Here is a 69,527-nt window from a genome sequence, read left to right as displayed (position 1 = left end):
AAGCAGAATCCGAGGATCCCTTGCTTTCCTAGACCATAAATTTCCTGGACCCTGATTTCATCTCTATCTATACTGCTCCATATATCCACCAAGTGCCAATAAGCCACATGCTTGAACAACCTATCGTTTGCACCCCGATTGCCATAAAAGCTTTTAATTGCCTGCAACAGTCCCAAACCCCAAACGATACCTACTACCTGTAGGGGGATGAAAACAATTGGTGCTCAGAACAGCACTAGATTGTAACAGCTACTCGTACCTCTTCACCGGAACCCTAGTTCGTCGTCGGTACCCTAATCTGCAAAACAGACAAGGGGTGAGCGCACCTTTGCCTCTCGTGGCAAAGGCCCTCCGATGCCTAAGTTAGTATCACGTACTAGCAGAAAAATCCTAATTATCAGTAGGAAATTAATATGAGTGCAACGTATTGCGTACCTTTTACCTTTAGGTTAACTTTGTATTTATAGATTCATAAATGCTTGCTCCCCAAGCATCCCTGTTGTCCTAGGCTTCCTATCTCGTATAGGAAACCCAAGATATCTTGGATTATCATTCCCTTATCAGTTTATTACCTCAGTCCTTTTAGGACTCTTTTCCATAATAGGCCGAACTTCCCATTCCCGTTGGGTATCTTTCCTGGATTCCTATATTCTCAGAATCCCATTCCTTTACGAAACACCACTGTCCTGGAATCTCTTAAAGTATTCCCTCTGCTCTAACACTTGATTAGAGTTCTTTCCTTTGTTTGGCTATCTCATTGCCGAACAGATTGCCTGGACCAATCACTTCATATGTAACTGGTCCTTTATCAACTACTTGGACCAATATCTTCTCAGGAGCTCTCCTTCTGTTCGGCCCTCTCGTTGCCGAACAGACTACTTTGGACCAGTGACTTCTCATGTCACTGCACCTATATCAATCTCTTGGCCCAACAACTTCTCATGTCGCCGGTCATCATTGCCGATCACCGTATTGCCCAGCGACTTATCCTGTCTTAATTAAACCATGGTGCCACGTACCACATGTTCGGGTATTATTTTTGCATGTTCGGGAATACCTCCCTACAATTGCTCCCCAGCTTTTCCTTTTGCCACTGTTCAGGGGTAATTGGTAAAGCTATTGATATTTTTTGGCAGCTTGGTCATTACTTTTCTCGAGGTAATGACCTCATGTGGTGTGTTTCGTACACTTTGCATTAAATTTCGTCTGACGTTCTGTTTAAACGGTGTCAGAACGGCATCCGTTCAATCCCTGTTTCACGTTACCTTTTAAGTAATGATGTGAGAGGAGACGTTTCGTCTCCGTCTCTCACCTTTAAACTCCAAAAAAGGAACTTTTTTGGGTTTTTCACCCAAAACTCGAATCTCATCTTTTTCTCTCTGAAACCAGGCGAGCGTTCTCTTCTCTTTCAACCATTCCCGCCGTCTGAAGCTTTCATTTGCACCTCCAACCACCACTGCAACAAGCATCGTAAGATCCTTATTCCCTTCTCGCATTTCATTCTTAGGGTTTCATTTATACCCATTTCCAAATTTTCTTCATTTTGTTGATTGCTTCTTTTATTCATGGCGGATGAGGATAATAATGGCCTCAAGCCTGGTAAATTTAGGAAGCTTTGCGATACCCCCGCAGCCATGGCGGCCTTTAGAACAGAGTATAGTATTCCTAAAAATGTAGGGTTAGAACTTGCCCCATTAGGAGCAGATAAGGACGCTGGTTCATGGGATAGGATGTGCATCCCTATCGTAGCTATTGTTGAGGGTGGGGTTCGCTTTCCCCTCGATCCATTACTTCGTCATGTGTTAAACTGGTACCGCCTTTCGCCCATGCAAGTTTCCACTAACTTCTTCAGATTAGTGATGGGGGTTGTGTCCGTAAATAGGATCTTAGGGACCCAACTAGGAATCTGGGACATCCAATGGTCGTATAGTATCGTGCTAAACCCCGAATACAATACCTACTACTTCAAAGTAAGGAAAGCAGAAAAGCGTATCGTGCTTAACTTGCCTGATTCTGCTCGTGATCATGAAATGGACTTCCTCTATGTCATTGGAGCCTTCGAGCCAATGGGGGAAGACGGCCAAGTGGTGGGTTACCATTGCCCCCACGTATAGGGCTACCCACGTATGCTCCTAATTCGCTTCTTAATTCTCGTTTACTACTTTCTCATAGCTTCTTTATGTTTCTAATTCATGTTTGCATTTTAATTCTGCAGCGGATAATGCTAACAAACGTCCAAGACGTAAACCTAGCTACGTCCGAACAACAGAAATCAATAGGGTTCTCAAGTACACAGGAGAACCTGGAACATTGACAGCTGGTCGTGGTCGTGACGCGAATGTTCTTTTGGGCTACGATCCCGCCTACAAAGGCTTCATTAACAGAAGGCTTGCCAATCCAAGTACCAGCGCTACCTCAACTTCGACTACTCCCCAGCCAAAGAACTCAAGATCCAATGCTGGAGTGACAATTGCCGGACAGCTTGGTGAAATTCCAATGTCTGAAGGTGTCACCCTGCCGCGCATGGTGCTTAAAAGATCCTCTCGTAGACAGGTCATTCCTCGACTACACCCCGAACAGTCAGCTCCCAATCATGATACCAGCCAATCGTCGTCATCTGGGTACTCACCTTCTCCACCCCCCTCACGTAATATGTTTTACCAACCGGTGAACCTTAGTTCACTTCTTACAGTTTCTGTTCGAGGTCACGGCTCTGGCCGGGTATCATCAATCGGGCATGCTCCCCCTGCACCTCGTCATAACAGAGGGGGCTCTGTCCATTCATCTTCGTCTCCACGGGGAGCAGACACTGTTCTCGATGTCAGTGATGCCCACCGAGACAAGCATCCTAGAGCCAAAGACCAAACAGGTACTGCCGCACAGGCTGATACAGATACTTGTCACCCCTAATCTCCAACCATGCAAGTACTTCCCCAAACGTGGGCTCCCCCTCTCATTAGGGGAGACCGTCCCGTTTACGTTGGGAACAGTGCTAGTTCCTCAAAAATAGCTTTCGCACTTGCACAGGGGCTGCTGCTTCCAGTGGACATGCAAAAAGAATCTGGATCCTCGCCTGATCGGTTTGTAGCCACTGGTCTTATTAGTGGTATTAAGGTAAAGAAAATCGTGTCTTTGATAAAGTTACAACATTTTTCGTACTATATTTCATTATTAACTCCGTTGTTTCATACTTGGTACCCTCTCAGTTCATTCAAAAGATGGTGATGCTGGGCCAGAAATTTCAAGAGATTGAGCCAGAACGCAACTGGCTTTTGAGAGATAACACCAGGTTGTTGTAAACAATCACGAGACTTGAAAGAGAAAGAGACAAAGCAAAAATAGAGCTTGATGGTACAAAGAGCAAACTTAAGACGGCCGAGGACAGCCTTAGCCAAGCATTAGCAGAGATTGATAGTACAAAGAAGACAGCTTTCGAAGAAGGGTATCAAAAGGGTTTTGATACTGCGACAGCTAGCTACGTGGACCAGATGCCTGCCATCCAAGATCAGATTTGGGATGTGTGCTGGGAGGCATGCTTGACAAAGGTGGGGGTTGCTGAAGATTCTCCCCTCTGAGAGGACAATGATCTGCCGAGCACCCGTACTCACAGCATTCATGAACCAGTGGAGCATCCAGAGGATGATATTGAACAACAGATTGAAGTGTTTGCTGATGCTGAAGAAGATACACCAACCGGCACTCATGCTGCTCATGCCAGTCAATCACCTGTCCGAGAAATAATTAATGAACCTATCAATCCGGAGGAGAATGCAGCTGGAGGTGGTTCCATTACTGAAGTTAGTACAGAGATTTCGAATGAAACTCCTCCAGAGGTCCAGAATCTGGATTGATAAGTAAGTATTCTTCTAAACATGTTTTTAGAACGATTTGCAGATCCGGCATGATCGTTGTCCGTAGCCCTACGTGGCAGCAGTAGAAACTTTTGGTAATATTTTGATAACACAGGTATTCGACACCTTGTGACATGACAGTATGTGTTGCTCGGCCCCTCATGGCCACAAACTCTTGTTTTTGAAATGTTGCCTGATACTTCATACCATCTCTATCGATATTTCGTATACTTCAAATGCAATTGTCTGTATGCATGAGTGTTATCTAAGTTCTCATACTTAGTCTAATTTACCAGACATATCTCATTATGTTTGTGCCCAATTGTTTTCATACTTAGTTAGTTACTCCTGAACATATGCTCATTATGTTTTGTAGCCAAGTATTTCATACCTAGAGAAGAAGCATTTATTTCATACTTGCTTGTAAGTGTCTCATACTTAAACAGAAAGTTAAGTGTTTGTAGTACTTAGCAATCCTGTGCATATGTGTGTATGCAAATCTAAGTTTCTCGTACTTAGTCTAATTTAAAGTTTCTCATACTTTAGACAGAAGCCTAAGCAGAATTTAAGCTTGTGTGAAATCTAAGTTTCTCATACTTAGCCACATGATACGTGTATTCGTACATACATAAGCAATCATGCCTATTTTCCGCGCCCCAATACGAAAAAAGGAAAATAAGTCCGAAGTTCGTATTTACAGAAAAAAGAACTCGAAATAGGTAGAATGGGAAACAAAATTTTTGGAAAACTGATATATTGCAAAGAGATGATTTTATTCATAATCCTTCGAACTCAAGGGGGCGTTATTCGTACCCCTTTGTAAAAAAACACAAAGGAGTTTTATTCATAACTCCCACACAATCACGTAGTGCGTCCTAAAAAAGAAATAAGACAATTCTTTTAAACAAAGAATTTTTTTAGATTGTGAACATTCCAAGGCCTTGGCACTGGGTTTCTGTCCAGATCTGCCAATCTATAAGCCCATATGCCTACAATCTCAGTTACCCGATATGGGCCTTCCCAATTGGCCCCCAACTTGCCCTCGTTGGCCACCTTGGTATTGCCGAGCACCTTATGAAGCACAAGGTCCCCAATACCAAATTCTCGTGGGTGGACATTTTTGTTGTAGCTTTTCATCAGCTGCTCTTGGTACGAGGCCAAATGAACCAGAGCTCTCTCCCTCTGTTCCTCGGCTAGATCCAACTCAATCTCCAGGGCTCTGTCATTGTCTCCACTTTCAACAAAAATGGTCCTATTGGTCGGCAGAGCGACTTCCAATGGTATAACTGCCTCTGTACCATATGCCAATGAATAGAGGGTCTCTCCCGTAGACCTCTTAGGAGTTGTTCAGTGAGCCCACAAGACCAGGGGCAACTCATCGGGCCACTTTCCCTTTGCTTTATCCAACCTTTTCTTGATCCCATCAAGAATGGTTTTATTGGATGCTTCTGCTTGCCCATTACTCTGAGGGTAAGCTGGAGTCGAATAATAGTTTCTTATGCCATATTGGGCACAGAAAGCCTTAAACTTCTTTTGAAATTGGGACCCGTTATTTATAATCAATGAATAAGGGACCCCAAACCGAGCAGTAATGCTCTTCCACACCAACCTTTCTATCATAGGTTCGATGATTTTGGCTAATGGTTCTGCCTCAATCCATTTGGTGAAATAGTCCGTTGCTACCAACAGAAATTTCTTGTTGCTAGTTGCCTGGTGGAGTGGACCTACGATGTCCATTCCCCATTGAGCAAACGGCCAAGGACTCGTCAATGGCCCTAAATCTTCTGCCGGTGTTCGAATCATTGTTTTCTGACACTTTGTGGGCAGCGTGCCCTTCGGATTTTCCGGATTCCGAAACGCGAGGGGCCCGGGTCGAGGGATCGCGAGCGGGGAAGCTAGCGCTCGCGAAAGACAGAGTCGTCACTCGGGTTTAAAGGTCCGACACCCAAGGAACCGTATTTCGAAGCACTTGCCGCGCTGATTGATTTGAAAAAGTTAAGGAACCAGTCCGTCATAACCATATCTGGGTTCGGGAGCCAGGTTACGAGAGGGGAAGGGTTTTATGGCACCCCTCTCGCCCAATCCGGAGGTCGGTCTCTACTTAGGCATTTGCAAAAGATGTTTGTTTGCAATTCTGTTTGATTAATCAATTTTCAGCCAATTAGGGTAGGGGAACAGTTAATCGGGGATTTAAAACTGTAACATGTTTGCAGGATGTGATGGATAGCATGCATGAGCAGTTAGTATAGGATGAGAACAGATTGGTGTGGGAGTTTAAACAAACTGGGAGGCCCCTGTTTTGGAGTGACGTGCGCAGGAAGAAACCGGCATGTACTGAACAAGTCACTGCATGCTGTTCACTCCTGCGCGCACAACTCCAAGACACGCGCGCGCCGGTGAGCTCAAACCCACAGCTCTTATTCTCAAACTATCTAGGCTCTGGAAGGACCAGTGCCCACCCAGGACAAACCACGCAGTTCATATAGCAGCATAATATACAATTTAAAGGTTGTAAGGCCCTATAAATTAATAAAACACCCCATAAACAGTGTGGGGACAAAATAATGACCTAAAACTAAGCTACCCGTGCAAGGCCAGTCACTGGTCAGAGGCATACTATCGCGCGACAGAGCCAGTCTGGCGCGCGAGGATGCGCCCTGGCGCTCTGTCGCGCGACAGAGTGAGTCTGGCGCGCGATGGTGCGCCCTGGCGCAATGTCGCGCGATGGAGCCAGTCTGGCGCGCGATGGTGCGCTCTGGCGCGGACCAGTGTTTGGTTTACACATTTTTGGGCTCTGGGACAGGTCCAGAATGATCCCAGGGGTACTCCAAAACAGAAGACATGCAAATTGAACTATGGCTAGCAATTTCTAACAAAGGAAAGCAGTAAACTGGTTATTAACATGCTCAACAGAGTGATCTATACACAAAATAAAGCACAAAATAGTAGGACACCAATTCCCACGTGGTCCATCGCGTGCAGCACCGGAGTGTCGCGCGAGGGAGTGGGACCATCGCGCGCTGGTTCCTACCATGACGGTTTTTGAAACCTTGCCAGCTTTAGGACCAGAACTGGTATTGATTACAAGGCTTGGCCCTGCCGGCCCCCCTCAGGGATCAGAACAGAAAACAGAACAAAGATAAGCTATACCTTCGGTTTTGAGTTTGAAAGGTGTTTGAACTTTGATGTTTGAAGGCTTGATTGAGGAGTTTGAGTGGTAGAAGCAAAGAACAAGCTTTGTTCTTGGATGGTTGAAGTGTGAAAATAGAGGATTGTGAGTTTGGAAGAAAAGCACTAGAGCTTGTGCTTAGCCTTTCAATTTTTGGAACCCAAGGTGTATGGATCTTCTAGCCCTTCATGTATCAATTTTTTTGAACCCTTTCAATGGAAGAAGAATGGGGGTATTTATAGGGATGGATGGTGATAAATCTGGTCGGTGCAATGAGAGGAGCTCAGCCAGACCACGAGGCTGGCTGAGGTTTGCTTGGTGGCTAAGCATCCCAGCTGATAAAGGTGATGGGGACAGCTTTGACCATCGCGCGATGGAGTCAATCTGGCACGCGATGGTCAACGATCAAGCTTTGACTGTTGACCACCACCTGGTAGTTTGACCATCGCCGCTGGTTTCAGTCCGTCGCGCGATGGTGCGCCCCGGCGCGCGATGGTTGCGCCTTGGCGCGGGATGGTGCGCCCTGGCGCGCATCAGCGGAGTTTTTTGGTTTTTTGAAGTGGCTTAGGCTAGGTTAGGTTCAAGGTTTTGTAAACACTTAAAGCTCAAACACGCTATCATTCCCAGGGTGTTCTTGATCCATTTCATCATCGGGGAATCAAAAACCGTAAGTAAACTAATCTGGAAGCCCAGATTGGGGTGTCTACACACTTCTCACAATTTTCACATACACCTTTGCATCTTCCTGCATATGAGGCCACCAATAACCTTGGGTAATTGCTGGTGGGCAATAAACTTGCCCCTAACGTGGCTTCCACATGTCCCTTTATGGATTTCGTGAAGGAATTTCTGCACCATCTCGGTGTGCACACAAAGTAACTATGGCCCGGTGAAGGATTTTTTGTAAAGCTTTCCTTCTGGTGACAGCCAAAACCGTGCAGACTTGGTTTTTATTTTGTGAGTCTCCTTTTTATCAAAGGGGAGTGTTTCATCTCGAAAAAACTCCACAATCGGATCCATCCAACTTGGTCCTTGGCTCACGTCCAAGACCAACTCCACACTTCTTCCAATGCTAGGCTCACTAAGATAGTCTACGGCCACCTTTCTCTTAAGCTCTGTTGGTACAGCTGCAGCCAACCAGGCTAGTGAATCTGCATGGGCATTCTATCCAGAGCTTATCTGCTCGATGTATACCTTTTCGAAAGTATCAAGCAGATCCTTGGCTGCTTCCACATATGCAGCCATCTTCTCACTCCGGGCTTCGTACTCCCCGGATTGTTGATTCACCACAAGTTGCGAATCACAATATACCCTAATTCTTGCCACCTTCAAGGTTTTTGCACTCCTTAACCCAGCTAAGAGTGCCTCGTACTCTGCTACGTTATTTGATGCACTGAGACCAAGCCGAACAAATAGCTCCAACATTACTCCTTCAGGAGGAAAAAGCACAACCCCGATTCCTGAACCAGTATTACATGCTGATCCGTCAACAAATAATTTCCATTCCAAGGGATCCTGTTCGGCTGGGGCCTTCTCTTTTTGGATGGTGGTCCAGTCATCTGCTCCTTTCTCGTAGGAGGTAAGGGTACTATCACTGGTGAGAACTTCGCCACAAAATCAGCCAAAACTTGGCCTTTGATTGTCGTGTGCGGCTGATAGTCAATGTCATATTGGCTTAACTCAACAAACCAAATTGAGATTCTTCCTGAAAGGTCTGCCTTTCGTAGCAGTGATTTCAATGGAAACTCTGTGTAAACCACAACCCTATGGCTCTGGAAATAATGGGGCAATTTTCTTGTTGCTAACCTTAACGCCAGGACCAATTTCTCAAGGGGCAGATATCTCGTTTCTGCGTCCAGCAACGTTTTACTCGCATAATATACTGGGATTTGTTTGGATCCCTTGTCCCTTAACAAAACCGCACTAACAGCATGTTCAGAAACTGCCAAGTATAAAACTAGAGACTCACCTGGTTCTGGGGTTGACAGGAGGGGGGCGAAAGCCAAATATTTCTTTAAGTCCTGAAAAGCTTGTTCACAATCTGCTCCCCATTCAAATCCTTCCCTTTTCTTTAATAATTGGAAAAAGGACCTACATTTGTTGCTAGACCGGCTAATGAATCTGTTGAGGGCTGCAGCCATTCCAATTAGCCTTTGGACTTCCTTCGTTGTCCTAGGACTCTGTAGCCTCTGTAAGGCTAGTATTTGATCAGGGTTTGCCTCAATCCCTCTTATGGTTACGAGATGGCCCAAGAACTTCCTAGAACCAACTCCAAATGCACACTTCGAGGCGTTAAGCTTTAGTTTGTACTTTCGTAGGATTTCATAGGCCTCTTTTAAATCTGCTATGTGTCCTTGTCTGGTCTTACTTTTTACCACCATATCGTATATGTAAACCTCCATAGTCTTGTCAAGGAAATTTTTGAACATGATGGTTACCAGCCTTTGATATGTTGCCCCTGCGTTCCTCAGTCCAAAGGGCATGACACTATAACAATACAACCCTCGTGGTGTAATGAAAGAAGTCTTCTCCTGATCAGGCCCAAACATAGCAATCTAATGATATCCTCGATACGCGTCGAGAAAACTCATCTGCTCATATCCAGCAGTTGTATCAACCAACTGGTCAATTCTGGGAAGAGGGAAGCTATCTTTTGGACATGCCTTTTTTAAGTCTGTGAAATCTACACAGACACGTCATTTTTCGTTCTTCTTTTTTACTACTACAGTGTTAGATAGCCACTCTGGATAGTAGACCTCTCATATTGCTTTAGCTTCTAACAAACGATCGACCTCTTCGATAACACCATCTACATGCTGTACGGCTGCCCTTCGCTTTTTCTGAATCACAGGCTTATGCTGAGGATCTACGTTTAAATGGTGGCAGATTACATCTGCATCTACTCCGGGCATCTCCTCTGGTACCCATGCAAACACATCAACATGTTCTTTCAAGTAACCCACCAATTCGGCTTCTGTCTCGGCCGATAGTGATTCCCCAATCAGAAAATACCTTTCAGGATCAGTATCGTTGATCTGTATTTTCCTTAGGGCTTCAACCACTTTTTTTACTGGACTTCTCCCAACATCCTCAATAGTGGGTTGATCTAGTACTTCTACTGTATGAACCTGGTAGGCCTTTTAAATTTTATTGACAATGGAAATCAAGCACTGTTGAGCCACCTTCTGGTTACCCTTGATCTTTTCAATCCCATTGGATCCAGAAAATTTTACCATCCGGTGATAAGTCGAGGAAACTGCTCTCATCTTATGTAACCAAGTCCTCCCTATAATTGCATTATAGGAGGAAGGAACATCTACAACTAGAAAGTCAGTCCTTAGTACTACGGACCCTGCCCGAATAGGTAGTGTCACTTTTCCAAGGGGCCAAACTGCTCCTGCACCAAACCCAACCAAGGGTGTCATTGATTGCTCTAAATATGTCTGCGCTAGTCCCAACTTCTTAAAGGCATCATAATAGAGAACCTCTGTACAACTCCCTGAATCCACCAGGATCCTCTCAATGTCATACTCTCCAATTCGTAGGGTTATGACCAGAGCATCGTTATGGGGTACTTGAACTTCTCCCAGATCCTCGTCCGTAAAAACTATGCCTTCGTTGCATGTGTCGTTTTCTCGCCCTCTCTTTTTTCCCAACCACATAACATGCTGGTCATGTTTGACTTGTCTTTGGAGCAGTCTAACCTCATTCCTCGTATAAGGCGTGGACAATCCATGTATCATATGGATTCCTTTAGGATTCTGCTCGTAATCCATCTCCATGGCTTGCCCCTTATCTTTGGGGTCTTCCTGAATGAATTCCTCGAGATAGCCCGAGAGACCAGATCATCAAGGTGCCTTTTAAACATCTCACAGTCTTCAGTCATATGGCCCCAATCCTTGTGGTAGCTGCAGTGCTGATTCGTAGCGCGTTTTGTATTTTTATCTCCACCTAGACTTGGGGGCCATTTGAAGTAAGGCTGATTCTTTATTCGATAAAGAATCCTATAAATGGGCTCTTTCCAAACTATAGTAATAGAAAAGAAAGATTTGGGATCAAGAGCTTGCTTATCCTTGTATGGCTCTTTCTTAGCCTGCCCATAGTCTTTCCTCTCTCAGTAAGTTTTGGGCTCTGGCTTATCTGCTTTCTTCGCAGGCCCCTTAACTTGCTCGGCAACCACCTTGCCGTCTTTCCGGAGTATGTCATCCTCGTTCTTGGCGTGCTGCTCTATCCATTCCATTAACTTTGCCAGTGTTCCTATTGGACTCATGTTCAAAGATTTACCCAGCTCCCCCCGAACAGGCAATCCGGTCTTGAACATGGCTATTGCGTACTCCTCACTGCAACCTTCAATCTCGTTGAAAGTCTCCCAATACTTCTTCGCATAGTTCCTGATCGGCTCATCCTCTCCTTGCTTCATAAAGGAGAGGCTCTCAAAAGTTTTTGGAGCTCTTCTGCTCATCAAGAACCGAGTAGTGAATTCTTCGGCCAACTGCACCCATGTTCGAATGGAGCGCAGACCCAATTTATGGAACCAGGACAAAGCTACCTTCCCCAAACTCGATGGGACCATCTTGCACATAATTGCATCATCCCCTTCATGCATAAACATCGCCTACTGATAGTGCTGTATATGTGCCACAGGATCAGCATCTATCTCGTAGAGGATGAATGTTCCGTGTTTCACTCTGCTCGGCAAATTAGCCTCCTGTAACTTTCTTCCAAAGGGGGAGGATGCACTATTCCTGAGTGCCTTCCGTGCTGCTTCTCGTGCAGTCATGGTTTCATCTTCTTGTCCCTTTATCTTGTCGGGTCTAGTCTTTTCCCAATCTGAATCAGGTCTCTCGTACTTGTCCCTATGATGTTTTCTGGTCCATTGCTCCTCAGGGGTAGAACTTTGGCCCCTGCTCCTCCTTCTTCTTGAAGAAGCCCTTCACCGTTTCAGTGTTCGGTTCTTACTCCTGCTCCTCCCTTCTCGTGGAGAAGCTCTATGTCGCCTCGGGGTGGGACTTCTGCTCCTGCTCCTTCTTCCTCGTGAAGAAGCCTTTCTGTATTTCACCATATCATACCTGTCTCCCCTGGAATTTCTCCGTGAAAGTCTAGAGTCCTCCAGGTGTTCTCGAATCCTCTCTAACTCCCAGATCTCGTGCTCTCATTTTTTGATCAAACGGGCATACTCGTTGATTTCCTGCCTCTTTTTATCGATTTCCTACCTCTTTTTATCGAGGACATCTTCGTTGTAGTGCACACTTTTTGAGTGTGCAACCGACTCTTCCCTTCGGTGGGATTTACTCCTTCTTGTGGACCTTGAGGCTGTCCTTCCCTCCCTGCTCCTGGAGTTGTTATGATCTGTAAGATGGTGGCCCCTACTCGTGGTCCTCCTATGTCTGCATTCGGGCTTTCTCGGAGCCCCTGGTGGAAATTTATTTCCTCCTCCATCTAGCAGATTCTTTGGATCGAGCGGTGTTGTTGGATTTTCTTCCACAATGATCGTATTTTAAAAAAAACTCTATTGTTCCCCACAGATGGCGCCAATTGTAGGGGGATGAAAATATTTGGTGCTCAAAACAGCACTAGATTGTAACAGCTACTTGTACCTCTTCACTGGAACCCTAGTTCGTCGTCGGTACCCTAATCTGCAAAACAGATAAAGGGTGAGCGCACCTTTGCCTCTCGTGGCAAAGGCCCTTCGATGCCTAAGTTAGTATCACGAACTAGCAAAAAAAACCCTAATTATCAGTAGGAAATTAATATGAGTGCAAGGTATTGCGTACCTTTTACCTTTAGGTTAACTTCGTATTTATAGATTCATAGATGCTTGCTGCCCAAGCATCCCTGTTGCCCTAGGATTCCTATCTCGTATAAGAAACCCAAGATATCTTGGATTCTCGTTCCCTTATCAGTTTATTACCTCAGTCCTTTTAGGACTCTTTTCCATAATAGGCCGAACTTCCCATTCCCATTGGGTATCTTTCCTGGATTCCTATATTCTCGGGATCCCATTCCTATACGGAACACCATTGTCCTAGAATCTCCTAGAGTATTCCCTCTGCTCTAACACTTGATTAGAGTTCTTTCCTTTGTTCGGCTATCTCATCGCTGAACAGACTATCTAGACCAGTCACTTCATATGTAATTGGTCCTTTATCAACTACTTGGACCAATATCTTCTCAGGAGCTCTCCTTCTGTTCGGCCCTCTCGTTGCCGAGCAGACTACTTTGGACAAGTGACTTCTCATGTCACTACACCTATATCAATCTCTTGGTCTAACAACTTCTCATGTCGCCGGTCATCATTGTCGATCACCGTATTGCACAGCGACTTATCCTGTCTTAATCAAACCATGGTCCCACATACCACATTTGCGGGTATTATTTTTGCCTGTTCGGGAATACCTCCCTACACTATCCTGACCCGAAGATTGGGTAGACTTGATGGATACAACTGCTATGAGATTTCTATTCACCAATTTTGAGCGCTCAATAGATGATGATATGATGCTGACAAGCCAGGATGTCGAGGTAGAGTTTTTCAAGTATATTCAAGAATGCGGAATGCAGTTGGGATGCTTAGTAGCTGGAATTTTGAGGAAGCTCTAGTGGAAGTCAAGTCATTTGAGTCATCTAATTCTGACTCTAAGTCTAGTAGTAGTAGTAGGAGGAGGAGGAAGAGCAACAACAAGTTGAGTCAGTCCAGTAGTGAGTCAGGGTCAGCAGTGTCTGTTTGGATCGGGTCATTAGTTAAGCCAGCATATCTTTTTATTTTTAAATTTAAGTCTAATGTAGTCCCTATTGCTTTCAATATTAATAAAATAGATGCTGAGTTTGCTTATATCATTGTGCCTAAGATTAGTTGTGTGGATTCTGATAATCTTGTAGAATACAAAGAGGAAATTCCTAAAGCCCTTGGGGAAATGATTGAATCAGAGGAAGAGAGGAAAGCTAAGCCCATAGTGGATGAAATGATCATTTTGAATCTAGATGATGAGAAGAACCCTAAGCTAGTTCGGAATGGCTCTCCCCTATCGCTTGAAGAACGCAAAGAATTGGTAGATCTGCTTAAAGAATACAAGGACGTATTTGTTTGGTATTACAAAGACATTCCTTGAATAGATCCTGAGATAGCCTAACACCATATACCTCTTTACCCTGACGCTATGCCCGTAAAGCAGAAGCTCCGTAGGATTAAGCCTGACTGATTGTTGAAGATCAAAGAAGAGATTACAAAGTAGATCAATGCCAGATTTTTTATGGTAACAAAGTACCCTCAGTGGGTGGCCAATATAGTCCTAGTGCCTGAGAAAGATGGGCGCCTTAGGGTATGCATGAACTTTCGAGATTTGTACAAGGCTAGTCCCAAGGGCAAAAATGTACATAGATGATATGATTGTCAAAATGAAAGATCGGGCAAGTCATTCTCCCGCATTCAAGAGATGATTCGAAAGGCTAAAAAAAATATAAGATGAGGCTTAACCCCCTAAAAATGTACGCCTGGTGTGACGATAGGAAAGTTGTTGGGATTCATGATTACCCAAAGAGGAATAGAGGTGGACCCCACCAAGATTAAAACAATCCTGGAAATGCCCTCACCTAGGACTGAGAAGGAGGTGAGGAGCTTCCTAGGAAAGGTACAATACATAAGTCGGTTCATCTCTAAGTTGACAATCACTTGTAAGACTCTGTTCAAGTTGTTGAAGAAGGGAGTTAAGTTCAATTGGAGTGAAAAGTGCAATGTAGCCATTTTTGGATTAAGGAGTATCTCTAGGACTCGCCTATGTTATCTCCACCTCGAGAAGGGAAGCCTGTGATCTTATATTTGTCAGTCACCCACACCAAATGGAGGTTGTACTTCCCATCCATGTGAAGATCCCCTCACTATGAGTCATAATGGAGCAAAGAGTGACCATGGCATATTGGTTGCAAGAGAGATACGAAGAGCTAGCATTAATGGACGAGAATGGCTCCAAGCCTTATATACCATACTCAAGTTTATCAAAAGAGAGTCACTAAGGCACTCAACAAGAAGGGACGGCCTCAAAACCTGAAAGAAAGAGACATGGTTTTGGAAAGAAATTAAGGGGTTAGTATCTGATCCCAGAGAGAAATTTCAGCCCCATTTGGAAGATCTTAAGTGCGTGAGCTACACATTTGGCAGATTTGGATGGAAATGAGTTTGCTGAGTTAACTTACTTGGACAGTTTGACAAATATTACCCTCGAGAGAAGCTCGCTAGATTGAAAACCCAAAAGGACAGCCTAGGCAAAAGTTAGGGTTGAAAGAAAGAAAAGTGCTCGCTTGATTGAAAACCTGCAAGGGTGGTCTAGCTGAAAATTAGAGGACAAAAAAAGCAAAAAAAAAAAAGAGAGAAAGAAAAAAAAGTGAGTAAAATACCCGAGAGAACCTAATTCGAACTATGTTACGGCATGATTCTCTTCTTAAGATACATAGGCAATCCCACCATGGGATCCGACAATTCCAAGTTCAGTAACGCATTCAGTTTGTTCATACTAGGGGCATTTTAAGAGCTACTCATGCAAAAGGGGTATTGAATCGATTGGAGACACTAGGGGCATATCTCCTACGAAGCGTTTGCCCGAAGGCAAGGGGCATTTGGTTGAGTTTGAATTCCAAGGATAATCGATGAAGGATTTATGTTGGCTTGAGTGAGAGTTAGCAAGTGTTTCCTTATGTTTTTAGAGCATGATACCAATTTGAGCAAATTAAATAGCATGGTTGAGAGATAATATAGATTTGCAAAAGGAAGTTCTTATCACTCGGAGTTCAATGCTAGGTGCATAGCTGCCAATTTATTCTGAGACAATGATGTTCTAGGGGCATGAAGGAAATAAGGAACATTAAATAATCCATGGCATAATGAAATGAGCAAACGAGAGAAATAGGCGTCCCTTCTTCATTATTCTTTCGTGTCTTTTGAGTCCCTCGTCCCCTCAGTTGAGTCATAGTCTAGGTTAACACCGCCAAACCAAAGAGCATTGGCATCCTTGTCTAAAGCAAACTCAAGGTCAATGTAGGAGCCTTCATTCGGTGGAGTGTTAACCTTTTTGAGTCCATTCATTTTTGAGTCCCCATTGTATTTTTCTTTATCTTTGAGTCAAGCTGCCCACGAGTCTATTCATTTTTGAGTCCCCATTGTATTTTTCTTTATCTTTGAGTCAAGCTGCCCACTAGGGTGAAATCAACAAAAGCTTCAAGGCTTTTTCAAACATTTTTCATAACACCACGGCATTCCTAAACTAATAAAGAAAGCAGGCAACAGAGTTTTGCGAGTGCGATTGGCTATCAGTATCATAGACCATGAGCTTGAATTTTTAGAAAAGACACAGCAAAAAGTACAAGTCATTGCTTCTTGTGGGCACACACCCCGAAAATTGAACGAGATAAACGGGTGCACCCCTTTTTAGAGCATGGTTAAACGCTCAATTTAGAGTCACCATTTGGGTTTGAAGGTTCGCCACCCAAGGAACCGAACTTGAAACGCTGCTCTACGTTGTTTGATTTGAAAAAGGCTTGTAGACTAGTCTGTCGTCACCTTGATATCTTAGGTTCGGGAGCAAAGTTACAAGAGGGGAAGGGTTTTTAAGGCACTCCTCTCACCCAATCCAGAGATCGGTCTCTACTCTAGCATTTGTAAAATGTTTGCGATTCTATTTCATTAATTGATTTTTAGCCAGTTAGGGTGGGAGAACAGTTTAAATGGATTAAAATTGTAACAGATTTGCAGGATGTGGTAGATGGCATGCTCACTTATTGAAACAGTTAGAAATACGACGAAAGCAGACTCCTGTGAGATTTAAATAGACTGGAAGGGCACTGTTTGGAGGCATGCACAGGAAGAAACCAGCATGCATTGATCAAGTCACTGCATGTAGATTAGACCTACGTGCACCAATAGGTTTAAACCCACGGCTTTTACTTTCAACCCTCTAGGCTTTAAAAGGACCGGTGCACACCCAGGACAAACCACGCAGTTCAAATAGCAGTTAGATATACAGTTACAGATCATTAAATGGGCTATAAAGCCACTAAAAGAACAAACACACCATAAACAGTGTATGGATATAAACAATGGCCAAAGCCCAGTTACCCATGTAAAGGCTAGCCACTGGTCAAGGATGAATCTGAGCGCCCGGGTAGGCCACTGTCGCACATAGGTTTGAGCCATCAAACTAGTGCTTGATTTTGCATGATCTGAGTTCTGGGACATATCCAGAAAGATCCCAGGGCTATTCCATTGCGGTAGATATGAATATTGAAATACAGCTAGCAGTTTCTAACATAGAAAGTAGTAAGCTGATTTTTAACATACTTGCAGTGGCCTATATAGAAATGGAAGCATGAAATAGCAGGATTCTAGTCCCCGCACAAGACCTGCACGCGCAGCCTCAGAGTGGCGAGCGCGTTTTATGGACCGGCGCGCACGGTCCCCTACAGATATAGTTTTGAAACGTCGCCAGCTTTAGGGCCAAGACTTGGTATTGATTACTAGCCATGGCCCTGCTAGCCCCCCTTAGGGATCAAAACAGGAAAACAGTAGGTATTATACCTTTGGTTTTTGGGTTTGAAAGAGTGATTGAGCTTGAGTTGAGGCTTGGATGGTGGTGTTTGATGGATGATGGTGTTGCTAGACGAGAATGAGTGGTGTGTTGCTTGCTTGAATGCCTTAGGGTTACCTGAACAATGTGATCAACAAAGTTTGGGAACAACGTGATCAACCCCCACTTGTGTGAGAGAGGGGTGTATATATAGGGCAATGGGGGTGAGACAGGACTACACCAGCCATGCAATGGTTGATCACTCTTGGCAAGGAAGTCTCCCTCTCATTAAATGGGAGGGAAAAGGTGATAGAAGAGTATGTGAGAGAAGGAACATCCCTCTGACCCAAAGCACTGTTCAGAAGACCAGAAGACCCTATGGGATGGCAAAAATAGGCTGGGAAAAGGTGATGGGACGGGGTTTTGACTAGCACGTGTAAGTAATGGACTTGTGCGCACTGGTCCTAGCACTCTGTGCTGGTCAACAGTCAAACCTTGACTGTTGACCAACACCTAGCACATGGACCAGTACGCGCTAGGTGTGAACCAACACATGCAAGCCAGGTTCTGGCTTAGGTTTTGATTAGACTTAAAAGGGGATCAAACACTCAAAGCTCAATCACATTAACATTCCCGGGGTGTTCCTGATCCATTTCATCATTGGGGAATCAAATACCGTAAGTAAACTAATTTGAAAACCCAGATTGAGATGTCTACAGTAGTCCCTGTTTGACGACTCTTGGAGCACCATTGACTTGATACAAATAACGTCAAAAATTTCTAGACACCCCTCAAGGCCATCCAGAACAAAACAGACTGAAAAGTAAACATGTAAACTTAAAAAACCTGATTGATGAATTGATGTGGACGGGTGGACAGTCACTGGGGATAAGAGTAGAATAGGACGGGCGAGTCGTTGCTTGCTGATTGAGTGGAATGGGCCATCGCTTGTTGATTGAGTTGGATAGAACAAGCCGCCACTTGTTGATTGAGTTGGACGGAACGGGCCACCACTTGTTGATTGAATTGGACGAAATGGACCGCCGCTTGTTGATTGGACGGAACGGGTCGCCCCTTGTTGATTGAGTTGGACGAAATGTGTTAACCCAAAGGAGTGATTACCTTTGAAAATAGCATGGATAGTGGCAAAATGGATTACAACTGGGGAGAAATTGGGGGCAAACTACTGACTGGGCTTTGGGCCCAAAGGACACGCGCCCGTGGGTTAGGGAGAAGCGCGCGCTGGCCTAGGTCTTAGACTTCAACTCAAAATTGGCCCGGACCCAGCCCAACACCATTTTCTTCTCATTTTCTTCTCCTCGACGACAGAAACCATCATCTGACAATTTCAAATTCTCTCACCTATCCCCCTTGAACTCTCTGTCTCACTCCCCTCTTTTTCTTCTTCTTTAATTCCTTGTCCAAAAACAACAAAAATCCACACCGATACACTATGGCAGAGGGCAGCGGCGACAATGGAGGTGGCAGTAATGGAAGTGATTGATCAAGAGATGTGGGCATGACCATGGAGTCGCGAATAGACGATCAGACGGCGATGGAGGCCGTCACGAGCATAGGTTCAGAGACAACAAGTAGCAAGGATGACACCGGTGGCCAATCACAAGAGGTTGGTGTTGACGGCGATCAGCGCGCGCAAGTCAGGGATGCGCGTGCGCCAGTGGGTTCTGAAACTAAGGGCCCACTAATCGAGGAATTAAACCCAAGTGACGTTGTAGTGGCGACCGTGATCACAAGCAATGGCTCTGGCGGTGCCTCCAGCAATGGCAGTGGTAATGGTGCTCGAGAGACATCTCTGCCAAGGGATTCGGTGAAGGGTAAGGCTCTGGTGGTTACGGAGGAGATGACCAAGGAGGTGTCAGTCGAGCGAGCGAGTTGAGTTTAGGCCGGCGGTGGGGTCCTCAGGGCACAAGCCCATTACATGGGGCGACTTTGCAGAGTTTGTCGACAAGGAGGTGCTTGACAAGTTGCTTTGGGAGAGCCTGGCTGTAGTTGCAGCGGTTCTGACAGCTCGGGAGGACCGGCAGAGGGCGATAAAGTTGGCCCAGGGGGAAGAGCAGCTACGGGCTGAGGCCGAGATGACGAGGGCCGAGGAAAAGGAGCTTGTTAGAGCGGCCGAGACTGAAGAGAGGGCTCATCTTGACGAGGGGTGGGTGCGGCAGACGGCCGTTGCGTTGGCTCGAGCTCGGGCGCAGGTGTGCATAGAGTTTGTACATGAGACTTACACACCACCGGAGCCGCACGTGTTGGTTATGTCAGGGTTCAACAACTATGTGCCACAACGGGATGACTACGACTCCGAGCTTGTGTTGAGAGACCCCGCGACGCACCTCTCAACGACTTGGATAGATGTATACTTTTAATACTTACATTTACTTCCATTTGAATTGTTGCATTTGAGCAGACTTGAATTGAATCGACCAAACTTGCACCATTCGTGACTTGAACCATCAATGTACTTGAATTTGAGCTCGACTTGATACTTAGAACCTGAATCGGCATAAGATGCCATGAATCGACTTAGGATGCCTCGACTTTGAAATTTGAACTTAAATCGAATGTAGAATGCCTCGACTTTGAAACTTGAACTTGAATTGACTGATAGGATGCCTTGACTTGAAATTTGAACTTGAATCGACTATAGAATGCCTCGACTTTGAAACTTGTAATTGAACCGACTATAGGATGCCTCTACTTTGAACTTGAATCGACTTTGGGATGCCTCGATTTTGAATTAGATTGAATCAACTAACGATGCCTCGACTTTGAATTTGAACTTGAATCGACTGTAGAATGCCTCGACTTCAAAACTTGTACTTGAATTGACTGTAGAATGCCTCGACTTTGAAACTTGTAATTGAATCGACTGTAGGATGCCTAGACTTTGAAACTTGCAATTGAATCGACTATAGGATGCCTCAACTTTGAAACTTGTACTTGAATTTCCATTGATTGCATCGACTATTGAATTTTAATTGCCCACGTACTCATGCATTTCCCTTTGTTTGTTTTTTTCTTGGATAGAAGAGGAAACCAGACGTGCACGGGCATGGGGGTGCAACTAAGTCGCAGATTACGATCATCCAGGTGAGGATGTGGGCACTCTGTGATGCAAGAGCATACGTCATGCTTACCAAGGCCAAGTGGGCCCGCTAGGTCACTTTATTTGAGTCTTGATTAGATTTTATTTTTAGTTTATCTTTTAGGATTTTGAGTTGTTCTATGTCTTACGTTAGTCCTATAGACATAAGTAAAGTTTCTAGTCTATTTAAAAAGTTGTGACTAACATGTGACTTTTTAATTATTTTGGAAGGCTAGGATTAAAGGGTTTGTTTTGCAATCAAGGGCTAGGATGCTAGGGCTACTATAACCCTAGTATAAATACTCTTTTGTAAGCTTTTGCAGCCAGTTTTTTACCTCTCAATCACTGAATCTCAGATTCTAGAGACATTCTTGGGTTGAAACCCTCGAGTCTTCTTTCTTTTATGTTCTATCTTTAGTTTTACATCAGTTTCTTACTGTTTTCTGGTATTTGCTGCATCAAACTTGGTATCAGAGCTTAAAACCCTAGGTCTACAACATGGTTGGACAAGGTAGGGGCCGTGGTGGAAGAGGAAATCAAGCGCATCAAATAGAGATGGCTGAGATGAGATGTAGGATTGAAGATTTGTCGCAAGTTGTGCAAACACTCCAGCGACGAGAACGTGCGAAAGCCTGTATGGAGATTTCAGAGGGCAGCTGCAACCTTTTTGACATACCAGAAGGTAGTCTTGAGGATGAAGACATGGAAGGAGAAAAGGAAAATCCCTTTCATGATGCTGAACACAGAAGTCACTTGAACTGAGCTAGATTGGTGCATGCACTTGAGTTAAATGGTAGGGGAATCAAAATTGACGTTCCTGATTTCTTCAAGAAGTTGCATGCAGAAGATTATTTAGATTGGGAAGTTGGTTTGGAAAACTACTTTGAGTGGAACCCCATGACCGAGGAGTGAAAGGTGTTGTTTGTGAAACTTAAGTTGAAGGGGGTTGCGCTTCACTGGTGGAAGAGAGTTGAAGAACAGCGTGCTAGATAGGGCAAGCACAAAATCAGCACTTGGAAAAATATAAAAGCAAAGTTGCGCAAGCAGATTTTACCGACTGATTATGCGATGGAGCTATACGAGAAGTTTCATTCATTGAAACAAAGAGGCATGACAGTGGAGGAGTACACCTCAGAGTTTAATAATCTTTCTATTCTGGTTGGCTTAAATGAGAATAATGAACAGTTGACGTCCCGTTATCTGTCAGGCTTGAACCAATCCATTAGAGATGAGATGGGAGTAGTTCGTTTGTTTAGCTTGGAAGATGCTCGATAATATGCCTTAATGGCTAAAAAGAAGGTGGGCCGTTATGGGGCAAGAAGACCATTGTTCGGGCGCGATGAAGGTGTCGTACAACGAAGTCCAGCTTCTGTCCAAGGCATTTGGGGTCAGCCAACAACATCAAAAACTGATAAGGGAGCCACCATAACGAGCCAAACAAGTGGCAGAATAGATGGGGATGAGAAAGGAAAATGAGCAGCTAAGTATGGTGGACAAAATACTGGTACAAGCAATTCAAGGACAAGCAATAACTCACAGATTTGTTGTTTCACGTGTGGAGAAAGAGGGCACACTACATATGCATGCCACAAAGGCAGGTAAACTTAGCAAAATATGAAAATGAAGAAGAGTTAACGGAGCCAGTATACGACGAGTATGATTGTGAGGCAGAAGATATTGACATTCTACCGGTGCAAGGGGAATCCTTGGTTGTGCGAAGAGTGATGACAACACCCAAATTCGAAGAAGAAGAGGACCGGAAGAGGCATAATATTTTTCATACGCGTGTGTTTTCTGGCGGTAAACTCTGCAACATTATCCTTGATGGGGGGAGTAGTTAGAACGTCGTTTCGAAGGAGGCCGTAGAGAAGTTGAAGCTACCAACTGAAAAACACCCTTACCTTATAAAGTTGCTTGGTTCAAGAGAGAAAATGAGGTACCAGTTACTTCTCGCTGCTTGGTTAAATTTACTATGGAAATAATGTTGAAGATGAGGCTTGGTGTGATGTTGTGCCCATCGATGCATGCAATATTTTGTTGGGGAGACCTTTGTTGTACGACAAATGTATGATTCATCATATTAGGGCCAACACTTATGCCTTCAAGAAAGGAACCAAAAATTTAACTTCGCAACCCCTAAAGGAAGAGGCCACAAGTTCATCCAAGGCGAGCAAGCTCACCGGCTTTTTAACTAGTCAAAGATTTGAAACGGAGGGCAAAGAGCTGGGAGTTATTTATGCATAAATTGGAAGGAGGATGATTGCAAAACAAGTGGATTTTTATAGAGTATCCCCTTAAAGGTCAACAAATATTAAGGGAGTTTCAGGAGCTGGTTGATGAAAAATACCACATGGTTTGCCACCAATGCGGAGCATCCAGCATGCTATTGATTTATTGCCTGTTGCAGCTTTACCAAATCTACCAGCATACCGAATGCCACCAGCACAACGCACTAAAATGCAGAGGCAAGTCAAGGAGTTCATTACCAAAGGCATGGTGCATGAAAGTAAGAGTCATTGCGCTATTAATGTGTCTTACGTGTATACGTTTGAAGGAGCAATTTCAATAGTGGCTCAAGTTGAACAACTTCCAAAAGCACAACCAGATGTCATTGAAGATGTGTTGGACACTAGAGAAGTAAAATCAAGAAGGGATATCCAATACCGACGGTTTTTAGTGAAGTGATTGGAAAAACCAACTAGTGAAAGCATTTGGATTGCCGAAGATGAGGTGAAGAGGATTGATCCAGGGATATACACGCTAAAATGGTGGAAGCTTTCTCCATAGAGCCAAGTTTTTCCTGACTCGGAGGGGTTGATGCAGGAGCATACGTCACACTTACTAAGGCCAAGTGAGCCCGCTAGGTCACTATATTTGAGTCTTGATTAGATTTATTTTCAGAATATCTTTTAGGGTTTTGAGTTGTTCTATGTCTTATGTTAGTCCTATAAACGTAAGTTAAGTTCCTAATCTATTTAAAAAGTCATGTGACTTTTTAATTATTTTGGAAGGTTAGGATTGAAAGGTTTGTTTTGCAATCAAGGGCTAAGATGCTAGGGCCATTATAACCCTAGTTAAATACTCTTTTGTAAACTTTTGTAGCCAGTTTTTTACTTCTCAATCACAGAATCTCATATTCTACAGACATTCTTGGCTTGAAACCCTAGAGTCTTCTATCTTTTATGTTCTATCTTTAGTTTTACATCAGTTTCTTGTTATTTTCTGGTATTTGCTGCATCACTTCAGTTAGGGGTGCGGGCACTCTAGTCAAAGGGTGCAGAATCATAGCCAGACAACACTACAGGTTTAGCCTCAGAAGATCTAATCTTGCAAGAAGACATTTAGTCAAACAGGGGTACTCCGGTGAGGGGGTGCTGGACTCTAGACTTGGAGTGACACAAACACTTTGATAGAGAGACTGGACGGATGCAACAATTACCCACTCTGGGTAGATGGGGTGATTGTTGGGATCCACCCATAGTGGTGAGGTTATTTTGTGTATAGTGACGAGTGTTGAGCGTATTTATCCTTGGAGTCCCTATATATATGTTTCTTATAAACCCTAGGGAGGGTGCGACATTATAATACCCTTGTTCCTTAAATTATGCTTAGAGTTAGTTAAGCATTGTGTTTTGAGTTAACCGTGTGGTTATTGGACTTAATTTGCTAGTTTAATTAACTTGGAACATAAGCTAGCACATGGCACACACACCCCCAATAAATTTCTTTTAAGCTTGATGAAAACTGTTGACTGTATTTAATGTATTGAATGTAATTAGGAAGATACTCAATTTGGTAGAATCAATTAGGGATTTGATTAGGTAGAATCAATTAGGGATCAGTACCTAATCAATTAGGGATCAGTTAGGGATTTGATTTGATTTGATTTTCTTTCCTTATTTTACCTTGTATTCGGTCTATATATTGTACCTCATTGTGAGAAGAATAAATATCAATCAAAGTATTTCGACATGGTATCAGAGCAGGTTCCAAGAACCTGATTTCTTCTTTCTCTTCTTTTCTTGGTCTCTCGACCAAGTATCGTCTTTATCTTCTTCTTCTTTTCAGAGCCAGGGAGCCTGTCTTTATTCTCTCTCGAACGATCTCTGTTTCTCAGAACTATCTGAGAAATCCATCTTGTCCGACGAAGTACTCTCAGTTCTCAGCAATACTGAGACTGCCTTCTTCGGCCTTCTACAGACTCCGCCGCCCACTCAGTCGGACTTCGGCAACCTTGCTTGAACCCCAGTCAACAACGTCAGACCCTCATCTAAACCATATCAATTCCGGGTATCTCTGTTGCATCCCTACCAAATCTGGTAATATTTGGTTTATTCCTATTTTTTGGTTTGCTCTCGTATTATGGGTGATAAGGATAAGAAAATCGAAACATCTGGCTCTAAGGACACTGTTAGGGATCCATTTCATCGTCGTTCTCTCACCTCAATTAAATTAAATGGGGCCAATTTTTTGCCATGGTCACGTGCTGTGACTATTTCTTTGCGAGCAAGTGGTGAGACTTCCTATATCACTGATGCCCCATCTGAAGATTCTGTTTGGATTCAAAATGATTCATATATTATGACTTTGCTTTGGAATAGTCTTGAACCTGATATTTTTAACAATGTTGCATGCCTTGACACATCCAAAGAAGTATGGGATACTTTACATGAGTTATATTCATCAGAACAGAATCTCTCTCGTATTTATCAGATTTATCAGAATATTTTCTCTTTCCAACAAGGAGATCGATCGGTTGATGAGTACTTTTCCACCTTAAAAGGGATGTGGGATGAGTTAAATGTTTATCAACCTTTAACCACAGATTTAAAGGTTCAGCAGAAATACAGAGATAAATTTCGAGTTACCAAATTCTTGTCCGGGCTGAATACAGAACTTGCTCCTCTCAGTCCCCAAATTCTTTCCGGCAAGGAAGTTCCTACTGTTGGTGAGGCTTTTGCTCGTGTTCGAAGGGCTGCTCCTCAGTCTTCTGTTTTAGAGCATCCAACTCCATCTGCTCTAGCTGATCCTGCTACTGGTCTTGTTCCATCTTCTGGGAATTTTAGCCACTCTAATCCTCCCCACAGTCGTAGTGGTTCTTATGAACGTGGTGGTCGACGTGGCGGCCGTGGGGGGCGTGGTGGTCCTAGCACCAAGAAGTGTACACATTGCAATGCAACCAATCACACTGTTGAGTTCTGTTGGAAGCTTCATGGCAAGCCGGCTTGGGCTAATCAGGCTACATTTGAGGGGGAGCCATCTGGGTTGGCTCCTCCAGATCAGATTACTATCTCTAGGTCTGAGTATGATTCCATGTTTCACAAGGCTAATGCATCTTCGACTTCCATTGCGACTCATGTCTCATCAGGTAATACTTGCCTTCACTCATCTTCTCGTACTGGCAGTGCTCCATGGATTCTCGATTCTGGCGCATCTGATCATATGACAGTTGATTTGTCTCTTCTTATTGATGTCATTACACCTTCCATTCCTTCTTATGTTACTATTGCGGATGGTACTAAAATTCGTGTACATGGCTTTGGTACTTATCGTGCCTCTGGCCTTATTTTTACTTCTTTTTTTCGGTCAAGCAGAAAATTTTATTTTTACTTCTGTCTTATACTTACCACAATTTCCTTTTAATCTACTTTCATTCATAATCTTTCTCAAACTCACAATTGTTCTGTACTCTTCTATCCCTCTCATTGTGAATTTCAGGATCTCAAGACGCAGAGGATGATTGGTGGGGGGTATGAGAAGAATGGTCCGTACTACCTTCAGCCGTCCAATCCTTCCAAGTTATCTGCCTTCCACTCCATTACCACACCTTACCAGTGGCATTGTCGTCTTGGACACCCATCTTCTGCCAATCTTCGCAAGATAGTCCCTGATTTACCTAGTTTTTTTCTTTTTAATTGTGACACTTGTGAACTCAGTAAACATCGTAGGGTTTCTTTTCCTTTACGAGTTGAGTCACCTAGTTTAGAACCGTTTGCTTTAGTTCATTCGGATATTTGGGGACCATCTCGTACCACAAGTTTATGTGGTGCTCGCTATTTTGTTACGTTTATTGATGATTTTTCTCGTTTAACTTGGGTATATCTTCTCAAAGATCGGTCTCAATTATTTTCTGTGTTCTCTAATTTTTATGCTGAAATTGTCACTCAATTTAATGCCAAATTACGTATTTTGCGGACTGATAATGCCCAAGAATATATTTCTCATCAATTTACGCATTTTACTGAAACTCATGGCATTATTCATCAAACTACTTGTGTAACCACCCCTCAACAAAATGGGGTTGCTGAGCGGAAAAATGGACCGATTTTAGCAGTTGCCCGAGCTCTTAGGATTCACATGCATGTTCCAAAATATTTTTGGGGGTATGCAGTTCTTACAGCTAATTATCTTATAAATAGAATGCCATCTCGAGCTTTGAACGGCAAAACTCCTTACCAGATTCTCTTTCCTGACAAGGATCTTTTTTCTCTCCCCCCAAAACTTTTTGGTTGTGTTTCATTCGTACATAATTTCTCTCCAGGTCGTGATAAGCTTGATCCTCGTTCTTATAAATGTATATTTCTTGGTTACTCTCGAACACAGAAAGGATACAGGTGTTATAGTCCCTTGCTACGTAAGCACTTTGTAAGTGCTGACGTGACATTCTTTGAGACCGTCCCATATTATTCCCCAGCAGGTGCACGGTTACAGCCACCCATGTTGGCTGATCTTGGTCTGTCACCTTGTCTTCCCGAGATTGCTCCTCGACCACCCATTACACCGGTCCGTCCTCCCGAGACTGCTTCTCGACCCCCAAAAAATAGGTCTATGTTCGTCGCTCTTCCGCCGCCGCACCACCCATTGCTCCTGCAGACCCAACTTCTTTACCCACATCATCTCCTTCACCGTCTGAGGATCTGGATCTTGACTTGCCTATTACCTTTCGTAAGGGTACGCGTTCTTGCACTTTCCATCCTATTTCTCAGTTTGTGTCCTATGATCGTTTATCTCCATCTTTTCGCGCTTTTTCTGTGTCTCTATCTTCTGTTATTGTTCCTAAGTCTTTTTTAGGGGCTCTTTCTCATCCTGGATGGCGATCCGCTATGGAAGAAGAGATGCATGCCTTGTCCATAAATCATACTTGGACCCTTGTTTCCAAGCCTATTGGAGCACATATTGTTGGTTGTCGTTGGATGTTTACTATCAAACAAAATCCTGATGGTACTCTTGATCGACTGAAAGCTCGTCTTGTGGCCAAAGGTTTCACCCAAACCTATGGACTTGATTATACTGAGACTTTTTCTCCAGTGGCCAAACTTAATTCTGTACGGATTGTTATCTCTCTTGCGGCAAATCTTGATTGGCCTCTCCACCAGCTTGATGTTAAGAATGCCTTTCTACATGGGGATCTATCTGAGACTGTCTATATGGCACAACCACCCGGTTTTGAGTCCAAGGGGGAGTGTGTGTGTCATCTCCACAAATCTATATATGGCCTCAAACAGTCTCCGCGGGCTTGGTTCGATAAGTTCAGTAATACTATTATTTCTCATGGTATGACTCGGAGTCAGGCTGGTCATTCCGTGTTCTTTAAAAAGACCATTCGTGGTATTGTGATTCTTGTGGTCTATGTGGATGATATCGTCATCACTGGTAGTGATAGCATTGGGATTCAAACACTAATTCGCCATCTTGGTTCTAGCTTTCTTACCAAAGATCTAGGCAAGCTTCGATATTTCCTTGGCATTGAGGTGGCTCGTTCCAAAGCGGGTATCAGTTTATCACAAAGGAATTACACTCTTGATCTCTTGAAAGATACAGGTTATATTGGGTCTAAACCTGTAGCTACTCCCATGGAGACTAATCTTAAGTTAATGCCTGAAGATGGTGAGTTGATTGACGACCCTGAGATGTATCGGAGACTTGTGGGAAAACTTATTTATCTAACTATTACTCGACCTGATATCTCCTATGCAGTTAGCGTTGTCAGTCAATTTATGACTCGTCCTCGAGTTCCTCATATGGAGGCAGTTGTTCGTATCTTGAAGTATCTAAAAAATGCTCCCGGACGTGGACTTCTCTACAAATCATCTGGACATCTTCGTATTGAAGGATATACAGATGCTGACTGGGCAAGATCTCCTGCGGATCGTCGTTCTACTACTGGCTATTGCACCTTTATAGGAGGCAATCTTGTGACATGGAGAAGTAAGAAACAGTCAGTTGTAGCACGATTTAGTGCTGAGGCAGAGTATAGAGCAATGGCTCATACCGCTGGTGAGTTGACTTGGTTGCGTACACTTCTACAAGAGTTTGGGATCCTGGTACATGGTCCTACTCCTCTATATTGTGATAATCAAGCTGTTATCCACATTGCTAATAATCCAGTATTCCATGAGAGGACCAAACACATTGAAGTTGATTGTCATTTCATTTGGTCAAAGGTGGAATCTAAAGATATTAGCACTCCTTTTGTTCCTTCAGGTTCTCAACTGGCTGATATTTTCACCATGGCACTTCCCAAGACTTCCATTGATACTATTTGTCACAAGCTGGGAACGATGTTTATGCTCCAGCTTGAGGGGGAGTGTTGACTGTATTTAATGTATTGAATGTAATTAGAAAGATACTCAATTTGGTAGAATCAATTAGGGATTTGATTAGGTAGAATCAATTAGGGATCAGTTAGGGATTTGATTTGATTTTATTTTCTTTCCTTATTTTACCTTGTATTCGGTCTATATATTGTACCTCATTGTGAGAAGAATAAATATCAATCAAAGTATTTCGACAAAAACAAAAGAGAGTAAACATGCATTCTTTTCGTTGTTCCTATCACTTCTACGCTACGTTAGAGAGAGAGAGAGAGATGAGAAAATTAGGGGAAAATCTTGTTGGTTTGAATAGAAGCATAAACTTGGTAATTCATACTCCTTATTCTTGAATTCATGTTCTTTATGTTGAATTTCATGTTTTAGTAGTTGAATTCATGCTTTAGATAGTTGATTGCAAGTTGAATTTGAGTTTTTGGTTGAATACTTAAAGAAGCCCAAGAACCCTACAAGGTTTTCGGTTGAACTCTTAAAGAAGCCCAAGAACCCTACTTGAATTTCATGTTTAGAGGCATGAAGCAATGGCAAGACTCCCCCATCATCAATACACCTTTGGGCGGCCAAATGCCCCATTGACAAGCCCCTCAGCATAGACATGATAAGTGGCATAGATGGAAGTTTTAAACCAAATGCCCATTCAGCACTTGATTTAAAGTCGCCCTATCCTGTAAATGCAAAACTCTCTTTCAGATGTCTAACTGCAACTCCAGTAATCCCCTTCTCCAAAATGATGTCCTTCAACCTCTCACTACATGAACTCGTCTTCAGTGACTCCGAGACTCTTAACAAAGTTCTCCATTGCAAAACTCTGTTTGATTGCTTGCTCCGCATTGCTCTCATCTTTTGGATTCTCTAAGTGCTATTTTTTGCAGCCGATCAAATTCACTCCAGTCTTGTAAGGCTCAAAATGCTGGACGAGTGCATCCATTACTGCAGGTTCACCGTAGGTTAAGGCAAGATTATTGCAACCATCTCAGTGTTCCTCTGCCGTTTATTTGATTTTTTAAGGCTTGAAGGATGGCACAACCTTTCTAGGAACATTAGAACTATTTTCTTGGCCTACTCACTAGCACCAATTTCTCCACTTGTGGCTGTAAGAACTCTCTCTGTGATGCTAATGTTATCACTCTCATTCGCTTCCAGTGTCAGGCTCTCCACGATCAAAAGAATACCTTCAGCTGGCTCCATGGCATCCACGGAGAAAGCATGCCGAGCTATCTCAAAGAGTACATTTAAAGCCCCAAGCCTTAATAAGGCCCTTCTGTTTTCTCTTATCTTGCAGCACAGCATTAGGAGGTTAAGCACCACAGCCAACAGCTCTTGGTTTGACTTCAATTCATCCCATGAATGCTGTATGTTTAGATCCAATGTTAATACAATCGTGGAAACACAAAGTACGTTTTAATGCATAGCAAGAAAGTTACGAAGAAAACTATAAGGTCAAAAAGGACAGCGATTAAGAAGAAAAATAATGATGCCTAAATACTAATATATTCATCACATAATAAATATAAGGCCCCAAAAGGTTCACAAGTCTTATTTGCTTATTTCCTATTAATATGCAATAACCAAAACTGCTTCATCCACCTTGCTTATTTGCTTATTTGGAGGAGAAAAGGTGGGAAATTTGTGAGTAATCAAATAAGCAATCTGCCCAACCGAACAAGATTTAAAAGCAATGCAATGTAAAAATTCTTAACTTAAAAAATTAGAAAATAGGAAAAAGTGAAAATTGTGAATTTTTCAACCTAATAAAAAAACTAATCCAGTTGACATAGAGCATCAAAAGTCCAAATAATCGCAGACTAAGCTAGGGAGAAACTTGTATCAACATACATAAATGATGCCCAAAATGATTTCAAGCCCACCACACACCCGGACTGCACCTGCAATTGAAAACTCAACTGCTGGATCCTGAGATTCCTCCATATCCTCCTCCTACTCCTTGATCATTCCTTCAGTAGCTTCACCATTTAACCCCTGCCAAATTGCAAAATGGAACATTAAGTGCGATGCAGAACATCAAAACACTTTTCCATATCAGAATTTCTCGCTGAGCTATGGGACAAGAAATTTTATAGTGACTAGAGAGCTTCTTAAACATGATTTCAATATAAATCAGCACAATACAAAGCAAGACCACTGAAATACTCGAACCAATTAAAGAGATTGCGAATGAAAAACAATGATACGTGCCTAAACTTTGAGAACATCAGTGTAGTTATATGCCCTAAGTAGCATGGAGATGGACATCCAAGACACACAGAAGTGCCAGCATGCCATTTTTAAGATGTAAGACAACATGTTCAACACAAGAATTCTAAAACTTTCTATAGGTGATATGTATGCATATTATGCTCATAGATAATGAGAATAACAATATTTGAAATTAAAACAACAGGTCTTAAGTCTTAACTTAAACACCAACATATCTAACCATTGCATTCCCGCACAATTATGATGAGTTACTTTTAGAACCTTGCTAGAAGTGGGGCACACACTACATGTGTGGAGAAAAATAAGGAAAATACAAACGGTTACATGATGAGGTGCTTTCTGATTGAATTACTATTTTGTCCAAAGCAGTTATTCTACACAACACAATTACAGTGTAAATATAATAAAGATTGGGGACAATTTAGGAAACTTAAAAGTCCATACAGCTTCACAAAGAGGGTACACCACACAGTGCTCCCCCTTTATCCTTTATCAATAGAATAGATAGATAATGTGTCGTCGATATCTAAGTGACTACGATGAGTATCCCCCAAGCGTCCAACTCAAAAAAGTGACAGGCACATATTTTGTAGTGGTCGATAAGTGTCATGTCGTGTCAGCAATCCAAGAAACATGCTATGGTCCTAATAGTGTCTGCGTCTTGAATTACATATGCTTCAAAATGGGGAAGAAAGGCAGTAACGTAGCATTGAATGGCAGGGTTGACATACTTGAAAACACCCGTAGGTACGGATTCCAGAGGACAAAAAAATGTTCAAGAAATATGCATTGGCCAGTTATCTACACAAAACTTAAGAAGAAGATTTTCCTCTTCAAATTGCTCTGAAACACAAACGACAAACAATGCCAGAGGCACTAAAATTTGCAGAAAAAAACCTGAAGGCGATAAGTAACAGTCATTGTAGGACAATCTCGGGCTGATGTGACAGCATTAGCATATTGCAACGTGCTACTAGTGGTGTTTGAAGACTGGCTATTTGACTTTCTCCAAACTTGTTCGTAAACTTGAGCAATGCTCAAATCAAGAGAGATGATATTTCCAGCTACTAGCAACTCCATACCATAGTCGTCCTCTATCAAGCCTAATAGATCCAACTGGTGACCGATTTTGTTCTTAACATCACGCATCAAAGGACCAATCTCATCACTGGAATAAGGATTCTGGGTCATTGATCCCCTGATAAATTCTTCTTGAGTGTGTGCCTTATTCAGAACCAAAAGATATACAGGCTCCGCTTTTGAAGGGCAGATCAGATTGCATAGCTGCTCCAAAATAAACTGAAAATACAGTTGAAATTTAATTGTACATTAGTAATCAATCAATTCTACTTGTTAATTTATGCGCAAAATGTGTTGAGAAAAGCATTCCCAAAGCATGAAGAGACAGTGGAGAACCTAATAATGAATCACTGGGCGGCCATCCAACAGTGGTAGTTTGTCAAACAATGTAAAGAATGTTCTCAAATTAGCCCAAGCTTTAACTAAAACAGTTTTCACAAGAGGCATACTTGATACATATTATGAATTCAACAAAAGCTAAGCTTCACAATTAATTCTATCTGTAATGGCAAACAGTTTTCCCAAATTGACTTCACTTGGTTGTCACAAGGAGTTCTAAGTTTCTGAAAAATCTAGGAGAAAAAAATTACTCCCTCCATCCCACTTTAAGTGTCCGTGTTTCTAGTTTGGGATGTCCTAAATAAGTGTCCACTTTCTGAAAATAACCATCAAAACATGCCAAACTTCCAATTTTACCCTTCAAAACTACTCTTCTCATCACAATTGGTTTGACCATTATTGATATTTGTGTTATTTTTAGATCAACAATATGATTCAATTTATAACATTTATCACGATTTTAAAAACTTTGTATAATAAAACTAATTGAGATCTATCAAGATCGATATTACATATTTTTTGAGATCCATATTGCAAGACAAACAATTTAAACACATCTAATCTAATTAACTTCACAGTTTTTAAGGTTAATTTTGGAAATTAAGTTTTGAATTCTTAAAAAGCTCAATTCCCTGTAGAAGTCACTTAAAATGAGACGGAGGGAGTAAGAAACAAACTGTTAAAGATAGATCACAAAGAATATCCTACATACCAAAGAAGCCCGTCCTTTTCTCTCCTCTCCATGGATTTGCAAACCACTAATGCATGCTCGTATGAATTGCCGCTTATTTCCGTTGCTCTCCAGTAGAAGACCATCATGAAGATCCTTTAAAAGACGATTACAATCACTAATCAACTTTGTCTTTTGCACTATCAAGCCTCGGACAATGATGAAGGCCTCAAGGACTTGAGACAGCAACTTCTCCCACATGAATCTGGCATCAAGATCAAATTAAAGAATGGCTAATGAAGAACAAATTCTCTACATACAAAACATGCAAATTACTAGTACCTGAATCTGATATTGCAAACCTCCAAAAAATTTCCGTGGAGATCTATAAGCTTGTGAAGAATAAAGCCCACTGAAATGTCTATATGTAGGCTCCTCTCCAGGGATTCAACATTGCCCTCTTCTCAGCTAATTAACTCACAAATTGTAGTTAGGCTTCCACATACAGTCAAGAAAAGACGGGCGTCTTCAGAATCAATCATTTTAAAGAGCATTTCAAAGTACTCAGCGGCATTTTCACCAGCAGAAAGCGTTGCTGGTAACAATGACATTAGTAAATTCAACAACCGGAACCGCCGTGAAGAACTTTGGCCACAAAGTAAGCAAATCAGAATACACATCTCAGACCTAATAGATTGAGAACAAGCACTCAATACAAGTTCTGTAACCCAAGAGCCCAGCTCAAATGATGTAAACTCACTTTTGGTCTTACAAGCAAGGCGCTTCCATCTAAGGGCATATTTCAAAGCCATGTAGTCATATATCTGTGGCCGAGACCTCTGACCTCCCTTCACAGCCTGGCAAACTTTATACTGCCACCTAACAAAATCAAGATATGAAGCTTCCTTCTCCCGCTCTAAGTAGCTCAGTAACTGGATGTCTTGAGTCTTTTGAGAACCATCCCAACTCTTTTCTAATGATTCAGGCACAGTCTTACCCCCACTAACAAGACCACTGGAATGTGCAGAAGGATTTAAGTTGTTTTCATTTGATGAAGAGGCAGGCTTTCCCATTCCTAGCTCCTTGTCGGTCGCATCTGGTTTTGGAGGAGTACATGCCTGAGCTATAATCCTCAGGCAAGGAAGAATAACATGCTCAGAAATAGCAGGATGCTTGGCAGCTAATTTAATTGCAGAAAATAACATCTGGAAGACAACTCGCAGTCTTGACTCCCAAAATTCATCCGCCAAAGAACACACCTCTGAAAGCAACAGCAGCTTTTCATGGGTAGCCAGGGCGATGTCCATTGAACGATGATGTTCAAGGCCGTATAAGACTTTCTTCTGTATCAAACTATTCAACTCGGCCACCGCATCTATATCACCTTCTAAGAAAGCACAAAGGGCTGCCCTGGCTTGGACAAGAGCAGTTTTAGGACCCTGATGAATATTATTTTCAAACAACTCGGATAAAATGCCAGCAGAAACAAGTTGCTTCTTTGAGTTTGGGCGTTTTGATAGCACCTGCAGTATTTCCAGACACTGTGTAACGAATGTAGAAGCACGGCCATAGCAATTGTTTAGTGATCTGGATACCACAAATATGGATGATGCAACTGCACTATCAGAATTTTTCTGATGCAAGTAGTTCATCAAAACTTGTCGAAGCCCTTGAAGTGTCTACACACTTTTGTTAACAGAATCAAAAGCTGCTTTGCATTTCTCACTGTATAGGACACCAAGAAGTGCAATTTTACGGTTTATCTTACATGAAGGTTCCGGCAAAGAGACCATCATTTGCTGCACAGAATCCTTTTGCTGAGAGTATCTCATTCTCACCAATGCTTAACACAATCTTAAGGAAAGGTTTCTTAAAGCCCAGCAGTTGCTGATATCTCCTGTGAACATTTTCTGATTCAGATTCTATAGCAATCAGTCCCCGCTTCATATCTTCATCATTTTCCATACTATCAAAAATGAAACTCAGCTTTGCCATGAAATTAAATTCAAAGCGACCATATTTGCTATACCCACGTTCATTGCACAAGGAAGAATCCAGATTCTCATAATTGATATTGCGACATTGCCTGCATTGATATGCATTCTCATGGCAAATACTACAAATCCCGGGCAGTGACAGGACGACTGCAACGGTTCAAGGGATAAAGCTTGAAGATTTTTGTAGAAAGAATCCAACTCAATCATGAAGTTACATGCAGTGATTGGAATGGGAAAGTCCACTTTTAGCTCAGTCTGATTGAAAGCAAGGTGGCAGCTCTTCGCACATTTCCATGACGACCAATTATTCTTCAACTCGGACAAGTCAGCCATAGGCCTATTGTTGTAGTAGAGGTTCAAGACTTTAACTGATTTGGACCTACGAGCATCGTGAACATTCGTGGTCACACTCTGGATGGTATAGCTCCCAGTACATTTCATTATGATTCGATTATCTATAAATTTCATTTCTGATTTTAAACTTCCTAGCTTCGTCCTACTATAGGGCACCTCAGGAGAGCTACAAGCAACACAAGGCATACTCTTGAGATAGTACCCATCAAATTCCACTAAACCACTCAAAGTGTTATATATAAGTGAATTCGGCTGATTAGCCAAAAGCTCATTCGGCTGATTAGCCAAAAGCTCATTCTGGGAGTGAAGTGTCTCAAAGATGCACCTAATCACATCAGGGGTCAAGCATCAGCTACAATTTCAGTGTTCTTTTGCTTCAAAATGTTATCAGGCTTCCCCGACAAGCAGGTGACAAGTTCTGTATACTCAATGATATTCTGGCCATACATTGGCAGGCATTTCACTTTATGCAAGAGAGACGCTAACAAGGATTCCTTGAATGACTGCTTTCCATGATGCCAGACGCCGTAGAGAACACATTTGGCTTCTGACCGTACAAAGCTTGAATTCCATTCCAACAGAAAACAATCAATGAATGGCCTCAAGGTATCTCCCCCTTTGGCAATGAAGATGTCTACAGCTGCCTCCATGTCTAAATAAGACTTCTCCAAACCAGATTCACCGTCTTCTCCTTTCTTCTTCTTCTTGGACTCCAGAGCTTGCACTCCTAATTTGTTCAAACTTGTTCCTGTGTCCCGCTTCGGCTTTCTGTAAGGCGTGGTTCATGTCCTTTCCAGTATAGAAAGCCAAATTCAGAAGTTTAAGAGAATGAATAACAGACTCTTCCCCGAAACAGAATATACCATCCATCAGAAAGGGCAAGACATCTCCATGCCTCAAACAATACTTTTGCCAGTTCCGAGGCCGTGCAGTAGCTACTTCGGCTATAGTACAGGCACTTCACTATCTTAACACTCCTTTCGGAGGGGATTGTACTTTGAAAGCCACCAGATTTATTTATGTATTTGGAAAGCGTCTTAACTTCACTCAAGAACTACCAAGAGTCTCGAACGCTGTAATAGTGAGTCTTTCTACCACATAGATGCAGAAAAAGCCGCCTTGCGTACCTTCTCACAAAACTTGTATGGGGATTGTTGATGTAACTGCGGAGAACATCCTGATACCCATCTAGTTTCAAATCCTTGCCAGCAGATATCTTGGATGCCTTCTCTTTCTCCACAGCCTTGTCATGCTTTTCTGGTCTAACCAAACTGTAAACCAGACGGAAAGCATTCTCTAACAATAGCTATGGTACTCTGCAAATATGTCCGTCCTGTGTGATTTAGCATATGAATCTGAAAAGAACAGAGACAAGTTACCCACTGGTAGCTCTCTTCTGACTGTTAGCAAAGCCCTACATCCCGAACCAGGGTTTGCACCATTCCCATTGTCAAAGCTATCAGTTTGGGACTTAAAAACATGCACCAGCTACTGCAGGATATCCATTAGATAATTAACAAAAATTTGCTGCCCAAGGGATCCACACGCACGATGCAGCTGAGCAGCAAATTCAGTTTTCTCTTGATCATCCAACGATGACGAGGAAGGAACTGAAGACAAAGGTAGAACATGGATGACACTTCTGTCATTTGTATCTGTAGCTCCACTGGATTTCGGTACAAAAACATCTAAGTTGAGCCGATGCCAATTTCGGAGCATTAAAGTAAAGAACATAAAAACAAGGATAGTGACCTCTCCAAAAGAAGAACGAGTTTTGGCTGCAAAAGGTTTGTGTTAGATGATGGATCTATTTGTATCTAGTGTAATTATGTGTCTTATCATATAATTAGTTTAAGTATCTAGGACCGTAAAACTGAACATGGTATCAGAGCGATAGAACCTGGCGATCTACGACGCCCGTTCTCGTTGCTGCGTGAATAGTACTTCACGTGAACAGTGTTTTGTGAACAGTAATCCGCGTGAACAGTGCTTCGATCAGTCGGGGCTTGCCATCACCATTGATCCTTTTTTTTTTGTCGCTGCTGCTGTTTGTTGTCGTCGATCAAATTTGTTGCTGTCGCCGTCATTTCTTCTCACCAATCAGATCTGTTTTTTCTTCTCTCACAAAGTTTTAGCACTGTTTTAGTCAAATCCAAAAGGTATTTAGTTGATTTTTTTGAGGTTCTAGGGCTATTGAAACCTTTATTTATTGTTTTGGAGTTCTAAAGTTGCTGGGAACATTGTTTATTTGGCATTATTGTTCTGCTTTCAAGATGTCAGAAGAGAAAAAACAAGTTTCCGCTAGTGGCAAAGATGAGTTGAGTCGTGTAGGGACTCTGGATAACTCTCCACTAGATATTTGTCCCATCAAACTAGATGACACAAATTATTTACTTTGGTCTCGTACTTTTACATTAGCTATTGAAACTAAGGGATGTCTGAGTTCATTGAAGGCTCTGTTACTGAGTCTACTACTGATGATGAACTTAAGACGTTTAAGTCTCATCGATCTTTAGCCATGACTTGGTTGTTTAATTCTATGAAGGCTGATATTCGTAGTCCTTTCTTACTTCTTAACACTCCATATCAGATTTGGACTATTGCCAAACAAACTTATTCTCAGCAGGGCAATGATGCTCAGTGTTTTGAGTTGCGAAAGCGACTTCGTATTATGGATCAACACAATCGATCTGTTGTTTACTTTGCTGATCTCAGTGGGGCCTGACAAGAATTTGATTACTATCAGGAGTTTCAGGCAGTCTGCTCCGTTGATGCTGGTGCTTGGTTAAAAAGAATAGAGAAAGAGCGCGTGTATGACTTTCTTGTTGGTCTTGATGTGGAGTATGATCCAATTAGAGTGCCAGTGTTGGGTCGTGTTCTATTTCCACCTTTGGGAGAGGCCTATGCCATTGTTCAGCAGGAGGAGAGCAAAATGGATGCTATGTTACAAGCTCCTACTTCTAATCATTCTGCCTTGGTTGCTATTCCGCAAGGACAGTTTGGGTCTGGCAGTAAAAAGTTGGTACTACTAGTGGGACCATAGACCGTATGTGTGTGATTATTGCCATAACACTGGACATACCAAGGATTTCTGTTGGAAATTACATGGTCATCCTTTTCGTGGGCGAGACAGTGGACGTGGAGGTCGAGGTCGTGGTCCCGGGCGTTCTCAGGCTCAGGCACATATTTCAGAGTTTGCTACCTTGCCTAATTCTGGGTTCAGTACAGGAGTTCAATCACCTTCTAGATACCTTCTGATTCTGTTGGCAGTTTCTCTCAGGGGGAGATGCAAGCTCTCAAGCGTTTTATGGCTCGGACTGATTGTTCCTCTACTATAGCTCCTACTTCCACAGCAGCTCCTACTGCATCCTATTTTGCTCATTCAGGTATTCCAGTTAGTGCATTTACTGGCTCCTCCGGTATTCCTTGGATTATCGATTCTAGTGCTTCAGATCATGACAGGTTGTTCCTCTTTTTTTGATTCCTATTCTACTTGTTCTGGTAAGGATAAGGTTCGAATTGCCGATGGGTCGTTCTCTGCTATTTCAAGAAAATGTTTCGTTCGCTATTCTTCTTCTATCTATCTATCTCTCTCTCTCTCTCTCTCTCTCTCTCTCTCTCTCTCTCTCTCTCTCTCTCTCTCTCTCTCTCTCTCTCTCTCTCTTCAGTCCTCCATATTCCAAACTTTGCTACTAACCTTCTTTCAGTTAGTAGTTTTACCCATTCTAAAAACTATTCTATGACATTTTTTCCTACTCACTGTGTCTTTCAGGAATTTAAAACGGGGAAGGTGATTGGCTGTAGTAAAGCACATGGTCGTATCTATTATCTGGAGCATGCACCTCATCCATCTCAGCCATCTTTATCATGTGGACAAGCTCTACAGGCAGATATGAGTTCCGCTATTTCTTTGTTATATTGGTGGCACGGTAGATTGGGTCATTCCTCTTTTGGGATACTAGGGAAACTCTTTTCTACTTTAGTTAAATATTGTCCTAGGGATCAGTTTTTTTGTGAAGCCTGTGATTTTGGGAAACATAAATGCTCTTTTTATGCACCTATTAATAAACGAAGTGATTCTCCATTTATGGTTATCCATTCTGATGTTTGGGGTCCTTCTCCTGTTACTTCTTTAAAGGGCTATCGATGGTTTGTTACTTTTATTGATTGTTATTCTCGTGTCACATGGGTATACTTACTCCAGTCAAAAAATGAAGTATTTTCCTGTTTCAAATCTTTTCTTAAGATGGTGTGCACTCAGTTTGATACACATATTAAAATTCTTCGGAGTGATAATGGAACTGAGTATATTGATAAGATTTTTCGGACATATCTAGATGATAATGGTATTATTTTTCAGACGACTTGCGTTGACACTCCACAACAAAATGGAGTCGCTGAACGTAAAAATCGTCATATTGCTGAGGTCACACAATCCCTTTTGTTCACTATGAATGTTCCCAAAATTTATGGGGAGAAGTTATTTTAACTGCCACGTATCTTATCAACCGTATGCCATCCAGTGTCCTTAATTTTAAAACACCCTGCCAAACAATTGTCGGGTTACAACTCTTCCACCTAGGATGTTTGGTTGTGTGTTTTGTTCATGCCCCCAAACCTTCTGGGGGCAAGCTGGGACATAAAGCCCATAAGTATTTTTGTTGGGTACTCTCCTACCCAGAAAGGCTATAAGTGTTATGATCCTTATTCGAGAAAGATATTTGTCTCTATGGATGTTACTTTATGGGAAACAAAGGTTTTTTATTCTCTCTCAAAACCATCTCTTCAGGGGGAGCATCAGCAGGAGGAAGAGATGTTTACCTTTTATAATCATAGTGAGGGGGAGAAATTTTTCTATGATCAAAGTGAGGGGGAGAAGGAAAACACTGGAGAGGAATAAGTATCTCTTGAAAGGGAAACACATGATATTGATGGTGACACTGAGGAACAACTACCTGCACGACTGCATGGAGCTAGCTTATAGAGGTATGCTAGACGGAAAAATGTAAAGTCTTCATGTACGTTACTACCTTGTCAACCACAATCATCCACTCCAATTCCAGATTCCTCAGCTGACTCTTCTGGTAATGATTCTTCTCTTATTGAACCTCCTCCTTTGGATCCTAACAATCTTCCTATTGCTATTCAAGAAGGTGTTAGATCTTGTACTCAACATCCTATCTCACAGTTTGTTTCTTATGACCATTTGTCTCCTTCATACCATGTCTTTGTCTCTTCTCTTTCCTCTATCTATTCCACAGAATTGGCATGATGCATTTAAGATACCTAAGTGGAAAAGAGCTATGGTAGAAGAGATGACAGCTTTGAAAAAGAATGGCACCTGGGATCTATTGTCACTAGGAGGGAAGAAACCAATGAGCTCCAAGTGGGTGTTCACTATTAAGCAAAAGGCTGATGGTATAGTTGAGAGATACAAGGCAAGGCTTGTTGCCAAAGGTTTTACTCAAACTTATGGTATTGACTATGAGGAGACATTTGCTCCGGTAGCGAAGATAAATTCTGTGCGAGCTCTCCTCTCATATGTTGCCCACTTAAATTAGCCTCTTCAACAGTTTGATGTGAAAAGTGCATCCCTCCATGGTGATTTAGAGGAGGAAGTTTATATGGATATTCTACCGGGTTTCTCTTCTTCTGCAAGTGAAGAAAATGTGTGTAGATTAAAGAATGCACTTTATGGGCTGAAGCAATCACCTAGAGCCTGATTTGGCAGGTTTTCTAAGGCTATATTGAGTTTTGGTTACAAGCAGAGCCATGCAGATCATACGATGTTCATCCGGCGAAGTAATGGTAAGATTGATGTCCTTATTGTTTATGTTGATGACATAATAATGACAAGTAATGATGTGATTGAGATTCATAACCTTAAGTCTCGTCTAGCTCAAGAGTTCGAGATTAAGGATTTGGGATCATTGAGATACTTCCTTCGAATGGAAGTAGTGAGGTCTAATAGAGGTATCTTTATTTCCCAACGCAATTATATACTTGATCTTTTGAAAGAAATAGGTATGTTGGGCTGTAGACCTACAGATTCTCCTATTGAGGCGAATCATCATCTTAGTGGAGATATAGGGGAGCGTACTGATAAGGAGAGGTATCAGCGACTTGTGGGTCGACTAATATACTTGGCCCACACTCGACCAGATATTACTTATGCAGTAGGTGTTGTTAGTCAGTTTATGCATGATCCTCGTACTTTACATCTAGATGCAGTTTATCGTATTTTGAGATATCTGAAATCAGCTCTAGGAAAAGAAATTTTGTTTTCTAATCATGACCATTTGCGATTAGAGGCATTCACTGATGTTGACTGGGCTGATTTTGTGGATAATAAGCGCTCTACTTCTGGCTATTGCACTTTCCTTGGAGGTAATCTGATTACCTGGCGAAGTAAAAAGCAATCGATAGTCGTCAGGTCTAGCGCAGAAGCTGAATATAGAGCTATGACTCATAGTGTTTGTGAGCTCTTGTGGCTCCAAACTTTGTTATGTGATTTGGGGTTTGCTGACAGTGTTCCAATGAAACTCTACTGCGACAATAAAACTGCCATTAACATTGCTTATAATCCTATTCAGCATGACAGAACGAGGCACATAGAGATTGATCGACACTTCATCAAGGAAAAGTTGAACAAGGATTTGTTATGTATGCCGTTTGTGAGATCTGAAGATCAATTAGCTGATATATTCACAAAAGGGTTAGGTAGCAAGAGTTTTTATCCTATTATATTCAAGTTGAGCTTGATTGATATATTCGCACCAATTTGAGGGGGAATGTTAGATGATGGATCTATTTGTATCTAGTGTAATTATGTGTTTTATCATCTAATTAGTTTAAGTGTCTAGGACCGTAGTGCGATTATTATACAGCTTGTATATATATATTTTACGTTGAATGAAATTAACCCTAATGGATTTCTCCCTATTACGATTACCCTAAAACTGAACAGTTTGTTTAGATTAACCTCATCCAAAAACCATCTTACTAATTTCTCCAAATTTAAGCTCTCTGGTTTTGAGCTGTCAACAAAAGGTCCCCCCTCAGCAGATGATAATCGATAAAAGAGCTGCATAACAGGAATAGCCCGAACCCCAAAGGAGGTTTCCATCCACCCTTTCAGCTGTTCAAGAAGTTCAGAAATAAGCAACGAATTTACTGCCCTTTTTGATGCTGAAATTGTAACTGGGTCTATCACGGAAGTGGAGAACTCCTCAGATTCATTGGGTTCTAGCATATGAATCGATGGGGCAGAACTTTGATTGTTTACTTCAGCTGCATTTGGCAACAACCTTGAGTCACTGAAATCATCTGTTGTCGAGTGAAACTCATTGCCTTCCCCACCTAATGTTTCCACTTCAATTGGAATTGCAAATATTGGATGATCCCTAGAGTGTGGTGGAGGAAGACGGTCTGCATCTAGCACTTCATAACATGCCTCGCATAAATCAAAATCAGGGCAAACAGTGCAATGCCATCTTCTCCTAAGTATAGGAACAGTGGAACAAACATCACAACAATATTGGACAGAAGATGTAATAGAGTCTTCTTCAACCATGTTGAGTATTTCCACCAGCTGAGGTTGTCACATCAGCAGGCAAAAGAATAGGTGATGCATTCTCCACCGCATCATCTGCACCTAACATAGTTTGCTTTGGAAATGGCATATGAAGCAACCTTGAAGATATAGCCAAGCTGGAGAGAGAGAGAGAGAGAGAGAGAGAGCAATTAATTTAATAAATCAAAAGCAGAGACAAGAAACAGGCAGTTAAGGACATATAGATACCTGCAGGATGTCTAAACGGCCTCATTGGAGAACAGAAGTTTCTCAATAATGAAACAGCAGGGGCAACAGATATCTCTCCTGGATCCTTCCCATGCAAAAGCAAGGCACTCAGCATAACAATAAATTAACTCCACAGAGGATATAACGATGTTGTTCATAGTTTGTGTGTCAGATTGCTCTATGTCCAACATTCCCCACAATACTTGCATTAACCCATCTACCACTTCTGAACTTGCATAAGGCGACCAGATTACCAACACAAAGCAGATAACTTAGTACATACTGTATATACTTAACATGCAGAAGTAAATGTTGACCTTTCTGATTTTAACATTGTGACGACATAGAGCATTCCAAATTTCAAACCTGGATAGCCACATATTATTCCCTTCCAACCCCAACGGCGGCTTTCAGGAAAAGCCAAATTGAGCAGGGGCAGGTTATGCATTCATTATCCAGACCTAACTAGGGTTCAGAGTCTTTAGAATAAAAATTATCAACAACTTTGTTCAACTATCTTCCTATTCCATCTACAAGACATCAACAAGTAATAAGATATTACCATCTTCTAAGAAAAACTTAGATTAAATGTGGTCCATATTCAAGTAGCATGGCATAAAAGCCGTCCGCATACCCAAGAAGTTCAACCAACAAGTAAAAAGATAAATGCCAGGAGGATTGAAGGCGATTCCTCATATTGGAGCCTTCTGCATTCAAATAATAATAAGAACCCAAACGAGCAAACTAAGCCTCATACTATTGCGAGTGTTTGAACACGAAAGTTCTTCTGTTGTTTGGATAAGGCAAGTTCTATTCCAGCCTTTCCACTCCAAGTCATTGCAAAAAAAATTCTTCCCCTTTTGGATAATTAAGAAGGTTATCCCAGCCTTCACGAACGGGGCTTCAGCACAAGGTCTTCTTTTTTCTGAGCATTTCCCAACTTATTTTATCCTGGGCCTTCTGACAATGATACTTCTTTTAATGGCTGTCCATTTCGCAAGGACTCCATTTTGGGCCTTTAAGACAAGGAGTGCAGGCCTTAAGCCGGCCTTGGGTCCCATTCAAGCAGACTATTACAGGTTGCCAACTTGCCATAAAGCAACAGTCACATATACTATAATTTAGTTGTTACAGCCATTCATGCATGCAGACTTCTAGCGGTTGAACTAAAGCACCAATTAGACATACTTAGAGCCAACTGCCTCTAGTTGTAAAGCTTAATGTCAAGACTTTCAGACCAACTCATCAATTATCACTATAACGCTTCTGGAATGACTATGGCAGATTGGTATGAAGTTCACAAACACGAAACAAGCAATCATGACAAGGCAAGGAATAGGAACTTCACTCTTTTCAGTAAAACTCAACAGCAAAAGCTAGCTATTGAGGTGAGGGGTGTCCTCACACTTGCAAATTACACATCACTTCCACAATAGGACGTTCCGCAAGGTTTTCGTCGTGTCTTGGTAACATAGCTACAGAACAAGATACTTAACATGGTGGTACCTAATAGAATAACCATGGCTGACACAGTTGGAAAACCCGTCGAGACTATAATTATAAATGGAAACACAGTTCTACGTAGGCTCAACTAATCCTTATCAACCAGTGAGTTGCCAAAATGGGACACAACAAAAGACATCTCTCAAGTAAGCCTTATGAGAACTACTCAACATTAGGTACACCAGAGGCCGGCAAGTCTAATTTTGGCCAAATTTGATCAAACAAATATTAAGTGGGAAGCTATTGGGCAAAATTTTCCAAAATTCGACTTGCACATGCATCGCATGTGGCCCGGCCTCTAGTTTTACGACGTATACACGGAATTTGTTCTTCCTCAAACTTAGCGTACTTCGAAAAATCATACTGTAATTGGGAAAAAAAAAGACTCAGCCTCTCTCTGTAAACTAAATTTTCTGACTCCTTTTTTAACTCATTTGGAAATTTGTTATTCACTGCAAAAAAAAAAAAAATGCCAATACAAAAACTGACCTTACCGCTACCTTCCCCCGTACCATTTTATGTGTAGCATAATTGCTCAAACAATTGTCAATGGAAAAGAAAAAAGGAAGCATGAATTAGATTAAGTAAAAGAAGTAGAAAAAGTGGAAGACTAGTTGGAAGGAGTACAAAAGGATGAAAGTGACACGTGAGTTCAATGGGAAGCCACTTGTAAACTGATAGTGTAAATACAAAAACGAACGAAAAGTAAAAACACAAAGGCTAGTATTGTACCTGAGTAAAAGAAGAATTCACAGAATTGCATTGTGTTTTTTATTTGTTTCCGTATTGAAGGAGTTTCAGAACTTGGGGAGAAGAAAAGAGAAAGGTGTGCGGTTTGTGGAGTAGGACATGTAGTGGGGTGGTAACTGTTTTCGGGTGGTTTCTTGGTGTTGAAATGTCTAATATATCCCACAGTAAACTGTTTTGTATTGTGATTTTATTTTTTTAGAGGGCATTTATGGAAAAGGAAAATACATGACATGGCTTCAAAAAAGGGGGACACCAAAGTGGTGCTCTCCCTTTATATAGTAGAATAGATAGATGGTATCATACTACAGAAGAGAGTAAACTTCATCCTACTATTCATCAATGAATGGCATCTTGCCATGGCACAAATCCGACCACAAAGTCAAACAGATTTGTGGTACGCTTACTAACTCCTTTAAGAACAATATACCATCTGAACAAGTGAAGATTGCCATTTCATAAGGATAAATATTACCATCAAAGTTGCAAATATATGACGAGGGATGGATGTGCTCATTGTCAATCAAAATAAAACTATTTACCATAAACAGCAGCTTGTAACTATTACCATGAAATGGGAGGGCTGGATGCACCTAGTCAGCACATGAATCGTGCAAGATGCAGTTAAAATGACGACACAAAAATCAAATCAGAGAAGACCTGTCAGTCCTTACTCACCCAGTGAGGTCAGACTAGTCATGACCAGGGCGCAGAACAAAGTCCTGTCCTTCAAAAAAAGATTCGAAATATGCACTTGTATAAGTAGTACTACCTTGAATTCACCTTCACAAAAGCAAAAGGCGCGCCCCCCCCCCCCCCCCCCCCCCCCCCCCCCTTTCTCCTTTCTCCTTTACCCCAACCCAACCATAAAGACAAAAGAATATCAGCAAGGAAGCAACAAGTGTGGGTAAAGGGGGCCAGGGAAGAAACAGAGTCCTCAAAACCCACCAATGCACAACGAGGAGCACCACAACATAAAGAAAGGCCATTGAACAACAAACCATCGAAATTTCGACATGAAGCATCATGGTTACAAAAACGTTAACTTACATTAAAAAAACATATTGAGTCGAGCAGCAAAGTCAAGCACAAGTACAAATGAAAATTATGACTAAGGATATGTGCAACATTACCATTTGTTTCCAGAAAGGCGGCCAAGTTTGACCGGCGGTTCAATGCAAACCTAGAAACTGCGTGCATTTGGGCGGTGAGATCTTCAATAATCCACCCTGCTGTGGTACAACCAACTCCCAGCCTTGAAGTCAGAATGATGGTGGATTTCACCACTCCAAGAAGGCACAATGTGTTAAGAAGTATAGAGATTATGTATGAAAGAACAAAAGTAAATGTTCTAAAAAGAGAAAGGTAAGGATTGGGAACATAAAACAAGGAGAAGTATGAACAGGTAATTACTTGGAGATTCAAATCCGTTTTAGGGAACACAGCCTGCAAGACACGGCAAGCAGCAGCCTGCAACAAAGGCTCCTTATCACTTTCAAATATTGTTTCTAACAACTGATTGCACTTTAGCTTGCTCAGCTCCAGCTTTACATCGTCAACCTTTGAGTATCCTTGTGACCTACACAGTGAATAGAACCTAGACAAAAGCTTAAGGCCATCTGCAACCACTTGCTCCTGAACTGGAGCAGATTGCGTGATACAACACCTTTTCCTTGATCCTGCAGCTGAGGAATTACAACCAAGAGCACAAGCTTCCATATCCAATACTGAGTCCATCTTCTCCTTCCAGCCAAATTCATCCTTAGCTCGACCATAAACTTCTAACGAGTTTATTCTCGGTAATGTGGAGCCATTAAAGGTCGGTCCAACCGAAATTGTATATTCTTCATCAGCAAGAAGTGATTAAGCCACTGTGAATGGAATGTCATACCAAGACCGCATGCCCTCGTCTAATTTTATCACTCTCTGGAAAATAGTAATCTCAGAAGGGATATCGTTTCCTGATGTATTTCCCACATGGACACGAAAACCAACCATGACTATGTCGGGATTGGAATTTGAAACAGTGATCTGAGAAAACAAAAACCAAAGAAGAATTAAACAAGAAACACCAAATTTTAAAAAAAAAATTACTACCGAGAAAAGATGTTTAAATTATCCACCATAGTAATCTGCGAAAATACGATGACTAGTAATAATTAGAGAAGTTTATATCAAAGATAACATTGTTGTTGGAATCACATCATATCCGGCTTGATAGTTGACCCGGATTCTTAGGGATTTGATTGATATGCAATCCCGTAATATTAGTCCTAATTGATATGCAATCCCATAATATTTTTCATTTGATTTTATTTTCTTTCCTTTTATGTTTCATTCTCTTGGGTATATATACCCCTCTCTTGTAAATACGTTTATTAAGATTTCAATATATAATTCTTCTCTTTTTCTAGTTGGCATCAGAGCCGACCTCTCCACGCTGCTGCCCTAGTTTCTCCACCAGTTGCTCTTTTGACAGCAACCTAGGGTTTTCTTCTCTATTTGATTGTTGTGATCCGTTTAGGTCACAGTTGGTCACATGTGTGACTTGTTGATGTTGTTGAAAGGCCTTGTGTGCCCTTTCTATTCTACTTTTCTTGGGCTAACAGATTAGTGTGTAGCCCGCTTTCTTTATCACCACCAGGTTTATTGTCTTTATTTTTGTGCTGCCTTCACAATGACTGATGGAAGTAAAAACACTGGTGGTGGGGAGTCATCAGTTGGTGCGTCTGTAATCAAGCCTGAGTTGTCTCCGCCTATGCCTGGTGGTAAGGTTGTTAAGTGTGTTATTGAATGGCAGAAATTTTGCTGTTTGGTCTCGATCTTTTCGTCTCTTTGTGGGGGGGCACAGCAAGATGCCCTGGCTCTTGGGTAAAATGTCTTGTACCACTGATGGTGAACCCAAAGTAGAACAATGGGATACTACTGATAATTGGATTATTCTTGGGTGGTTCTTTAGCTCTATGGAACCGTCTATTTTCAACATGTTTATGTATCATGAGACGACAGACAGCCTTTGGAAAGCTTTGACAAAAATGTATGCTCATTCTCATAACGAAGCTCGTATATTTGAGTTACATCAGGAGATCTCCCGTGCATCTCAGGAGAGTTTGGGTTTGTCTGTGTCAGAATTCTTTGGATACTTGCAGGTGCGGTGGGATGAGTTAGCCCAGTATGATCCAGTTAGTGATTTCGAGGCAACAGCAGATGTTGCCGTGAAAAGGATGGATCGTCTTCACACTTATTTCTTTCTTATAGGTCTCAAGACAGATTTTGAAAACCTTTGTGGTCAGATTCTCAATACTTCACCACTGCCATCTCTTTTGGATACTTTTGCTATTGTGGATGGTGATAAGCATAGGCGTCTTATTTCTACTCATACCCCATCACCAGCTGTTGGGGCTGTATCTGATCAGATGGCATTTGCCGCTTCTTCGAGTTTTCGTCCTACTGGGGGTAAGAAAACTTGCCATCATTGTGGAGATCCCGGACATATTACAGACACCTGCTGGAAACTTCACCCAGAGTTAAAAACTCAGTTCAAGAAAAAGTTTGGACCCCCAGCCAGAGTTGCAGCCACTGTCGAGGCCTCTAATTCTCATCCTTCAGTTGTTGCTGAACTTCAGGCTCAGGTAGCAATGTTAATGTCTCAGAGGCCCACATCTATTCCGGCTCTTATGCCTTCCACAACTACTACTACCACTTTGGCCTCAGGTACTCCCACTACATTTCATGCTCGCTATGGAACTCCCTCATGGGTTCTAGACTCTGGTGCTAATGACCATATGACGGGTGAGTTATCCTTATTTTCTACTCCTTTGGCTTCCAATCAAACTTCTGTGTGTTTGGCTGACGGATCAGTTAATACCATAAGTAGTAAGGGGGACGTTAGAATCTCCTATGATATTACTCTATCGTCAGTCCTTTATGTTCCTCAATTAGCCTTCAATCTTTTGTCGGTCAGTCGTCTCGCAAAATTCTTTAATTGTGTTGTCAGCTTCTTATCCGATTGTTGTCTTTTGCAGGACCGGAGTTCGAAGAGGATTTTTGGCAAAGGATATGAGCGTGATGGACTATACTACTTTGGTGACCCCCCTATCCTGTGTTACAAGCTACCACCTCTGCTGTGTTTGATTTTCCTATTTTTGTTTCTTCTAAAGACTTATCAATGTGGCATGCTCGATTGGGGCATGTTAACTTTCAGTATTTATGCTTAATGTTTCCAATTTTTTCCTCTGCTTGTCAAGAATTTAAGTTTAAATGTGAAGTATGTGAGCTTTCCAAACAATGTCATAAGCCTTATATTCCTCGAATGCATCGTGCTCCAGCTGTTTTTGATTTAATTCATTCTGATGTATAGAGGCCTTCTCCTATAATTGCTCTCTCTGGTCATCGGTATTATGTTACATTTATTGATGACTTTTCCTGGTGCACTTGGGTTTATCTTCTAAAGAAAAAATTCGAAGTGTTTGAAATTTTTTGCCAATTCCTTTCCATGATTAAAACTTAGTTCAATATTGTGGTTCGGAGTTTGAGGTCAGATAATGGGTGGGGGGGGGGGAATATGTGACAAGTGACCTTGTTTCTCACTTGAACAAACATAGTATTCTCCAGCAACTCACCTGTCCCCATACCCCGGAACATAATGGTGTTGCTGAACGAAAAAACCGTCATCTTATGGGTGTCACGAGATGCCTTCTCCAAGGCATGTATGTTCCCAAACTCTTCTGGCATATGGAGGTTCTTACTGCTACTTACTTGATTAATCGTGTTCCTAGTCGGATTTTGGGTGGAAAATCTCCTCTTTCTATTCTTCAGCCCGAAAAACCCTTATTCTCTATCCCTCCTTAGGTGTTTGGTTGTGTTTGCTTTGTTCAGAATGGGAGTCCTTCTCGAACAAAATTGGATAACAATTCCATTAGGTGTGCATTCATGGGTTATTCCTCTACGTCTAAAAGATATCGGTGTTATGATCCTTCTTCTCGTAGAATTTTAATTTCTCTCAATGTGACTTTTTGGGAGGATACTCCTTTCTTTGTCAATCAAACTTCTGTTAAATTCTCCTCCCCTACAGTTCCTAGTGAGGATGTGCCCAATCCTATTCCTATTCTCGATACTGTGAGTCCTGTTCCTATTCTCGATACTGTGGATACTCTTGTTACAGGTACACCAGAGCTTGTGTATAGTCGTCGCCCACATATCCTTGAGCAAGAATCCCCTTTGAATGAAGGTACTGTGCCTCCTCCACCTATTCTCTCCTCCCCTTCCCGGCAGTACCCCACTAGAGACCGTCGACCCCCTGACCGTTTTTCATTTTCTTCATCTACTAATCACCCAATTGAGCATCATATTTCGTATAGTGCACTGTCCGTCCCTTTTCAGGCTTTCATTGGGAAGCTTGATTCTATTTCCATTCCTTGGTCTATCGGGGAGGCTATGTTGAGTCCCCATTGGGTGGCTGCTATGCAAGATGAAATGGGTGCCTTACAGAAAAATCATACTTGGGATTTAGTGGCTCTTCCTAAAGGGGAGAAAACAGTTGGGTGCAAATGGGTGTTTGCTGTGAAACAGAAAGCTGATGGTTCTGTTGATAGGTATAAAGCTCGGCTAGTTGCTAAGGGTTACTCAAGTTCCAGGGAAGGACTTCACTGCCACCTTTGCTCCAATGGCAAAACTCACTACAATTCGCTTGCTTATCTCCCTTGCCGCGTCTTATTCGTGACCTTTACACCAAATGGATGTTAATAATGCTTTTCTGAATGGGGATTTAGATGAGGTCATTTATACGGAACACCCCCCCCCCCCCCCCCCCCCCCCCGGATTTTCAAGCTGAGGGGGCATATTCTGGCAAAGTGTGTCGTTTACAAAAATCTCTGCATGGGTTGAAGCAATCGGTTCAGTGATGTAGTACTTGCACTGAACTTTTCAAGATGTCATTCTAACCACACTTGCTTCATCCGAAGCAATTCCCAAGGAGAGTGTGTGATTCTGTCTGTATATGTGGATGATATTATTTTGACAGGGGATGACAGGTCAGGGATTGTACAAGTAAAGAAGAACCTTAGCTCAATTTTTGATGTTAAGGATTTGGGAGACTTAAAATACTTTTTGGGCATAGAAGTTGCTCACTCTAGGCATGGGATTTCCCTTTCACAACGGAAATATTCTCTCGATCTCTTGAGAGATACTGGGATGACAAGCTGTAGGCCTGCATCCACTCCTATCCCAAACGTAAAATTATCCGCTGAATCTGGTGATCTTTTACTGGATACGTCAATGTATCAACGGCTAGTTGGGAGACTCATCTACCTAACTAGCACTAGACCAGATCTGGCTTTTGCAGTGAGTTTGGTTAGCCAGTTTATGCATTCCCCCCGCACTTCTCATCTAGATGCTGTTTATCATATTCTGCGGTACTTGAAGTCATGTCCTGGTCTTAGTCTGTTCTATGATTCAAAAAATTCACCGATGCTGACTATGCTGGGTCCATGACAAATAAGAGGTCCACATCTGGTTTTTGCTCATTCTATGGGAACAATCGTCTCTCTTGGAAAAGTAAAAAACAATCTGTGGTTTCTCGATCTTCTGCTGAGGCAGAATACAGGGCAATGGCCCAGGGATCCTATGAAATCTTGTGGCTTCACTCCATTCTTGCAGAATTGGGGTTTCCTGCATGTATGCCCTCCACACTGTACTGTGATAACAAGTCAGCTATTATGTAGGCCTCTGATTCAGTCCTCCATGAAAGAACAAAGTATATTGAAGTTGATATTCATTTCATTAGAGAAAAAGTGAGATCAGGAATTATTGTTACTAAGTTTCTTTCATCTGCTGAACAGGTTGTTGATGCTCTTACCAAACCAATAGGGCCATCATCTCTTCTCAAGACCACTCTTCGCAAGCTGGGCATGATCGATATCTTTGCTCCAGCTTGAGGGGGAGTGTTGGAATCACATCATATCCGGCTTGATCGTTGGCCCGGATTCTTAGGGATTTGATTGATATGCAATCCCATAATATTAGTCCTAATTGATATGCAATCCCATAATATTAGTCATTTGATTTTATTTTCTTTCCTTTTATGTTTCATTCTCTTGGGTATATATACCCCTTTCTTGTAAATATGTTTATTAAGATTTCAATATATAATTCTTCTCTTTTTCTAGTATTGTAAACTTGATGTACATGCAAGTATGTTATCAAATGTTAAAGGGTGGACACGCTATGCATACCCTCACTTCATTTTATATCTGCCTACAAAGAACTAGTTAACTGTAACAACTCTAGACAACCCAACTTAATTACTCTAGGAAAATGTAAAACTCAATAGCGAGCAAAGATTATGGTGAAGTGAGTGGACGAAACTCGCAAGAGAGGTCTTCTCATAGAATTATGGGTAGAAAGAGGCATAAACGAGATAGCTTTCAATGAATGATTTAGAGCTTTTATTTATTGTGATACCATCAACCAAACGACACAGTCAAAACCTAAGGCAATTAGAGAGAAGAAATTTAACTCATCTCGTATCTTCACCCAATGTTCTAAATGGCGCTTGGCACTAGTAGGGCGGAGACCCACCTCCAAGCGCCAAGCCGCTTAGGCGGCGCAAAGCAATTCGCCGTTTTTTTTTTTTTTTTTAACAAACCATTAACCAATCAAACTATATTCTATGTATCCATAATGCAAGTTCAAAGTTCTACATAACCATAATGCAAAGTTTAATGTACAAACCCAAATGAATTAAAGTAGTAGCAACTAGCAAATAAGTTGAATAAGACAATAAGTAGAAATAAACGAGATCGGAGATCCCTAATGCCAAGTTCAAAGTTCATCTCCTTCCTTTAACTCTTCTCCTCCATACCCTTCCAAAACTTGATCTCCATTAGTTTAATACTATACATTTTAGGCCGCCAAAGGCCTCCAAAGACGCCGATGACGCCGCCAAGCCCCGCCAAGGCCGCCGAGACCCCCATGGCCGCCAAGGCTGCCTAGGCGGCCACCAAACCTCCCTAGGCGCCAAATCAAACGCCAAGGGGTATTGGCGTGGCGGCAGAGCACCTCCAAGCGCCTAGGCATCACTGTCTTCACCTCACACCAGGGGGCACACGTTTTCAACATGGTACACTGGTAGTCTTAATGCACGATAAGTAGTGGACTCGCCAGGAAGTCCATTCTGCATTAGTTGGTAGTCACTAGTTGTGCCCCTAATAGCTTAAACTTTTTGGACAATTGGTAACTTATCATGGCATCATAACTTACATTGGGAGAGGTCTTGGTTCAAGTCTCTCCCTTTGCATTTGTTCCTCGTTCACATTTTGCTTCTCCCCTTGATATTATGTTCCGCTCTATCTATGGATGTTTGCATCTCCACGTGCAAGATAAGGTTGCACATGAGGGAGGGTGTTGAATAGTTTAACACTTCAATTAAAATTGTTAGACCCACTTCCTAATAGCTCAAGCTTTGGTACAACTGGTAACTTAACAGAACACTATTCTAACGCAAGCCAAATTAAATAGATGTAAAACAAGCTACAAGAACGGCTCGTGATGGGCTTGATTGAAGCTCGTTAACTTCTCAAGCCAAGCTTGACCAACCGCTACCTGACTCCACTCTCTCGTTTAGTTCATCGATCCTTTCTTGTCATCCTATTTGCTCTTCAAGTTACAATCAGATTATCTTCCAGTGTTTTTTTAAAGCCCGGGGCAAATCGAAGCACCAAGGACCCCTGGAGCCTAAGCGATGAAGCGTGCTCTTAAAAATTGAATGAGTATGATTGAACACAAAGATTATTGTAAGTGGATACAGAAGCGCCCTCTTCATGCGCCTTGCGATTAGCCCTGAGGCGCATGCTATACACACTTTGCCACCCTCGCCTCGCTTCAGCATATTGATGCACATGAACTGCGCCTCGCTTTGCTTCGCACTTAGGCAAGCTTTTTAAACACTGCCACACTGGTCACTTCAATTCCGAGTTGAGTTTTGTTCACCCTCCACTTAAGAGGGTGAACATTACCCTCCTTCCTATTGGTTGAAATGATGTGGACCCTACCACAAAGTGATGTCATGCTTACCAAAAAGTGTATTGCATGATAAGCATGACATCACTTTGTGGTGGGGTCCGCACCATTTCAACCAATGAGAGAGAGGGTAATGTTCACCCTCTTTTAAGGAGGGTGAACAAAATTGCACTCCTTCAATTCCACATCCAACAACACCAAGAGTTTACTATGTACCATTAGGCCGATTTAATAATCACCACGAACATCAATGACACAAGTCATGTTCTAAAGTAGTCCAAAACCAAACCATCAACAGCCCTACTAAATTCTTCTTTTGTCTATTTTGAAACATTCGATAGAAGACCAAAACTAGGAAACCATCTAAAGTCACTAATCATCCAAAAAGCTCAAGCTTTTAGAAAATGTGTCCTACAATCTAAATCAATTTGCCTAAAACATATCATAACCAATCTTCCGGATGGTATTGACACAGATAGGACATGGGACGCACCCAAACCTATCCGTCGGTATATAATTAAGTATTACTTCAGCAAGCAAACCCAAACTTTGTTACAAATCATGCAACTTCTCACAAGATTTTCCTCGCACCTTAAACCAAACTAAAAAGACATATCAGCCAGGATATTCACAAGAAATGTGGATAAGAGTTGACCTATGTTGAAGACCTAGCAATGCCGATGACTATATTTTTCTTTACTAAACAATTTCTAGTTTCCACATATGTCCAACTACTTTTAACAAGACAATCACAAGTGTAACAATATCTATAATCTAAATAGTTCGATAAGAAATAGTATGCGGTATCTAGAACTATTAATGAAATTACTGAAGGAAGCTTATGATCATGATACCAGTTAAGCATATGGTCATCCCAAAAAAGTGCCCTATCACATGCAATGAAATCATGGGGGATGATGACTGCTGCCAACAAGAAACCATAAAGACTAACAACAAAAAAATGATAGAAGCTGCAGTTACAATACAAATAGGTGGCTAAACCAGACAGCAACAGTACCTTAAATCCTGCAGGGGTGAGACTCTCTAAAAACCCATCCTCAGATGCTAAGCTTTGCTTAGCACCGTCCGAGTCACCATCCTGATGGCATCACCACTCAGTTTCACGTCTGCCGTGATGCATACTGTTTTCTCAAAAAAATCAAGTGGAAATTCCGGATTTAAACTAGCATAAGCTTTATTGCTAAGAATACCAGATCCCAGTCTCTTCACTTTTTCTGACATAGCAGCTGAACTAGCATCAACCCCAACAGGAACATGTGAGTATATCTGGAGACTGCCATCATCATGTAAAACAAGACAGCGGATTTGTCTTCGGATAATGGTTTGTATGCAGTTATCCCAACCAAAGGCGAGGTTGAACCCACTGAATGACGTAGGTTCTGTGCAAACATCTCGTTCTCCCCCAAGGAAACAGCAAGGGCAACATTGGACCTCAGAGTCGAGAAACAGACAATAATTCACTCCCAACAAGCAATTCCCTCTAGCGATGCAATCCAGCTTGTCGCAGCTTACCATCATGCTCATCCTCATATATTGCAAATATCTCAGTAAGAGAAGTTGCATCAGGATTTAACCGGCCAACCAATGTGCTTCCATCTTGGTAAGATAACAAGAGTAGCTTATAAGTTGGTGAAGAGTACAGAGACGATCCCTTCACGAGCACATTTTTACCTACAATTTGAAACATTTCCTTTCATTGACAATTCTAGCCTGAATAAGCATCCAAGCTCTGAGAGAACAATAAAAACCATCCTTCCCTGGGTTGCCACAACAAGTGTTACATCCACAATCATGTCATCGGGCAATGTGAAGTAGTGCATGGGACTGATGTTGTCCTGAGAAAGATCATATATCTTGACAAACTGGTTGGTAACCACCATTAGCTGAACCTGTGATCCTGGAACCTAATCCATATGCCTGATATAAGACCCTTGCAAAGCAAGTTCAATCGCTAGGCGATCAGTTACCTCTCCACGAAGACTTACAGTAAGGACCTGGCAATCTTCATAGCCTGCTACAGCAAGATAATTCTCTACCACAGGGTTGAAGACAAGATGAACAATTTCAAATCGGACAACATTCTTAGAGAGGGGTTTCACATTAGCCTTGTCAGCTGTCACAGGTGCAACGGTTGCCTGCCCAATCAGCTGTCCAACATCAAATATGGCCACTTTGTAACCTTCACCAACAGCAAGTCGACCTTGAATGGTAACACTAAGCAAGGATTTCACAAGTGATCCACCAGCCAAATGAGATTTCAGCTCCTTGGCATTAGGATAATCCGCTTTTATCTTGAGGTCCAAGAGCATCTCTAGCCTTGATCTATTTCAAGACCCAAATTCAAAATTTGGGTAAAAACCACAAAAATCCCTCTCCAAACCCTTCCCCATTTTGGGTTTTACCCATTTTTTCCCCCAAATCTAAGACAACTTTTGCCTGAACCCATTTTTTGCAACGGCTAGTTATGGAGAGAGAGAGACCTTGCTGGAGCTTCTATATTTCGTCGAAGCCGGTCGACCTTTGCCGGAGTTGCTGAGTTGCCGACCATTGAAGCTTTCTTCGCTGGATTTGTCGTCTGATCTTCGCTTTGCTGGAGCTGTCTTCGTTGGAGATTTGTGCCGCCGGATCTTTGTTCATCGAAGCTTTGTGTTGCTTGAAGCTGGACGCCGATCATTGCTGGGAGGTGCAGACGAAGAAGATGTAGAAAGAGAAAGTGGTGGTTTTGATTGTGAGCAGACGAAGAAGAAGGTGGAGACACGATCTGTTTTGATTGGCTCTATTTACCATTCTGCCATTAAAAATTAAAAATATATATATTTGGGTAAATTTTGGGATTGATGATTGGAGATGTACCTGCCCAAAATGGGTTTTTATCCAAAATTTGACTCAAATTTTTTTTTTTTTTTTTTTTTTGGGTGGGGGTGGGCAATGGGTGAAGGCTCACTTTTATATGCCTTCCTCAATTGCAAAAGATCGACTCCGTAAGAAAGCACTTTATCTTCACCCAGTATAATGGTCTTACCTTTTGAAAGGTTGGAGTCCCTTCTGCAAGTTACAGAAGGCAACAACGAAGAGCAAAGTTCAAGCACCTGATTTTCAACTTCAAGATCTTTAAGAATCAACGGCATTGCATCTTGAACCTCTCTTGGAATAGATAACCTAATAGAGTTATCATTGTCCATAGGGACGTCTTCATCAAAATCTGAATCACTATCAGGAAGCTGATCTCCATCCTCAGTAAAGGGTAGAAAAGACTGAAAATTGGCAGAGCCACGAGTGGGCGCATTGTTACTAGCATTCAATTTCCGAGGCTTCCAGCACTGGCAACTACTACCTCTAACACCCCCAGCTCCACAATCACAAAAGAAGCGACTTGAGCGGGAGTATACATCACGATGACCACGATGACAAACTTTGGCACTCACAGAACAGCAGCCTTTTGACACAGTCAAATTGCATGTATAGCAAAAGTACCAGTGTTGTTCCATAAAATTGCTGCCACTGGGTGTAAATGTGAAAACTTTCGAAGCAAGAGCCCTATCACTGTTAGAATCATCTTCCTCATCCTTGTCCATGCTACCCACCTCACCATCTGATGTTCCATCATCCTCATCTTCATCCACAGAAGTTGCATCGCATTCAAGAGATGCGGATCCCCCTTCCTGATTAGCAGAAAGAACCAAGGTCTCCGGAACTTTTTCCTGAACTTGGAGATCGTGAGGCCATAATTCCCATACCAAAACTATTGCTGGACAAAGACTTCCCAAAAGATTTGTCAATGGTACTTTTATTCAATCCACAATCACTCAAAATGGCACCAAGAAAACCAAAGAGAAACTTCAGACCTTGAAGTTGATGCTCATCACCAGCCAGCCTCTTCATCAGCACCAAACACCGCTGCACAAGGGCCTTCATTGAAGTCTCACCTCTTGACAGTTGAGCAACAAAACTGAAACAGGATTTTGTTATCTGAGCATCAAATAGCAAAATTGCTTCCAACAAATAGTGATGTTCCACAAACTGCAAGTAACCATCTAATTTAGCACAGAAAAAGACACCAAAACAGTGAACTGAAACGCAAAAACATCAGCAACCATAATCATTCATCATTGACCACAAATTTCGGAGTCTCTGTTTCTGACATCAGTCTTCATGTCAGAATGCAAATCCATGTTCACAACTGAGATTCAATAACAACTAAATGCGTAGAACTTAGAAAATAATGAATTTTATATTGAAACCTACATAACATGCGACTCCATAACTGATTAACAAAAAGGGACACCAGTCTATCTTCTCCTATGACATTTATGGCATCAGCGATGTGAATATTAGGCTAAATTCAAGAAGTCACATACCGAAAATGGACCTACAAACTTCTTTTTTTCAAGTAGATCAAATTCCCCAAAGAAATGGGACAAGGGAATGGCACCCATATACAGAAATGCGGAAAAATAAAAAGGCCCTATACACTTCCATGACTAAACTTTAGCTCTTCTAAGTCCAAGAAGTAGGCAAATAGTCTAAACTCACAGCTATGGAAAATGCTAACAAAAGACTTGAAATCCTATACATTGGACATTTTGTGCCAAAAAAACAGGGAACTGAAACGCAAATGAGGTTTTCGACCTCTCCATTAACAAAAGAACCATACATACGGGTCCATAGCACATTAAACGATATTATTACATGTAGTAGCCAACACTTAATTACAAGCTCCTTAAAAAAAACAAAAGGCTCCATGGTCGTAGGCCTTACAAACCATATAATTTATGTGCTAAAAAAAAGTACCACACTAACAATTTATGTTCTATTTTTCACCCCGATGACAATATAGAAAACGCTTCGGAACCTTGAAAGCAATAAAAGGAAAACAATTCAAAACCTTTAAGACTCACTTACCGAGTCACCAGTAAGAGAAACCTCAGAGATCTTAATCAACTTTTAGCTCCTCGGCTTTTGAACAGCAAATTCAAGCTTGAAAAATGAGATCAAAATAGGCAGAGAGTTTCCTTCAGAAATATGTTATTCTGTCTATTCCATACATGTGTGCTTTAAGCCCAACGACTTGCCCTAGAATCAATGCTAAATAAAGGCAACACTCGAAAAGGCAGCATGAACGCTAAAGAACATGACCTTTACCAATAACGAGGCGACATCATGCGAAATTGAAACCTTAACAAATACAATGACCACCTTTAGGAAGTAATACGGTAAATTCCAGACCGAAATCGATCAACTTAGTTCTAATTATAGTTTGCACTTGTTCTTTTTTTGAGCACTTCAAAGATTATTCATTTTCAAAATACTACAAGAAAAATGTGGCTTTACCGGCACTTAACAAATGCCAGAAAAAGTGGTCAAAAATGCCGGTAATAGTTTTACCGGCATTAGTACCACCTTTACCGGCATTTTTAGAAATATCGTCTAGAAAAGTGTCGGTAATGCCAAAAAAAGCCGGTAAAGATGGAACAAATGCCAGTAAAGGTATGACGTTCTTAGCGACATGTTTACAAATGTTGGTAATAGTGCCACGTGCCACATAAGGGAGAAAAATACCACGTGTGCACCATGTGGCACCCACGTGGCCACCACATTAATATTTCTGGTTGTGTTATGGCCGGGAATAGAACCCCCAACCTCTTGGAAAAGAGTCCAACACTTAACCGTTGGGCTATTGTGAGTTTTGTGTTAGAATGCTGGTTTTTTTTTTTTTTTATAGTATATAAAACATTTGCCGGCGTTTTCTAATTACTTCGGGTAATAGTACTATTCAAGGCATTTGTTTTACCAGCGTTTAACCGCTCCCAATGGTGCTCCCACACTTCTATGATATCATCCGTTCCCCCGTCCTCGCTCCCGCTTCGTGTAACTAAGATATGGACTCAAAGTGAAATCATTTAAGTGATAAGATGCCATGTAGCTAACTACTTACATTACATCATGGAATTGTGGAAACTTTCTTCCATGCATTAAGCAAGCTAATCCATGTGGTAAACCTCAACCAACTAAAATTTCGCATATACTTTATCAAATAAGTAATCACATACATCGTACCCTACTTTTTAACACAGTTCAAGTGGACACATGCATGGACTCAAATAGCTTGTCATAATTTTTGGAATTTTCAAAATTTAGTTGAAATCTCAGACCTTCCAATAGTTCCAAAACTCCAACCACTCCCTGGAAAAGTTGCATTGTGGACTGACAAAATTAAGAAAATTTAGAACATCAAAACCATTATATAAATTTCAATGTGCATAGTTTAGAAACTACATGAGGTAATGCGGTCACGTTTAAAGTTCAGTGAGGTGATCCGCACAAGCCTCAAACACCAATAGGGTAGAGTGGAATTTATCCCCAAAAATAACATAAGATACCTAATATGAAAGTGAAAAATACGTACCATTTTCCCAACCAAAGCTTGCAATAGTGTCACAAAACTCTTCATGCAAAGAATGAGGGCACGCAACACGATAATTTTTTTTGCGGATGTAAGAAGCAATTTTGTGCATACGAAACGGCCATTGTTTCCATGACACAACATCTCTCTCATGTATTTTATCAAACCACCATGAAAAGATGAGGCTCAACGTATATTCTGCTTGAAAAAACTTCACAAAATAAAGGTTAACTTAGTCCATTTGGTTCTTCAAATACTGGATACTCCGAGTATCCATATTCCAATATGAAGATCTCTATGAAACATGAGAACCCAAGTGAAAAAGCACGCAGAGTATGTATATTCTCAGATCTAAAAAGTGACGTCTGACCCTGTCCTACGTAAGAGACACACCTAAAGCATTAACCTCTCATATTGTGCATGCCTTGCAATTCTGTATCATATACATCATAAGTTCGATCCTTGACCTACCCAAAACAATTACACTTTCTAGAGAAAGAAGTATAACTACTCATTGAGTAGAATCAAACATCCAGCAAATTAAACCGAGAATAAGAAACCAAAACAAGCGGAAAAACCACACACAATTCAAAAGATTTTAACCTATGAAGTAATTGTTAAAACTCAGGCAGGCAGCAACAAAAGCACCAAGTCCCAACTATAGTTGCAAGAATATTGATGGCGTTAAACAAAACTAAGAAGTTGCAATTATGAGGTGGACACTTACTGACCTTGTCATCATCTTAGAGCAATTTATATGCTCTTGACCATGGCTTTGCTGCTACGCGAGCTGCAAATGAAATCGAATTATAAGACTGAAGGCATTCCTTTTCTTTGTGACAACTGACAAGTTCTAGTAATAACAACTACTGGTACTTTTCAAAAACTAAATTTGACTATCATCTCTTTATGACAATTTGAAATTATGAACGAAGAGAGTCAACAGACACAGAAACTGAGGGTGGTCAGCTAGAAAATTGAAGAATTTGAAAGGTTTGATAGTAGGTTTGGAAGTAGGGGTAAGAAAAACCACTGCTGGAGAATGATCAGATACCATGGAGTAGGAAAATGGGCATGAGAACAGCTGAACATTTTAATCCATGCTTCATTTGGTAGTTATAAAATGAAGTGAGTCTTGTTTGTTGGCCCAAGTGAAGTAGCAGCCTAAATACCTAAGATCCTCAAGTTCTAATTGGTTAATGAAGTCACTAAATTCATTCACATAGGGAGGCCAAGAAGCAGCACCCCCTACCTTCTCACATGGGAATCTAATGGCATTGAAATCTCCTAGAACAACCCAAGGAGATGTGACTGATGCTGCTGAATATCATGCCACAATTTTTGTCCATCAATATAGCAATTACTATCATAAACAAAAGAGGCAAAGAACTGAAAACTACCATCTTTGGCCTCCACATCAGTGGATGTATTGGTCCGATTGAGCTAGGACTTGTAAGGACAGAACTAGTGGATCCCAAAACACTAAAATGCTCCCCAATGGAGCCAATCTGTAATTATGCACAACTTTTCAATTAGGGAGCATGGATTTAGCACTGTTATCTATCCTAGATTCCTTAATCTTATGCTCAAGAAGCGCAACTAGAGATAGCTTATGGTGTTTCACAAATATGTTAACAGCTTTTTGTTTAATGGGGTCATTAAGACCCCTTATATTCGAGGAACCAAAATGCAGTGAAGAACTAGACATAAAAACAGAAGTATTTAGACTGAAAATAATTAATTCAGATGCTCAAAGCTTTTAAAGATAAAGAGTTAATGTTGACAAAATCCGCACCAAAAAGGGTAGGCTGAGCTGAAGTATTTAGGCTGAAATTGTTTACGGTTGTTGGAGCCCTTTGATTTGCTCCTGTTGCCACTAATATACCATTTTTTTTTGAACCTCTATACACCACTTTAACATCTGGAATTGAGGGGCCAAAAATGGGTGTATCACACCCATGAACTGCTTCCTCTTCCAATTCAGAACTGCGAGGGCTGTTGGGGCTATCTGGTTTGGTCTTGGTGTGATTGGATATCTTCACCCCTTAAACAATTTTGAATGGATCAAGGTCAATTTTAAACAATTTCTAATACCCCTTAAACAATTTCTGTAATTGGAGCAGCCACGACTGAATCAGCGATTACCTCTTCAATTGGACTGATCTCAGCAACAAGAATTTGAGGGGATGCATCAACTGTAGGGTCTAAGACAGATTGACTAGTAGAGGTGTTAGGGTCACTCACATTTACCTGAGCAACAAGACCAGCATTGACCTGGTCTTTGCCCTTCCACTCTACTTGCCATGTTTCCTTGATGGGTTTTGAGGTGGATTGTTTGGTGCATGAACCTTGATGGTGCCCGAATACCTTGCAAATTGAACAAATTGGTGGAAGCCATTGGTATTGTAGTGCCACCACCACACACATTCCCCATTGACTGTAATTTGAACATCATCTGGCAACTCGGTTCCAACATCTATTTCTACACATATACGAGCAAAATCAAGCCTATGTTGTTTCTCTGTTGCTTGATCCACATGAAGGGGTTTACCAATGGTACTTGCTATCTTGCTTTAACACTTCATTGTCCAAAACTCGAGTGGGAATTTAAGAATCTTAATCCAAGCAGGAATTTTAAGAGGGTTGGTACTTTGTGCTTAGATGCCAATTTTGTAGAACTAGGAATCTACGTGAAAAGAAATAAGGACCATCCTCCAATGCTTTCAACTTAGTAGCCTCGTACTTGAATTTGAACAAGAATCTCAATCCAATCTGTTCCACTGATAGGACATTATCCTTCAAAACTTTCCAAGACGTAGAGTTCAGTAACGTGAAGTTCATCTTGCCAACAAGGAAATGCCCAATAAGGCAATGATTCCAACTACCCTCATCTACATCTGTTTCATCAATATACACAGCAGCATGCTACCCATTTTGGAGTTCAGGATAGTATGCCAACTCGTTTTAGATGGGCCTTGAAGAGCGAAAGGGAGGCCCAGTTTCTGGTTTTATCTTGGAGACGAGCTGAAACCTGATTATGTTTGAGAGGGAGAGGGTGATTCTCTTCTTCACTGTAACCTAAGTTAGGATCCCATTCAACATAAGGGATGCCTCGAGCATTATGAAGGATATGAGGTTCAATCGTACCTTTCTTGTCAGATTGAGGATCTTGACCTACTTTTAACCCAGTAGGGCTTTTCAAATCGATTTTTAGGGATTTTAACTTACCGTTTGTATCTGAATCTGAAGTGCGATATTGTCAACAAAAATTGGCTAAAGTCAACCCCTTTTAACAAAGATTTAGACATTTAGTCCAAACAGCATGGCTAAATTTTTGCCAAAAAGACATCAACAAATTTAGACAAGCCAACAAAGAGGCGTACACACCTCTGCTATAAAATTCCAAGCCATTTCAGCATTTTTGCATGATTTCTTTGTTCTGTTGGATCATTTTTCAAGTGCAAAAAAAAAAAATTGAACGTTAAAAATACGTAAAGATACTTCCCAACACAATGCAGTTCTGACCTAAGCAGATAGATTTAGAGGTCCAAACCCAAATTTGCCCTACAACGGAAAAGAGATTCACTCCCGAGTTCCGACTAATTTATTGAAACACACACTAGAGAATTCTTCTAAGTAATTCAAAAAATAAACTCAACTTGAGTAAACAAAAATGCCCTTGTTCTATTGGTTGATAGCAAAAGAAGACCCCTCTAGTCTCTCGCCTGGACCAAGCACCAAAGACACTTTGTTTGGTTTACATCTTAGAGGGTTAAGTGGTAATAAGTGAAGAGAGATAGAGAGAAAGATTTATTAGAAACTGTGCCGAAAGTTAAAAGTTACTCTCAAAAAGTTAAACCAAACAGAGTGATTAAAAGTTGATTCTTCCAAGAGTGCCCTTCAACCAAACTCGGAAATTTAGCAAAGATTTTAATGTATTGCAAGAAAACTTATGAACAGAAATCTAAGATCCAATGATCCAAACTTGCCCAAGCAACCAACCCTAAAGATACTATAATGCCCTTGGTCGCTATCAACATACTATACAGATCCCTAATAAACAAGTGAGCTTTAATTTTCTAATCACAAATTTCTTTTACTAAAATGAAAATTATGGGCTTCTTCTCAGTACACACGATGCGTGTGCAAGTTGAATTTAATAGAATATGCACAATAGCTATACTCTCACTAGCGTTTGTGCCAGTTCGATGCACGGGATAAAAAAAATCATAGTGGTTTATTTTCGGTCCCGTGTATTGAATGGGCACAATGCTAGTTCATAAAAAAGAGATTCAAATATTTTTTACGGTCACATGTTTGATGCAAGCAAGCGCGTTAGTTGATAGTCATTCCATCCACGTGACGGTGCTCCCGTGCATTGAACGTGCACAAACGTAGTTGATAGTAAAAAAGACAATTTAATATTTTTTCCGGTCCCGTGTTCGATGGATATTAGCATTGGTCTCATTCTATAAACTGAAAGACATGTGGTGAAAAATGAATTTGGAGTACCACGTGATGGTGCCTAGAGGCATAGTATAATTCTCTCTCTCCCTCCCTCTCCCAAGTTTCCCCCTCCCCTCTCTCTCTTTCCCACTTCCCCACGTTTCTCTCCCACTCTTTAATTTCTATCAACAAAAAAATTCAGAAAACGTAGAAAATTAGAATTACGGGTTTGGATGCTTTAGCTGCTCAAACACATTTGCATAGGATATTGATAGATTGTTTGTTTGATCATATTTTCATAAAAATATACCTTGTTGATCTCAACCATGGCTGTACTTCACCTTTTGTGACCAAAGCAGTAACCCTTTGCATGTTGTTCTCTTAAGTCTCGACAAAATTCAACCAGGAATTTTCAACATGTAAGAAATGAAAAACAATCAACTCTTATTCACGTAATAATGCAGGGAGAGAGCTTACAGATCCATAAAGCTATTTCCATTAGTAGGGACTTCTATGCTTTTTGTTTCTTGGATTTTTCTTGTCATCGTCTCCATTTTGATACAAACTGTGTACTGCTTTGGGAGCATGGGGCTATTTTAGAATCTGAAACTGAAAGTTAAAGACGTGGAGTGTGTGGGTACTGGGTACTTTTATTTACTTTTTGTTTTTCCTTTCATGTCCTAATCGTTAGGGGCAAGAGAATTGATCTGACTCAGAATTAAGTTAGTTTCTGATGGACAATTTTGGAAATGAAAAATGTGACACAGCTTCAAAATTGGGAGACACCAAATTGTGCTCTCCCCTTATATATTATATATATTAAAATAGATAAAACTACGATCTTCGACACACACTAGAGGAGTGCTAGGGACAAAGAAAATAGGCAAAGAATTGACCCTTAAAGTGTACATGAACAACTCAGATTTAGTGTGCAGTGCATCTGAGCCGTTCATGTACACTTTAAGGGTCAATTCTTTGCCCATTTTCTCTGTACTAATAACAAACGAAAAACAGTTCAGTTTAGTTAGTATTTAGTAAGCCAACTCTCTCTCTCTCTCTCTCTCTCTCTCTCGCGAAGACCCTAAAGCCTAAACAATCAAAGCATGGGAAGCTTTGGTAAATCATATTGTAATCTTTGAGGAACACATTTCTCACAAACCAGAAATCAACAAGAAAATACCGACCTAAGACCAAACAACAAGTTAGAAATCCTTAAATCCTTATCAGCATAAAACATAAAACCAAAAAACAGAATCTTGACCAAGAGACATAAAAACAATTCTTTTTCTTTCAAAACACCAAATGACGACGAGTGTGTGTACAATGAGCTAAAGGAGTAGTGTTAATGTTTAGTAGTTTTAACCAATAAGAGAATTCTCTTACTTGATAGATTGTTCAAAACTGATCCCGAGTCATCCGTACTTTCCCATCCTCATTTTGAACTACCCTAGAATTAATACAACGAAGAACAAGAAACCTATTAGTATGGGAAGCTTTGGTAAATCATATTGAAATCCTAAATCTTTGAGGAACACATTTCTCACAAACCAGAAATCAACAAGAAAAATACCGACCTAAGACCAAACGACGAGTCTGGTAGCCTAAATATTCTAACTTACGCATACAAGAATGAGTTAATGTTAGGAGGTGCCAATAGCCCAAAAATGCTCTCCAAACGAAATCCAATAAGAAATTCAAAGTCTTCAGCACATCAAGAAACTTAGTGGAAGGGAACATCGTTTTGGTCTATCCCAATCCCTGCAACGGTAGAATAAGACAGCTGAACAGCCACAATCAAAGGAAAGAAATATTTTCAAACAAAAGAACAAAGCAAAGGACATGGAACTAGCCAACAATGAAGGTAGATAAGCCTCCGGAAGCTCAAGACCCACACTTGCAGCACCATTTCCAAGTACTTTTTTCATTTCCTCCAACTAGTGTAATGCTCGTGCTCCGCACGTTTTCACATGCTCATTGGTTTAATTGGCAATCAGGTAGATAATTTATGTATGTTTATGGTTGTTGTAGTGATGATAGTAGAGAAATAAACCTCATCATATTAACCACCCAAAAATTGCTATTTCGAAAGTAAAAAGAGAAGTATGCTGAATGTTGATTTGAAAATCAATGTCAATAACAGCAACCTCATATTATTCACTAAAAATGATATCAAAAGTCACTGATATTGACATTAACCACATAGAGGTTTACAGTACCTATAGGAAATATCCAAGAAGTTTTTGACAACGAAGTAATTCAAGACATTACCCACCCAAATGTAATCCATGCATCAACTGCTTTTAATTGACTGTCTTCTGTAGTTAAGTACAAGACATTCTCTACCAAGATCCCAGTAGATGAAGTACCGGTAAAAAGATATTGAACTTGATAAGCACAAGTATTACTTTCTGACAAACATCGTCTTTATTGTCCACAGAAGGTACTGTTGCACGAAAGTTTCGTGCTTGTTGATGATTTATTAGGGCTATAAATGTTCAGGTCAATTTCCTGTTTCACACAAAAAGGATACAAACATAATCCTAGATATCAACAACCATATGCATTCAAATAGCATCCTTGCAGCAAGAGGGCATAAACATGAAAATATATGTTTCACATGTATTTTACCGAATAACAGCCATCATGAAGGCACGTAAATGACAAAATGTGATTCCAGCTCATCAATGAACAAAAATATGTTCCTACCTGCAATGCTTAGACTCTAATTGTCTCTTTGCCTTTCTCACAAGTTCATCAAAGTAGAAAGCCTCCCTATCATATCTGTAAAATAAGAAAAAAAAGAGTAAATGAAGAACATTATGGCTTTGATGGAAGGGTGCAGAAATAAGAGATAAGTCATTGTTACAATTTTTTCCATGTTTCCTATAAGCTAGTGTGCTGCTGCTACTTATTTCTATTATCTCTTAAAGATCAAGTATGTTTTTATGGCTCAGATGAATAAAAATAGCATTTATGGACAAGACTTGCTGGATATAGGCTTCAATTACACTCCATTGGCCTTTAAAAACTCGAGCTGACTTAGTTCAGAGTTACTCATTTGCGACTTCAAACTTACTCAGAAAGATAGGTATCTAAGATTGAACTGAGCTTTCAGATTGAACGGCTTCCTCCATTGCCAACCAACGCTATTCGGAACAAAGAAATAAGAAATGCATAATGAATGATTTCTCATTTATTACAGAAAGCAACCCAAACAGCAAATAGATGCATAAATACCTCATCAGAGGTCAATCATCTTAGCTTATCACTAGCAATCTCTTCACACCGGACAGTGGCAACCATGACCTAACTATCCAAAAGTGAGAAATTAATCATATAAGTCAATAGTAAGAACTGTGTTGTGCAAACCAATGCTATTTATCAATCAAACTGCAATATTTATGCGAAACCTTGTGAGCAAGAAGGTCTAGGTCCCTATTTTCTTTTATATCTTTCCATATCTGCTGAGCACTGAAAGAAAATCCTGAGCTAGGGACAACACCTCTTCTATCCCCAGCAAGCCCTTGTGGAGCAATAGAATGGAAAAAACGCTGCCTCAGTTGAGCAACCTGTATAAGAGGACACAAAAGGCTACAAGCCTGTGAATCCCCCATAAAATCAGAAGTAACAACCATAGTACAACACT

The 69,527-nt window shown here is 41.4% G+C and overlaps 1 protein-coding gene across 1 annotated transcript; it reads right to left on the bottom strand.

Moving 5' to 3' along the window:
- Positions 1 to 29,567: 29,567 nt before the first annotated feature.
- On the bottom strand, positions 29,568 to 67,618 carry LOC131327741 (auxin transport protein BIG-like). The gene is given in 38 exon segments (XM_058360877.1): positions 29,568 to 30,068; positions 30,070 to 30,144; positions 30,146 to 30,180; positions 30,183 to 30,236; positions 30,239 to 30,635; positions 31,122 to 31,265; positions 32,400 to 32,801; positions 33,634 to 33,856; positions 33,934 to 35,415; positions 35,417 to 35,735; positions 35,738 to 36,292; positions 36,295 to 36,698; positions 36,700 to 36,894; positions 36,896 to 37,250; positions 37,253 to 37,749; positions 42,908 to 43,516; positions 43,518 to 43,652; positions 43,744 to 43,969; positions 47,127 to 48,024; positions 56,030 to 56,109; positions 56,112 to 56,339; positions 56,342 to 56,491; positions 56,494 to 56,726; positions 56,728 to 57,343; positions 57,977 to 58,721; positions 58,723 to 59,102; positions 59,147 to 59,212; positions 60,364 to 60,459; positions 60,824 to 60,904; positions 61,185 to 61,236; positions 61,355 to 61,412; positions 62,608 to 62,755; positions 63,336 to 63,471; positions 63,581 to 63,685; positions 63,784 to 63,917; positions 64,144 to 64,360; positions 64,467 to 64,678; positions 67,501 to 67,618. Coding segments are annotated over 38 exon segments (11,268 nt in total). The 3' UTR covers positions 29,568 to 29,660.
- Positions 67,619 to 69,527: the final 1,909 nt, after the last annotated feature.

The sequence above is a fragment of the Rhododendron vialii genome, chromosome 5a (genome assembly GCF_030253575.1).
Source record: "Rhododendron vialii isolate Sample 1 chromosome 5a, ASM3025357v1".
Lineage (NCBI taxonomy): Eukaryota > Viridiplantae > Streptophyta > Magnoliopsida > Ericales > Ericaceae > Rhododendron > Rhododendron vialii.
Note: the sequence above shows the minus strand (reverse complement) of the source record. Positions and strands in the feature narration are given on the sequence as shown.